Source organism: Peromyscus californicus, unplaced genomic scaffold, assembly GCF_007827085.1.
Source record: "Peromyscus californicus insignis strain IS unplaced genomic scaffold, ASM782708v3 Scaffold_2__1_contigs__length_46816999, whole genome shotgun sequence".
In the NCBI taxonomy this organism is placed as follows: Eukaryota; Metazoa; Chordata; class Mammalia; order Rodentia; family Cricetidae; genus Peromyscus; species Peromyscus californicus.
In genome coordinates, this window is record NW_026294540.1 from 34,255,965 (window position 1) to 34,326,695 (window position 70,731).

The 70,731-nt window shown below is 48.9% G+C and overlaps 2 protein-coding genes and 1 long non-coding RNA gene across 3 annotated transcripts in view; 2 read left to right on the top strand and 1 right to left on the bottom strand.

Moving 5' to 3' along the window:
- Positions 1–22,036: 22,036 nt before the first annotated feature.
- LOC128120638 (uncharacterized) lies at positions 22,037–27,423 on the bottom strand. Its single transcript, XR_008221916.1, has 2 exons — positions 27,330–27,423; positions 22,037–24,729 (listed from the first exon to the last, which is right to left on the bottom strand). It is a non-coding gene; the product is annotated as an uncharacterized LOC128120638 (long non-coding RNA).
- Positions 27,424–27,565: 142 nt separating this feature from the next.
- On the top strand, positions 27,566–41,812 carry Zfand2a (zinc finger AN1-type containing 2A). The gene is made up of 7 exons (XM_052754249.1): positions 27,566–27,790; positions 31,399–31,493; positions 32,711–32,805; positions 36,524–36,652; positions 38,638–38,789; positions 39,780–39,845; positions 40,050–41,812. The coding sequence occupies exons 2-7, from the start codon at positions 31,439–31,441 to the stop codon at positions 40,063–40,065; spliced, it is 513 nt and encodes a 170-aa protein (XP_052610209.1). The 5' UTR covers positions 27,566–27,790; positions 31,399–31,438; the 3' UTR covers positions 40,066–41,812.
- A 13,927-nt stretch (positions 41,813–55,739) lies between these two features.
- The window catches only part of CUNH7orf50 (chromosome unknown C7orf50 homolog), a 107,530-nt gene continuing 92,538 nt past the window's right edge, over positions 55,740–70,731 (top strand). Inside the window, exons 1-2 of the mRNA XM_052754266.1 lie at positions 55,740–55,869; positions 61,012–61,144. Of these exons, the coding sequence (XP_052610226.1) occupies positions 61,013–61,144 (132 nt within the window). The 5' untranslated portion in view covers positions 55,740–55,869; position 61,012. The remainder of the gene's footprint in view (positions 55,870–61,011; positions 61,145–70,731) is intronic.

Genomic DNA, 70,731 nt, shown 5'->3' on the forward strand with positions numbered 1-70,731 from the left:
AAAATCTAAGAGTAGAGGAAAAAATTAACTACTTGTAAAGACTCCTTTTCTTTTTAAAAATTATTTATTTTATGTGCATGGGTGCTTGTCTTCATGTATGTTTGTGAATGATGTCTGCACCTGATGCCTTGGGACTGGAGTTACAGACAGGTGTAAATCATCTTGTGAGTGCTGGGAACTGAACCCCGATCCTCCGGAAGAGCAGTCAGTGCTCTTAACCACTGAGCCATCTCTCCAGCCCTCCCTCTTTCTTTTCAATTACTGTTTAAGGTAGAGCAGCAGTTCTCAACCTGTAGGTCATGACCCCTCTAGGGTTGCCCAAGACTATCGGAAAACACAGATTTTTTTTTTTTCTGAGATAGGGTTTCTCTATGCAGTTTTGGTGCCTGTCCTGGATCTCACTCTGTAGCCCGGGTTGGCCTTGAACTCACAGAGATCCACCTGCCTCTGCCTCCCAAGTGCTGGGATTAAAGGCGTGCACCACCACTGCCCGGCAATGAACAGTTTCTTAATCAGGGCAGGGGATATGGGTCAGTGGTAGAGGGCTTGTCTAGCATGCATAAAGCCCTGGTTTTAATCCCTAGTAGTAGAGGAGGGAGTTGGGTGGAGAGAAGAGGAAGAAGAGGAAAAACACAGATATTTACATTATGAACCATAACAGTATTATAGTTGTGAAGTAGCAATGAAAGTAATTTTATGGTTGGGGGTCACCCCAACAGGAGGAACTGTATTAACTTGCAGCAGTTACTCCGTAACCCAGGCTGGCCTCAAACTCAAGCTCCTCCCGAGTCAGGCTCCAGAGAGCTAGGATCACAGCATCCACACACGTCACTCTATAACCGCTCTTGAAAGAAGCTTGTATGGCAGCTGTTTCTTCCAGATAATCAGCATGCAGCCTCGTCCGTGGACGCTCTCCGCAGTATCTCTCTTCCATTGATTCCGCAATAGCTGGTTTAATGGTTAATTTAATGACTATTGATTGGCTAGAAGAACGGGACCGTGGTTCTGATCACTGGCGACTTAGTGCTTTAGGGACAGTCAGAATAAAAATAATCACTTAACTCGCAATAGAGTGTCCTGGTTTGGAACAGAGAGTGGGAGTCTCGGAGGACACATGTGGAGTTCAAGTGCAACAGAAAAGAGACTTTTGCTTTGACACCTGGAGGCAAGTGTCCATGTGACATGTCCATCGGACATGTGTGATGTATCTCTGTGAGCAGCAGAAATGAATGAGTCCCCCAAATCACAGTTGTTTGTGAGTGTATGTATATGAGTGTGTGTGTGTGCGCGCGCGCGCGCGTGTGCGTGCATGCTCACACTCCTGTGCATCCACCTTTGGAGGCAGAGTTGCCATCGAGTATCTTCCTCTATTACTTTCCTTCTTATTTTTCTTTCTAGTCTAGTTTTTATTTTATTTTGCCAGGCGGTGCACGCCTTTAATCCCAGCACACAGGAGGCAGAGGCAGGTGGATCTCTGTGAGTTCAAGGTCAGCCTGGTCTACAGAGTAAGCTCCAGGATAGCCAGGGCTACACACAGGGAAACCCTGTCTGGAAAAAAAAATATTCTATTTTATATGTGCCTGAGTACACATATGTGAGCCACATGCACACACTAGTCAGAAGAGGTGTCAGATCCCCTGGAACTGGAATTAAAGACAGATGTCAGATGTCACATGGATGCTGGGCTGGGAACTGAACCCAGGTCCTCTGCAAGAACAAGCATTCTTAACCTCTGAGCCATCTCTCCAGGCCTATATACCTTATTTTTTGAGACATGGTACAGTGGTTTGAATGAGAATGGCCCCCATAGGCTCATATATTTGAATACTTGGGTCGCAGTTGGCGGAACTGTTTGGGAAGGATTAGGAGGTGTGGCCTTATTGGAGGAGGTGTGTCACTAGGGGTGGGCTTTGAGGTTTCAAAAGCCCATAACAATTCCAGTTAGCTTTCTCTGCTTCCTGTTTGTGGTTCAGGATATAATCTCTTAGCTACTGCCCCACCGCCATGGCCTGCCTTCCTGCTGCCATGCTCTCTCTCAGCCATGACAGTCAGGAACCTGTCCTCTGAAACTGTAAGCCCCACTAAACTCTTTCTCCTACAAGTTGCCTTAGTCATGGTGTTTTGAATGGTAAAAGTAACTAAGTAACTGAAATTGTGAAGTTGAATTGTAAGCAACTACAATTGAAAATTGCAATTTGATCTGTAATTGAAAAGGAAGACACAGTCTGTCACTGAAACTGGAGCTCCTCGTTAGCTCCACAGGCTGGCCAGCAAGCCCCGGGGACCCTCCTGTCTCTGCCATCCAGCTCTGGGATTATAGGTGTGTGCTGCCATGCTCAGCTGCTACCACATGGGTGCTGGCGAGTTGAACTCAGGGCCTCCAAACTTGTGCCTCAGGCACTTTATCCACTGAGCACCTCAGTCCACTGATTTATAAAAATAAAAATAAAAATAATAATAATAATAATATTATTATTATTATTATTATTATTATTATTGCAGAGTCTCACTGTGTAGCAAGCTGGAACTGCTAGGTAGACCTCTCTGGCCTCAAATTCACAGCACTCTGTTTGCCTCTCCCTCCTGACTGCTGGGATGTCAGGCACCACCACAACTGATAACTGTTTTTTTTTTGTTTGTTTGAGACAATGTTTCATTCAGTAGGTAGATCCTACTGGATCAGAACTCTCTATCCTTCAGCCTCAGCCTCCCAAATGAATTGGAGTTCACCACCATGACAAGCTCAAACATCAGTTTAATAATATAATAAACAGGTTTTTGTTGTTGTTGTTGTTGTTTTTTGAGACAGGGTTTCTCTGTGTAGTTTTGGTGCCTGTCCTGGATCTCACTCTGTAGACCAGGCTGGCCTTGAACTCACAGAGATCTGCCATGCCTCTGCCTCCCAGTGCTGGGATTAAAGGCGTGCACTGCCGCCACCACCTGGCAATAAACAGTTTCTTTTTTTTTTTTTTTTTTTTTAAAGATTTATTTATTTATTATGTATACAGAAGAAGGTACCAGCTCTCATTACAGATGGTTGTGAGCCACCATGTGGTCGCTGGGAATTGAACTCAGGACCTCTGGAAGAGCAGTCAGTGCTCTTAACCTCTGAGCCATCTCTCCAGCCCAACAGTTTCTTAATCAGGGCAGGGGATATGGGTCAGTGGTAGAGGGCATGTCTAGCATGTGGTAAGCCCTGGGTTTGATCCCTAGTACTGGAGGAGGGAGTTGGGTGGAGAGAAGAGGAAGAAGAGGAAAAAAGAAAAAGAAAAAGTTCAGGATTGTTATGGTTATGTCTCTTTCTAGAAGTATGTGTAATATAGAAAGCTCTTTCCAGGCTAATTTGCTCTCTCCACGAATTAATCAACTACAGTCTATCTTGCCTGAGCTCAAGGTGCTAGGAGAGCCAAGTGCCTTCTGTGCAGCTGGGACCGCGACTAGCCTTGTGACCACGCCCACCCCCTCTGCACAGACAGGTGCAGGGGCCACCAGGGACGCCTGACTCCTTGGAGAGCACTAGGGATTCAGTTTGGTTTCTCATATCCCCATCCCCCATTTCTAAAACACATATCCAAGAAACCGACTAGGCAGGAGGCTTCTCAGTGGCTTTTTCTCTAGCCAATTCATCGCTGGTTAAACCATAGCAACAGGGTGCCTTCACTGAAAACTCCAGAATGTCCCAGCAAAGGTTTCCTGAGTGCTGGGGAGGAAGCTACCCACCCAAGGCAGAGACAGAGGGGGCACAGGGTGCCACTCGGCAAAGCTGAGGCCTATGGTTAGGAAACAGTGCCACCCTATGGCACCCAGGTCTGAAGAGTTCATTCATACACAGGTTCTGTGAGGCTGGGATGTTGAGGAGAGAGAGAGAGAGAGAGAGAGAGAGAGAGAGAGAGAGAGAGAGAGAGAGAGTCAGAACCAGAGCCAGACTTGGCAATGCTGTGCCAGGACCGAGCCCTCCACTCTTTCCAATTAGTGTTTCTACAGTACGACTTCAGCACAGCCCGGCTTGGACACTGAACAGCAGCCTCAGAGATGACTGTCCTGACTCTGGTCCATCATGGCAAAGGAGGATCTGGAAGCTTCCAGGGCATGCAACTGGGATGTGGCAGAGTCCCATCTCAACACCAAGTGTCTGCCACCAGAGGCTACATCCAGACACCAGGATCAAACAGCCCCCTACCCCCAATGGGCTGTGAAAGGCATTCACAGAAGTCACACTCAAAAACTAAAACAGGACATCACTTTCTTCCTGCATGAAGCTTACTAGAGGAGCTGTGAAGGTCACAGTCTAGACAGAGATGGACCAGCATGGTGGTGCAGGTCTACCATCCACCAGCACCCAGAAGGCTGAGGCAGAAGGGCTGAAAGTTTGAGGCCAGCCTGGACTCTTATATAGTAAGGCCCTGTCTCCAAACTAAGATGAGACTCTTGGTTGTAGAGAATTATAAATTCACAATTTTAACAAACAGTAGAGAGAGCTCCCAGCTGGGTTAAACAGCCATGTCTGGAAGAACTATAGCATGTCCCAGCTCTGAGGCACTCTCGGCATCCATTCACACTGCAAGTCCAGCACTTGGGAGGCAGAGGCAGATGGATTTCTGAGTTTGAGGCCAGCCTGGTCTACCGAGTGAGTTCCAGAACAGCCAGCCTTCCTATCTACACACCCAGTTCCACGACACACGGGCAGCACCACAGGAGGACCCCTATGCCATAGCCAGGACCCTGCCGCCCCTCCTCCATGGTATGGCCCCCAAACCCCAGCCTGTCCTGTGTGCCTGCAATGTTCTCATTGCAAGGCCGTTACATAAGCAGGGCCTCACGGCGTGTGAGCCTCCTGGGGTTAGTTTCTTTCCACTCCACGCAACCCTCCCGAGACTCATCCTACTTGTGTATGAAAACTCTGTGCCTTCTGATTGCTAAACAGTATTCTGCCTCGTGGGACTTTCGAAGAAGACAGCCGTTTATTTTATTCACGGATTTCTTCTGATTTGTTGAGGCAGGGTCTCGCTTTGTAGCCTAAGCTGGATTGAAACGCACTGTGTAGTCCAGGCTGGCTTCTAAATCGCTCGGTAGCCCAGGCTGGATCGGAACTCACTATGCAGCCCCGGTGGGCGTAGAACTTACTATGTAGTCCAGGCTGGACTTAAACTGTCTACTTTCTTGCTTCTGAGTCCCTGGAGCTGGGATTTCAAGTCTGTACCACGATGCCCAGCCAAGGGAGGAGTTTTAAAGAGCGTGGACCACTTTTAGCTGAAGAGTGATCTGCTCTTCTGGAATATTTGACCCACTCACAAATAAATTCATGTGCATCTCTAGACTCTTACAAATTCAACATTATATTTGGCATTGTGTGGTTTTGCTGTTGTTGTTTTGTTGTGGGTTTTTTTTTTGTTCGTTTGTTTTTCTTGTTGATTTTTGAGACAGGGTTTCTGCATGTAGCTCTGACTGTCCTGTAACTCGCTCTGTAGATCAGGCTGGCCTCAAACTCAAAACCTGCCTCTGCCTCCTGAGTGCTAGGATTAAAGGTGTGCACCATCACTGTCTGGCTCTGTAGACCAGGTTGGCCTCAAACTCACAGAGATCCACCTGGCTGTACCTCCCAAGTGCTGGGATTAATGTTGTGTCTTTCTTAAGACATGAATGTAGTGGGCCATGGGGGCCCACACCTTTAATTCCAGCACTTGGGAGGCAGAGGCAGATGGATTTCTGAGTTTGAGGCCAGCCTGGTCTACCGAGTGAGTTCCAGAACAGCCAGGGTTACACAGAGAAACCCTGTCTTGGTAAGAAAAAAAAAAAGGAAAGAAGGGAGGGAGGGAAAGAGGGAGGAAGGAAGAAAGAAAGGCAGAAGCTAGGTGCCGTGGCTCATGCCTGAACCCCAGGAAAATGAAAGTTTCCTATAAAGGAAAACATTGAACTGGGGATGGTTTCCAGGCTCCGTGGTTTAGTCCATTATTGTCATGGTAGGAAGCAAGGCAGTATGCAGGCAGACATGGTGCTGAAGAAGTAGTTGAGAGTTCCACATCTGAATTAGCAGGCAACAGGAAGAGAGAGACTCTGGGCCTGGCTTGAGTATTTGAAACCTTAAAGCCCACCCCCAGTGACACACTTCCTCCAACAAGGCCACACCTACTCCCACAAGGCCACACCCACTCCAACAAGGCCACACCCCCAAATCCCCATCAAGCAGCACCACCCTCTAAAGACCAAACATCCAAATATATGAGTCTATGGGGGCCACATTTTTGTTTTGGGTTTGTTTGTTTCATTGGTTGGCTGGTTTGTTTGTTGTTTTTTTTTTTTTTCAAGACAGGGTTTTTGTGTAACAGTCCTGACTGTCCTGAAATTAACTCTGTACACCAGGCTGGCCTCAAACCTACAGAAATCCCCCTGCCTCTGCCTCCCTAGGGCTGGGATTAAAGGCATACACCAAAATACCCAGCTGGGCCATTCTCATTCAAACCACCAGTGAGACCCTGTTTCAAAAAGTACTAAAGGAAGGGGCAGGGAGACAGATCAGTGGGTAACTTGAGTTTGAGCCCCTGGACCCACATGAAGTTGTCTTCTGACCTCCAAATGTACACCAGGAGCCCCTTATCTTTTCCTTCAACACACACCATACCCACAATGCAGACACAACAATAATAAATATCTGGAAATGGTGGCGCACACCTTTAATCTCAGCACTCGGGAGGCAGAGGCAGGTGGATCTCTGTGAGTTTGAGGCCAGCCTGGTCTACAGAGTGAGTTCAGGACAGACAGGGCTACACAGAGAAACCTTGTTTCAAAAAAAAAAAAGTTAAAACCAAAGGAAAAGACGCCTGTGGTGGTGACACAGGATTGTCTGCCCAGCTACTCAGGAGGCTGAGGCAAGGTGACCACAGGTTCAAGACCAGCCTGGGCTTCAGGGTGAGCCGTGGGCTCCATTTCTAACTGCAGGAAAAGAGGAGGGAGGGGGTGACTTAGAAGCCAGGCACGGTGGCCCTACCCCGTAGTCTCAGTGCTTTGGCTGAGGGCAGAAGATTAGGAGTTTAAGATCAACCTGGGACATTTAGGGAAATCCAGTCTCAAGGTAAAACAAGGGCCATCACCACCACGACAATAATAAAGAAGTTAGTCTCAAGCAGGCAAAGCTTCTATGGAGCATTACCACATCTCATTACCCTGCAATTAAATAATCCCTCCAATACATTAAAAGCTATGGACGCCATCTTTATTGTTTCTCTTTAAAGTTATTTACACACAGGATGGAACTTACGTCTTATTTCTGTTTTATTTTCTTTCTCCCTGGGCTGAAAGGCACTGCCCATTCGTCTCTTCCATCGTCTGTTTTCTTTATTGTGCTGAGGCTGTAATATATGGGCTTATTTTATTAGCTTGTACCTTCTATTAAATTATGTTCATGCAAGATTTGCAAGAAAAATAGCTGCTTGGCTTACTTGGGAATTAGAGACTTAATTTGGGAGGTTGATTCTCAGTTAAGAATTCAGTCGCTAAAGTAAAGTGTCAGAGAACTTGTCTGCCAGGGGACAAAGAAAATGCCGGGGACACCAGGTTTCACCCTTTCCCTTACTGTTAAGAGCATCTGAAGAAACTGTTTTCCTTAGACACCTTCAAGCACAAGAGATCTGATGGGGGCTATGGCAGGAGCAGGTGCCTGAGGTACACTCAGGTTCTCAAGCATGCCAGAAGAGCACTGTATCATTAAACCACACCCCAGCCCCTCACTAGGGATTCTAGGCAGGGGCTCTACCACTGAGCCACACACTAGCCCCTCACTGGGGGATTCTAGGCAGGTGCTCTACCACTGAGCCACACACTAGCCCCTCACTGGGGGATTCTAGGCAGGGGCTCTACCACTGAGCCACACCCCAGCCCCCCACTGGGGGATTCTAGGCAGGGGCTCTACCACTGAGTCACACACCCCAGCCCCCCACTGGGGGATTCTAGGCAGGGGCTCTACCACTGAGTCACACCCCAGCCCCTCACTGGGAGATTCTAGGCAGGTGCTCTACCACTGAGTCACACCCCAGCCCCTCACTGGGGGAGTCTAGGCACACTTTCCATTGATGAGTTATACTACAAGCCTGAGCCCCACCCACCCCCGCCTTTTTTTGGTTTATCAAGACAGGTAGCCCTGACTGTCCAGGAACTCACTCTGTAGACTAGGCTGGCCTCAAACTCACAGAGATCCACCTACCTCTGTCTCCAGAGTGCTGATATTAAAGGTGTGCACCACTACACAGCCTTTTTTCACTTTTGAGACAGGGTTTCACTAAGTCATGCCCGCTGGCCTTGAATTCCCTCTGTAGCTCAGTCCAGGCTTGACCCTGCAGTGCTCCTGCCCTCAGCTTGGCAAATAGCTGGGGTGAAAGCCTGTGCCGCCAGGCCGAGCTCTTACTTCAAATCCTTCTCATCTGGAACCAAGGCTCCAGCTGCCTCTGCCCATCTGATGGGCCCTGCCCCTTCCACCCAGCTTACAGACAGGTCACTGACCAGGCATCCATTTTTCTGCAGATTTGCTGGGCTGGGGTTAGGGGTGGCAGAGGCCAGGTCAAGTCCACTAGATCTGCACAACAATGCCTCTTGGATGGGGCTATGAACACACACACACACACACACACACACACACACACACACACACACACCATGGGATTGCCCATAAACAACACTATGTGCAGGGGGTCTATTATCTCAGGTTCCTGGCAGGGAAACTGAGGTAGACAGGGTTCACTGTGAGTTAATGGCTCCTGAGGATGACAGCCATCACCTGCTGCTCCACAGCTAGAATGCAAGTTCACCAGAGCAGGACAGGTGTCATCCCTGACAGCCCAGGACCAGCCTCCCATGCACTGTGCTCCCAAGACACTGCTGATGAGTGGGTAGCTGGCTTCCAATCACAGGGCAGCTGCCCAAGGCGAGGGACTGACATACAGAGCTCAGAGCACAGAGTTCAAATGGCAGGAACTGAAGAGAGGAGAGGAGGGAAGGGGAGGAAGGGAAGTGGGTAGGAGGAGGAAGGAGAAAATACAGGGGTTGTCAAAAACTCCGCAGTTATTCCGACGACCAAGTGTCCCGCAGTCGAGATTCCTCCACGCCGTTGCAAAGCCGCCTCTGGGCTCCGGACTAGCCTGGTGGAAGGTGATTCTGGCCCCTGCAGAGGAAGGCGAGTCCTTGCTCTAGGCGTCCAGGAATAGCAGCTAGTGATTCGCTTTCCTGCCGGCTTGGCTCCTGGCTGACCATTTGAACCCGTGTCCTGCCAGGCTCTGGCCACTAGGTGGCAGGAGAGAGACGGGTTGGACGCACTGTGGTGTGAACCGCGCGCTTCCCTGCAGGTTTTGAACCCCCCAAGGAGAACTAACCTCTGAAAGAGATGGTCCGGGCTGGATCCCTGGAGATGAGCAGTTTAGACCTCAGGATTTATCCAGAAGATTCAATAGCCTACTAGCAGTATTTCGGGATTTTTTTTAAAATAAAAAATTATTTTGCTGGGTGGTTGTGGCGCAGGCCTTTAACTCCAGCACTTGGGAAGCAGAAGCAGGCAGATCTCTGAGTTTGAGGCCAGCCTGGTCTACAGAGTTCCAAGATAGCCTGGACAGTTACACAGAGAAACTCTATCTCGAAAAACCAAAAATTTTTTTTTATGTATATGGGTGTTTTGCCTGCTTGTGTGTGTATCATGTGCGTGCCTATGGAGGTCAGAAGAGGACGTCAGAAGCCCCGGAATTGGAGTTATAGCCAGTTAACCACCAAGTCATCTCTCCAGCCCGCATTTTATATTGAGACGAGGTATTTCTATGTAGTCTTCACTAGCCTCAAACATGAAATTCTCCTGCCTCCACCCCCTTAGTGCTGGATGACAGGCCAGTGCCATTACCCCCGCTGGTAGGAGTATTTCTGAGTCATTGGGTGTAGTCATCTCTGGTCTCCTGATTCTGGCACCGTGGCCTAGCGGAGAGTGTTCCCCCAGAAGACACTGGGGAGGCTGAGCTGGACAACTTTTGGCTTGTAGAAGCCTCGGGCTTGCTCTGAGCCAGGTCTGGCAACATGGGAGTCTGGCCAGTAGAAGACGGCTGATTTCCTGTCTTAAACAAACTCTCCAGGGCTAGTAGGAGACAGATCTCAACCTCACTAGAGACTGACCATTGTCTGTAATTTTAGTCAAAGGCATTCACTTCAAAAATATTGATTGAATAGTTGTGGTGGCCCACAGTACTGTATCCCCGGCACTCAGGACATCCTGAGTTCAAGGACGGCCTGGACTGCATGGTGAGACTGTCTCAAAATTTCAACTCCCCCTTCATAGAAATATCCACCCACAGATAAATGAATAAATAAAATGTGGTATCACAAAATAGGAATATTACTCAATGGGAAAAAAATGAGGTATTGATACTTGGTACATGGGTTGTATTGGTCAGGATTCTCTAGAAGAATATATATATATTATAGGCAGGCAAAGAGAACAAGCTTCCTTCTTCCATGTCCTTTATATAGGCTGCCAGCGGAAGGTGTGTGTTGGGGGTGGTGCATACAATGTGTACCTGTGCACATGGAGCCAGAGGGCATCCTCCCATGTCCTTTCTCAGGGCACTGTCCACCTTCTTGAGACAGGATCTCTCACTGAACCTGTAGCTTACTGATTCAGCTACATCGGCTGGCCAGTGAGCTCCAGGGACCCGCTGTGAGATTACAGGCAGCCAGCACCAAATCAGCCTTTTTGTTTTGTAGCAGGAGATTAGACTATTGGCTTTAGGTTGATGGGCTTACAAGGCGAGCACCTTCCCCGCCGAGCACCTCCCTCCTGCTTTGGGGTTTGTTGTTGCTGTTTTGATTTGGGGCTTCTTGTATGTTTGCTTTTGAGGTAGATTCTCACATAGCCCAGGCTGGCCTCAAACACTGCAGTGTAGCAGAATGACTTTGAACTCCTTATCACCCTGCCTCCATCTCCTGAGTGCTGGGATTACAGACATGTATAATCGTTCCTGGTTTGTGAAGTGCTGGGATGGAACCCAGGGCCTTGGGCATGCTAGGCTCTACTGATGGAACCATAGCTCCCGGTCCTCCCTTTGACTTAGGCTTGAGATAGGCTCTCACTATGAAGCCCAGACTGACCTCCAGCTCACAAGCCCTCTACTTCAGCCTCCTAAGCGCTTGGCTTCCAGGTGGACGCCACCACGCCCAGCAAAAACACGCAGTGCCTGGAATGCAATGAGCCATTTTTTTCTTCCATCCTACCTCACCTCTTACCTTTAGAATAAATCTCTCCAGGGCACCTTACCTAATTCTTCACAGACATAGACCACACAAAGCACACTCACCGTCCACCTTAAATACAGTATCTTTGGCAATCTCCAGCAGGGCTCACGTCATCTAGGCTTGACTGTCCCAGATCAAATTCTGCTTGCCAAGCAATTTTCCAGATAAATCCTCCCACATTGCCGGCGATCGTGTCTTCACAGAGGGCGCTAAGCTAACCGTGATCTTTACCGAATTATGCTGCCGGATCACTTTCCTGCTTTTAGAATCCTCGTCCCTCGCTGGCAGCTTTCTAAAAATATCAGCTAAGCCACCAACTAATTTTTAATCCCCGCTTCTGCTCCTATTGACAGATGGGAAGTTCATCTCTACCCTTTGTCCTTCCCCGATTAAGCAATTATAATCTTTTCCTGACAATTTGATTGTTGACGGTATGAGAGTCTGGCTGGACCCTGAGACCAGGAGGGATTCTTGCCGACAAGGCGCTCAGATTAGCTCAGCTACAGGCGACTGCAGGAGCTTTTCATTCTCTCCCTCATTTCCTCTTTCCTTTCTTCCTTTGTGTGTGTGTGTGTGTGTGTGTGTGTGTGTGTGTGTGTGTGTGTGTGCGTGTATGTTGTCGCACGTGCATGTGGAGGCCGAGGTTGATATGGGGAAACCACCCTTGATCATCTTCCACTTCTTCTTCATCGAGGCAGAGTCTCTCAGTCAAGCCCTGAGCTCACCCTGTGGCTAGCTTGTCTCACGGCTGAGTTTAGTTTGCTCTGGGGAGTGAGTCCCTGTTTTTGCATTTGAAGGCTGGAGTTTCAGAATTGCCCAGCCAGCTTTTCCCTGGGTCCTGGGCATTGGAACTCAGGTCCTCCTCACATTTGCACGGTAAGGGCTTTAACTGCTCAGCCATGTCCCCAACCCTGGGCTGGGAAGATGGCTTAGTTTGTGGAGCAAGCATGAGGACCTGAGTCCCATCCCCCAGAATCCATGTCAAAAAGCCTGATGCTGGCAAATGATGGATGCAATCCCAGGGCTGAGGAGGCAGAGGCAGGAGGATCCTTTAGGCTTATGGAATCCAATAACCCATGTAAAAAAGTTAAGCAGACATTTGTGTGGTCAGAAGATGGCATTGGATCCCCTGTAACCGGAGTTACAGGTGACTGAGCCACCATATGGGTTCGAGGAATTAAACACAGGTCCTCTGCAAGAGCAGCAAGTGTTCCTAACTGCTGAGCCGTCTCTCCAGCTCGTGGGTGCTGGGGATCTATACTTGGGCCTTCATGGTTCCACTGGAAGGACGCTGCTTTACCAAAAGCTCACCTAGGATGGCGGGCAACCCGTGAAAGCTGCATCCCTGGAGTCTCCACCCCAGTCACCCTTTCATCTCCTGCACACTCCAGTACCCCCAAGACCATGAAGGGGTCAGATAGGAGTGGTGGCTGGGCTTCCAGGTGGGGGTTGTGATCACATTCCATCCATAGTCAGGAAGCAGAGAGCAAATGCTGGCGCTCAGCACACTTCTTCCTTCTTAGTCATCCCCAGCCAATGGGATGGTGCCGTCCACATTGGGGTAGGTCTTCCCACCTGGGTTAACCCAGTCTAGAAACTCACAGACATGCCCAGAGGCATATTTTTGCCCCCAAGTGATTCTAGATCCTGTTAACAAGTGATATTAACCATCACACTAAGTGGCCAGACACAGAACATCACAGCCAGGGGCTGCCATCCTGTCTGTGATATTGGCCACCAGAGCTGATACAGCTGGCTTGTGAGTGGCACCTCCATGGAGCAGGAGCAGGCTGTGCTAGGCCAGGACATCAGTCTCCTTGTCCAAGACTGGTGATGTCACGGCTGCTGCCCCAGGTTCAGCCTGTGAACTAGAATGCCAATGCTGAGCCCATCCTCAGCTCAGGACCATCTACATAAGATGGAGATGTTGTGCCCAGAGTGTGAGCGGGCATCTCATGCTGGAGTGGACATGTGTCAGGAGTGGCTCTGCTGTTCCCCCTGGCACAGCATGGTTGGCAGGATCTAGAGTATGTAGAGTGATATGGTACTGCACATAGGATCCTGCCCGGTTCTCAGAGGAAAGCTGCTTCTTCACAGCAGTGATGGGGGGTGGCCGGTGGGAGCAGAGAGTATTTCCTTAAAGATACATTGGGGGACCAAATAGAAGGCTCAGTCAGTATGACATTCGCTACAAAGCATGGAGACCTGAGTGACGTTCCATTTTTATGTAAAAAAAAAAAAAAGTGAGGAGGTGCAAGCTTGTAACCCCAGCCCTTGGGAGGCAGAGATAGACAGATCCTTGAGGTTGGATAACTAGTTAGCCTAGATGAGTGTGTGAGCCTCTGGCCAATGAGTGACCTTGTCTCAGGAACTAAGGTGGAGGACTGATGAAAGCAACAGTGGTTGATTGACCTTTGAGTTATACGCGCGCGCACACACACACACACACACACACACACACACACGCACACATATGCACACACGCACATGCATGCACACATGCACACAAAAACACATACTAACAAGCATACACACACTAATACACATTTACACTAGTATACACACACACAACTTCGGGCAGGGTGTGATGGCACACCTCTATAGTCCTAGTATTCAGGTGGTTGAATCAGGAGGCTTAGAAGTTCAAAGCCAGCTAGGTGTACATAAATGAGACCCTGTCTTAAAACACACACACACACACACCAAGGGGCTGGAGAGATGGCTCAGCAGTTAAGAGCACTGGCTGCTCTTTTAGAGGACCTGGGTTCAAATCCAAGCACCTACATGGCACCTCACAACTGTCTGTAACTCCAGTTCCAAGGCTTCTGACACCCTCACACAGACATGCATGCAGGTAAAACATCAATGAACATAAAAAAATTAATTACAAAAAGAACCCACAAAACAAATGACAAAGCTCCAGAGCCGGCAAGATGGCTTGGTGGATTAAAGGCTCTTGCTGCTGAGCCAGAGGACCCGAGTTCCCGCATGGTGGAAGGAGTGAACTAACTATGCAAGTTATCCGCCGACCTTGGTTGGGGCCAGGGTGTGGCTCAGTGTGAGAGTCCTTGCCATGTGAGAACAGCTGCTCAATAGTTGAAGGTGCCAGGGTTCGAGTTTCCAGGTCTGAAGCTGACCAGTTAAGCAATCCCCCAGCCCACTCCTGCCTTTCTGCCCCTCAGCCTCTTGATCATAGCGGGACCAAGAGACACTATGAGCAAACGTGGGGCTGAGATGTGGCTCAATTGGTAGCTTGCCTGTCTAGCAGGCACGTTGCTTCGAGTCCTATCTCAAGCACTGTATAAACTGGGCATAAGCAGAGTGGTAGTAGTGCTTGCCTTTAATCTCAGCAGAGGCAAGAGGATCTCTGTGAGTTTGAGGCCAGCCTGCCCTACAGAGCTAGTTCCAGAACAGCCAGGGCTACACAGAGAAACCCTGTCTCAAAAAACAAAACCAAAAACAAAACAACAATCAAAAAGATTAAACTGGACATGGTGGTGCACATCTGTAACCCCAGCACTTCAGAGGTGGAGGCAGGGGGAACTCAAGCTCATTCTTGTCTACTTAGCAAACTCCAGGCTAGCATCACACACACACACACACACACACACACACACACACACACACACACACACACACACACACGAACACGAACACAATGAGCTGTTTTTTTTTTTTTCTTGGTCAACTTTACACAAATTAGTCTTCTTGGAAAAGGGACCCTCAACTGAGGAATCATCCCCTTCAGGGTGGCCTGTAGGCAAGTCTGCAGGGCATTTTCTTGACTAATGATTGATGTGGGAGGGCCCAGCCCGCCTCGGGCGGTGCCATCCCTGGGCAGATGCTCCTGGGTTTATAATAAAGCAGGCTGAGCGAGCCATGCGAGCATGTCAAGAAGCGGTGCTCCTCCAAGGTTCTGCTTCATTTCCTTACCTTGGCTTTCCTTGATGATGGACTGTGACCTGTAAGCCGAAACAAAACATCTCCTCCCCAAATTGCTTCTGGTCAGTGTTTTATCACAGCAACAGAGAGAAAACCAGGACAGAGGCGAACAGAGAGATGTTATAAAATGAGAAAAGGTCAAGTATAAGAGGATATACATATATATTTATATGGATATATATATATACAAATATTGGTGGGGGAGAGACATTGGTCACATGTGTAGTGTAGTGGGGAAGGAGAGACAGACAATGACACAGACTCACAGATACACTGTATGGAGGGGGGAAGTGGAAGGGAGGGAGGAGGGGGAATTTGTGTTCCTAGGACGACTCCAGGAGTGTGTTCTCTCCCTCCACCATGCGTTCTGGCTCAAACCCAGGTCATTAGGCTTGCATGGCAAGTGCCTTTACCCACGGAGCCATCTCCCTGGACCACTGGCCACAGCAACTCTAAATGCAAAAGGACGTACTGGCCGGGTTTTGTGGATCTCTTTACCTCAACAATAAGATACATGCTGGCTGTGGTGGTGCACATCTTTACTTCCAGCACTCAGGAGACAGAGATAGGCAAATCTCTGTGAGTTCAAGACCAGCCTGGTCTACATAGAGAGTTCCAGGCCAGCCAGAACTACACAGAGGGATCCTGTGGTGTTTGAATAAGAATAGCTCTCATAGCTGGCAGTGGTGGCGCATGCCTTTAATCCTAGCACTTGGGAGGCAGAGGCAGGCGGATCTCTGTGAGTTCGAGGCCAGCCTGGTCTACAGAGTGAGTTCCAGGACAGCCAGGGCTATATAGAGAAACTCTGTCTTGAAAAAAAAAGTTTTCCCTTTGATTTTATTTTATTTTTTATGTTTTTGGGCATTTTGCCTGCATGTATATATGTGCACCACATGCAAGCAATACTCTCAGGGGCCAGAAGAGGGCATCAGATTCCCTGAAACTGGAGGTATATACAGTTGTGAGCTGCCAGGTGAGTGCTGGGAGTTGAACCTGGGTCCTCTGAAACAGCAACTAGTGCTCGTAACCTCGGAGCCACCTCTCCAGAGCCCTGCAAAACCCAAACTTTGGGTTTTGAATGAGTGCACTTATTAAATGTATAGCAAGCACAACTAAAAAGACAGGAAGCAGTAGAGAGGAAAGATCCTCATGCCAGGTGCTCAGCACACCCAACAGAGGTGACTGGAGTAGACTGATAGAGAGTGTAAGATGACGTAACTTCATCAAACTGGGGGGCTTACAACATCCAGTCAGAATCCACAAGGGAAGTTGAGCTGGTCCGCCGGGGTTTCCCAAATGAGCTTTCTTTCCATGGATACGCTTCTGGCCTCTTGCTCCCAACACAGTTATTTTTATGACAAAATTCTACTGGAAATAATTTATATTCTAGCTGTTCTCAGGGTGCATATTTTATATATATATATTATATATATATATGTATGGGGTGTGGGGAGGCAAGCATGTGCCGTGTCATGGTATGGAGGTCAGAGGACAACTTTCAGGAGTCAGGTCCCTCCTTCCGCCATGTAGATGCTGGGGATTGAACTCAGACTGTCAGGCCTGGCAGCATGTCCCTTTACCTACTGAGCCATCCAGCTGGCTCATGTGGGCAGTTTTTTAATACCCTTCTCCATATTATGGAGCCAGAAAGCCACCGCGACCCAGGACAGTTTTGGAGGCGACAAGAGAGGCCTCCGCACTCCCAGAGTTTGCTCTGAACAAGCTTACAGCACCTGAGTTTGCTGATATGAGTGAGCCCTGCATTGGGCTATCAATCCATCGTGCCGGGAAGGTACAGTGCCGGTGCAGCTCTGTCCGTAGTGACGGAAGCTTGGAACACTGCTTTCTCACTTGGTGGTTGCCGAGGCAGACAGGGCTGGGAGCAGCCGCACTGGCCTCTCCCTCAGGGACCCACTCCCTCCACCAAGGCCCCACCCACCTCCTGAGGGTTCCACAACCTCCCAAAACAGCGCCACCATCTGGGCACCAAGTGTCCAAACACAGGAGCCTGTAGGGGAACTTTTTACATCCAAACCCTAACAGTACATTTAGAAGGAAAAAATAAACCTACCTATAGGACTCCACACTATCTATGCTCCATTTTGGACATCTATCCAGGGGTCTTGTATATATCTGTATGGGTAAGGGGGAAATGACCCCAGCACTTTATCTGTGCAGTCAAGGGACCACCAAGAGACAAGAATTAGAGTAAGGGGTGGAGATGTGGCTCACTGGTTAGAGCACTTACAGCTCTCCCAGAAGATCTGGGTTTGGACCCTGGCACCCACCCCAGGTGGCTCATAATTGTCTGTAACTCGTTTGAGGAGTTCTAATGCCCCCTCCTGGCCTCTGAAGGCACCTGCAGGCATGTGATGCACATACAGACAAGCAGACACACACACGCATATAAAATAAAAATATAAATATAAATGTAAAGAGAACAGACAGAGCGAGAGCGAGGTAAGTCAGCATGACTTCAAACCAGCTCAATCCAGTCCTTGTTAATGATGGCAGCCTCGCTTCCCGGTGTGGTTATTTATGACACCCTCGGGAGTTGAGTAACTGCCAATTATTATTGCAGAGAGCAGGTAAAGCATCTTAAAGGAGTTTTATGCCTCTCCCGTGAAGGGAAGCATCAGGCAAATGGGGAGGAATGGGCCTCTGTGAATGGGACGCTCAATCTCAATGTGTGCAGAGCACAGAAGGATGCACCCTGCAACGCCTGCCCTGCTTCCCGGGGTTAGGGAGGTGGGTGCCTGCCACCCACTCAACTCTGAAGTGAAGCAGGTGTAATGACTCACTTATCTCATATGTGCCTGTTTTTATTGAGCGCCCTGCTCCCTCCGCCTGAATCTGTTTGCATCTGGTAGATGTGACGCCACGTCTTCTTAGGCATCCTGGCATCTTCTATCCCTCTCCCCCGCCTGGACTTAACAGAAATGGATTTCAGTCCCAGGGGTTCTAATGAGTGTTCCATGCAGCTGAGGGGAGGCACTGGGCATGGGGAGCCAGTGACAACCGATGTGACTGACACCAAGGGAGCAGGGGCACTCGTGAGGCAAGAGTTAAGTGTCAGCAGCACACGGAAGGTTGCTGTGTAGGTGATAAGGAAACATATTGTGTCTATATTGATTCAGGCAGATGATGGTCCATTTCAGAAACCTGAACCAGAAATGTCAGTACCGGGGAAGCCATGGAGTTCAATTCTCTATCACTGACGATGGCAGCCATCACCTGCATCCACCCTGCCTGGAGTTGGCTACACAGCAAATAACAGCAGTTCTGACAGGCTTTGTCCCTTCACATTTGGCTAATGGCCATAAAATTCCAGCCTGGGCCTACCACCAGATCACTTGCCAGAATCCCCCAAATGAGGGGCTGGAGGTGTGGCTCAGTGGTAGAGGCCTACCTAGACTCCCCCAGTGAGGGGCTGGGGTGTGGCTCAGTGGTAGAGCACCTGCCTAGAATCCCCCAGTGGGGGGTTGGAGGTGTGGCTCAGTGGTAGAGCACCTGCCTAGAATCCCCCAGTGAGGGGCTGGGTGTGGCTTAGTCATAGTGCACTTGTCTAGACTCCACCAGTGAGGGGCTGGAGGTGTAGCTCGGTGGTGAAGCACCTGTCTTACACACACAAGGCCTTGGGCACCATCCCCAGCGCTAGAAGGAAAATAAAAATGAAGCCTAATCCAGCTGCCTGGCAGTTGACTGGCTAAGATCTTGGGCTTTGACCTGTCAACAGAGTTTTCCATGTCCGGCAGGGTGGGGAGGAGCTGGACAAGCCAGGGGGGCAGGGCCTTCTCTTGGCAGGTGATCTTGGGTGTTCCCTTTTTGTTTCTGACCCGCCAGGCAGGGCTTGGTAATTTATGGCCACAATTAGTATCCATTGTCACCGCTTAGTGGCTGGCAGAGGACATGGGGGAACTTTCCAAAGCTCAGTCAAGGGAGCCCCTGGAGCTGTGGGTTTGGTGACAGAAACCTGGCAGGGACTGCTGCCCAGGAGGTCTGCACCTGCCGCCCTCTGCACCCTTCCTCTTGGGACTAGCCTTACTCCCCCCTGCTTCTTCCTCTTCTGAACAGAGCTCTGGGTCTGAACCGGTGGAACCAGGACCCACCCGCTCCAGTCAGCCAGCGCTCAGCACGGGGGCGTGACAAAGGTTATAGACAATTCTGAGAAGAAATGAGCATCCTGGGGCAGCTGAGGAACAGAACTTTCTGGCATCTCCGACCTCAGGCAGAGGCCTGTGCTTTCCTTAGAGACCCCAGGGTCACTGGAGCTCAGGGCACGTGCACATAACTGCAGCACTCTGATGGCTGAGGCAGGAGGGTTACCACTCAGTGTGACTCCAAACAGGGCTACATAGTGAGTTCCAGGCTAGCCTGGGCTACAGAGTGAGATATTGTCCCAGATAAATTAGCACATAGATGAACAAAGGCTGGGGAGATGGCCCAATCGGGGAAGTGCTTGTTGTTTTCACATGAGGACCTGTTTGGTCACCAACAGCACAGTTTTTTAAAGCCATGGGTGCTGGCACGCAACTGCAATCCCAGTGCTGGGGTGGCAGAGACAGATGGATCCTTGGAGCTCACTGGCCAGCCAGCCTAGCAATCGATGAGCTCCAGGTTCACGGAGAGATCCTGTCTCAGAAGAAGGAGGTGGAGAACAACAGAGGAAGACACCAAAAGTCCACCGACGGCCTCCACACACATCTACCTGCAACACACATTCTCGTGTACAGAAGCCAGACATACGTGAATATTCTAGAGCCACTCACAGCAATGGTCCTGGAGGTGATGCTGACCGCCAAATTCAGCTGAGTTTGCTGGAGAGGTTAGGGCCTTTGGAGGACCCCACCCGTCTCTGTCTGTGGCATATTCATGATAAGGATCCCTCCTGATGCACACACCTCTTGTGGGCAACTTTCCTGAATGGTGGCAAAGAAGGCTTGTCCCCTTTACACATCTCCACTTCTGACCTGGCTCCACCCCTTTCCTGCCTACACTGGGCTCTGCTGTGACAGAAGCCATCTATCTCTCTGTCTGTCTATCATCCTTCCATCTACCTATCAATGTACATGTCTATCACCCATCTATTCATCTGTCCGTATGTCCATTTATCTATCTATCATCTACATGATCTATTATCTGTAAGTACCTATGTATCTGTCTGTCTGTCTTCCATAATCTACTTACATATCCATATACCCATGCATATATCCATCCATCTATCATGTATCTATCTCTTTTGGGAGGTTTTGCCTGTTTTTTGTTTGTTTGGTTTTTGGTGTTTTTTTGTTTTGTTTTGTTTTTGTTTTGTTTTGTTTTGTTTTTGAGATAGGGTCTCACTATGTAGCTCTGGTTGTCCTGGAACTTACTACATAGACCAGGCTGACCTCAAACTCACAAGAGATCCACTTGCCTCTGCCTCACGAGTTCTGGGATTAAGACCTGTGCCACTATGCCTGGCTCTATCCATTTCTAACACATGTGTACATCCATCTACCTACCTACCTACCTATCCATCCATCCATCCATCGATCCATCGCATCTTTACTTTCCAGGAAGCTTAAAAACTACGATGTATGCTTTTTTCTCCTTGTACCCAGGGAAGCATGTCTGTCATATGAAGTAGGTATTGCTCAGACCCCAACACACTGGCTGACCCACAACACCTCTCTTGCCCCACAGGGTGCAAGGTGCATCTCAGGATCACAAGGTCAGTCAGTATTCTTTGTGGGTGTAGCAGCTGGAGATAATATCTCCTCTTGGAGGCCCCGGAAATCAATTCCCTTTCAATTTCAAATCAGTACCAGTGGAGCGGAGAGGAGAGACAGTGTTGCATCCCCAGCCAACATGCAGAGATGAAAATAATGAACCACAGAGGCAGCCAACGGTGTGGGTTGATCCACCCAAACTCCGCTGCCTCAAAATGGAGCCGTCGGGGCTCAGGGCTTCAATATTTAATGCTGAGTCTGGAGGGGGAAAGCAGTATGGCTAGGTGGGAATGCACAGCCAGTCACTGGCAAATTGGGTGGGTTATTACTAATTCAGAAGCCCCAGGACCCAACAGAGCTGAAAACAAATGGATGACTTCATGGTGTTGCTGATCAGCAAGGGTGAGGTTCCCACTGTTTCCTCCCAGATTGAAGGCTACAATTCCTAAGGCAGGGGACAGCTGAGGCCCATTTCAGAACTTGAAATGAATAATAATAATTTTGGACTGGCCTGATTGGTTAAGGCCTGTGGTCCTAAATACTTGGAAAGCTGAAGCAGGAGGATCATGAGTTTAAGGCCATCCCAGGCTACATAATTTGTTAGAACAATCTGGTGAGTCTCTGTCTGAAAATTAAAATGTAAAAAGCAAAGCAAAACAAAACAAACAAAGCTGAGGATTATGAGGCATTGCCTAGAGGCAAGAGGATTGCTCAAGAGTTCAAGGTGAATCTGAGCTACACAGTGAGTTTCCAGGGGAGTCAGGACTACATAGTGAGACCCTGTCTCAAAGACCAAAACCAAAGCAGTAAAAAGAGAGCTGGGGTGTGGCTCAGTGGTAGAGCATCTGCCTAGAATCCCCCAGTGAGGGGTTGGGGTGTGGCTCAGTGGTAGAGCACCTGCCTAGAATCCCCCAGTGAGGAGCTGGGGGTGTGGCTCAGTGGTAGAGCCCCTGCCCAGAATCCCCCAGTGAGGGGCTGGGGTGTGGCTCAGTGGTAGAGCCCCTGCCCAGAATCCCCCAGTGAGGGGCTGGGGGTGTGGCTCAGTGGTAGAGCAGTACCTACTTGCCATTCACAAGGTGTTGGGTTCTATGCCCAGGACCTTAGTAAAAGAAAGAACACAAGAGGCTGGGTGGTGGTGGCACACGCCTTTAATCCTAGTACTTGGGAGGCACTCTGTGAGTTCGAGGCCAGCCTAGTCTACAAAGCGAGTTCCAGGACAGGTTTCAAAGCTACACAGAGAAACCCTGTCTCAAAAACAAAACAAAAAACAAAAACAAAAACAATCAAACGAAAAAGAGCACAGGAGAATCCAAAGTCACCCCGTTGAGTCTGTCAGTGCCCTTTGCTGCTGCACTTGGAAACTGCAACCAGGCATTTCCAATGGACCAGCCAGAGAGGGGTGGGGGGAACGGAATCCGGCTGTCAAGGCTGCTGCACAGACCAGCCTTTTATAACAAAGTCATTTTGTATAGTCAGAAGTGGCAGTGGCGGCTGGAGGATGCTCAGTTCCCCTGCCCTGGATGTCACCATCTGCAGAAACTAAGAAACGGTCACTGGAGCCCATGCTAAAGAGCTAAAGAGGCTGGGGGCTGTCTTTAGATTCTCCGGTTTCCCTTTCCATGCCTGTGCACCGGCTGGTCCCCTGCTGTCCCTTTTGTCCTCTCTTGCCACTCCACTGCCCAGAGAAACACCTCCACAACTGTCAGTCTGAGGGGCTGAGTTCGCTTGGGAGGCTTTGGCTCTGGCCACAGGCCAAAGAGCCTCACGGTGGGAGGAGGAGCGTGTGGACCCATTTCGTGTTGGTGACCGCACTGCATGCTGAGAGGCGGCGGCCTCTGTGGGTAGAGGAAATCAATGCACAGCCTGCACGCTCGGCATCAATAACAGAATTCTTCTGATGGAAGGCTGGAAACATCCTTGCAGGGGCTGTCTTTAGCATGCTCTCAATGGGTCTCGTTTTTCTTTTCTAATTTTGTGTCTTCAAGTCACACAATTTTTGTATGGGTAGTAATCAGCTGCAGGTGGGCATAAATCTATTACTGCGGGAGACTTGAGACATAAAATAGGTGGGTGTGGTGGTACGGGTCTGTCAGTCTAGCACTCAGCAAGCAGGCTGAGGCAGGAGGATCATCATTTTAAGGTCATCTTGGACTACATAGTTAGACCATGTATCAAAATAAGACATAAAACAAGGGCTAAGAGTGTAGCTCAGTGGTAGAGCATCTAGAATCCACCAGTGAGGGGCTGGGGTGTGGCTCAGTGGTTGAGCACCTGCCTAGAATCCCCCAGGGAGGGGCTGGGGTGTAGCTCAGTGGTAGAGCACCTGCCTAGAATCCCCCAGTGAGGGACTGGGTTGTGGCTCAGTGGTAGAGCACCTGCCTAGAATTCCCAGTGAGGGGCTAGGGTGTAGCTCAGTAGTAGAGCACCTGCCTAGAATTCCCAGTGAGGGGCTGGGGTGTGGCTCAGTGGTAGAGCACCTGCCTAGAATCCCCCAGTGAGGGGCTGGAAGCGTGGTTCAGAGGTAGAACTGAATCCCAAGAATTCCTGTAAGAGGTGAGACCAACATAGCATTGGCTAAGCATGTTTATGGCCCTGGTTCAATGCCCAGTATTGGAGTTTGAGTCAGGGGTGCAGAGGAGGAGCTTTAGGACAGAATGCAAAAGGCAAAAGCACCTGCATGGAGTTCATGACCATCTTTAATACTCCACCAACATATAGTCTGGCAGCTAGAATTTAAAGAAACAGGTCGGTGACTGGCTTGATGATGCACATTTGTAATCCCAGTCCTTGGGAAGGTCACTGTGAGTTCTAGTCCTGCCTGGGCTACATAGGAAGACTGTCTAAATAGACATGTATCTTCACCATGAGGCTGCCAGAGACCCAGGCAGTTTTTGACCCCTTCCCTGCATTCTTGTGATAAATCCCTGGTGCGGCCTCAGGTGTAAGCATCATATACACAGTTCAAGGGTACAGTCCCCATCCTCAGGGGCCTTGTGATCTAATTATTTCCAGGAATGACAGCATTCACATAGAGCAGATACAAGAGACACCACGTAAAGAGTGCACAGAACTGTTCACCTGTCCTCCACCGCCAACCTGGCAACCACTGCTATGACAGATCTTGTTTTTGAGACTCTCCTTATAGCCTGGAACTACCTACTTAGCAGAGGATGGCCTTGAACTCCTGATCCTCCTACCTGCACCACCTGAACATCATGTCCAGTGTATTCAGTGCTCGGAATGGAACCCAGGGCTTCATGCACACTATGCAAGCACTCTGCCAACTAAGCCACATCCCTAGCCCATGGCATGTTACTGTGCATGTGTGGATACTGTTCATGTATGTGAGTGCAGATACATGCACTCCATGGAATGCATGGTTGGGCAGAGGACAATCTCAGGTGTCAGTCTTTGCCTTCTACCTTGAGAGAGGGTCTTTTGCAGCCTTCAAGCTCTGGGGAATTCCTGTTTTCACCTCGCCTCTCACCATAGGAACACTAAGATCACACATGTGTGCTACTATGCCTGACCCCATGTGGGTTTTGGGGCCTTGAACCCAACTGAGTTATCTCCCCAGCCCTTGCTGTGTCAGTCTACAGTTCATCGGGTATCAACAGTCCTCCTCTACAGAGACATCCTAGGACCGTGGCTGGGAGTGGTTAGTGAACTTGGAGTAGAAGTCACGGACGGAAGCTGCAAGCACAGGGAGTCATTAGTTGACAGAGTGGGGCTTCCAGAGCCGAGGCGGCCAGGGATGCTCTTGAATGTGAACTCTCCATTGTTTCCAGATTCAGAGGAGAGGATGATAGCTGATAGAGCTTACCTGGAGAATGGGAGCAAAAACAGACCAAGTTCCATCCCCAGCACTATTAAAAGAAAAACAAAAGGAAAGACTAATTTTGTTGTTTTCTATCATTGTGTATGGCACAGTCCATCCTGGCCACATCTAGAAGGATTTTCCAGTCTTTTTTCCTGAATTCGGTAGAGTATGGGGCTCTGTGGACCACTTGGCTGGACTTCCTCCCTCAAGAGCATACCTACATCCCTTCCTTGACTCCCTCAGGTTCCCGTTTCATGTGTTTCTCCTCCCACACCCATCTTCGGGTCACCTCTGATGCGCGCGCACGCACACACGCACAAGGTCAACATCAAATGCCTTTTTTTTTTTTTTTTTGGTTTTTCTTTGAGACAGGGTTTCTCTGTGTAGCTTGGCTGGCCTTGAACTCAGAGATCCACCTACCTCTGCCTCCTGAGTGCTGGGATTAAAGGCGTGTGCCACCACCACCCAGCAACATCAGACACCTTTACCTCTTCCTTTCTACCTTTTTTTTGAGATAGGATTCCTCACTGAACATGGAATTTGCTGTCTTCAGTGACTAGGTAGCCAGGAGGCCCCAGGGTCTGTGCTTCCCCAGCACTGGAATGAGCATCCTGCATAACCACTCCCAGCTCTTTACATGGGTTCTGATCCAATGCGGCTCCTCATGTTTCTTTTGCCTACATGTCGCTAACATGATGAGAAATGGCTGGAGAGCTGCTGAGGAGGTTCAGACTGTCCAGGAGCTATAAAGGGGCACAAAACAAGGACCACAATGGGGAGTGGAGAAGAGAGAGTGGGGTGCCAATACTGGAGAAAGAAGGAAAGAAAGTTGCCAAGAGTCAGAGGAAGGAAATACAGGCCCATTGCCAGCAGAGCTCCCAGAAGCTGGCAAGATACACTTGGTCTGACAGGGTTGGCACTACCAGCTGCTAGGTGAGGGTCCCGATACCCAGGACCCAACACTAGCAGCTGAATGTGAAACCTAGAACCTCTAACCCAAGCACCTGCAGCCACTAGTCTGGCCATGGAGCCTGTAGCATAGGTCCCTATTCCCAGGGCTTGCAGCTGGAAGGCTCTAGTCTGTCAGCACAGCCTAGAAGCAAACCTTTGACACCCAAGGGCCCAGGTCTTCAACACTAGAAACACTTCTCCTTGCTGACTCATCATGGGTAGAGCAACACAAGCCAGCTTTATGAGTAAGGGGATAAGCCGTACTGGTGTTAACTAAAATTCCCAAACCTTGGGGAAAGCTACACTGTTGTTACACATTCTACAGGCTGATTATAACCTCACTAATTTCACAGAGTTGGAATTATCTTGGGCTAGTTATCTTTAGCTCCTCCATTAGCCACTTATGCCCACCACCAGGGCATGTGTGACCTAACTAACATCTTTGACACTCTTAGGTAAATACTAAGAGGCTAAGAATCAACAGATAGCATGTGAGGCCCATAACAGAGGCCTCCCCCTTGCTGTAATCCATCTACCTGAGGTTTCCACCAAGGCATTTTATTTATTTATTTATTTATTTATTTATTTATTTATTTGGCTGTATGTATTTTGGAATGAGCATCCATATATATATATTTGGTTTTTCCAGACAGGGTTTCTTTGTGTAGCTTTGCGCCTTTCCTGGAACTCACTTTGTAGACCAGGCTGGCCTCAAACTCACAGAGATCGCCTGCATCTGCCTCTCGAGTGCTGGGATTAAAGGTGTGTGCCACCACCGCCCAGCCCATTTTATTTATTATGTATACCGTGTTTGGCCAGCATGCCAGAAGAGGGCACCAGATCTCATTATAGAGGGTTGTGAGCCACCACGTGGTTGCTGGGAATTGAACTCAGGACCTCTGGAAGAGCAGCCAGTGCCCTTAACCTCTGTGCCATCTCTCCAGTCTCTACCTTATCATCTTTGACCTGTTACTATAAGAACTCCATAAATCTGAGGTGAACTGAATCTGTTCCTGTGCCATAGCCACTCATATTTGGTTTCAGAATAAACACTCTCATTTGGTTTCAGGTGATTGGCTGACATTTGTCTAGCGGTATCTGTAAAACAGAAATAGTTGTGTACTAGATTCAGGGACATCTGGCGATCTTATCTAACCTTATCTAATGGTTGGAGTGTTTGGGATGTCAGGCACTTCCCCTTAGATGTAGGCCCTCCTTGGGTAGGGTCAGCTTATGGCTTTTCCTGGGTCTGGGTGTTGCCAACCCATAAGCCTGTGACAGAAGCTGTGTCTGGGCCTCTAAGCTTGTCATGGCAGCTGTGTGGTCAAGCTGTTTTGGGCCCCTCACACCTAATCCGTATGCATAGGGCAAAGGTGCTCCAACTATACTAACAAAGATACAGACATCTTGAATACCATCTTGTAATCCATCTCTAGACTGGATCTCACTTCCAAGGCCTGGCCCAGGTGTTCTCTCTCCCCCAGTTCTGGGATCCCTACAGCTTTACAGATGGACCACCAAGTCTGTGCATACTGCAGCTCCGACCCACAGGAGCCTATAGGGACCGCGGGGACAGGAGCCTCGCCCCCCCGGCCCAGTCCTGTCTCAGACTCCCTGACACAGGCCTGCCACCTCACCCAGAACTGCCTCACCGTGACTCAGCCAAAGCCAGAGACGCTGCGTGAAAGTTCCAGCAAAGAGGCCGAAGACAAGGAGGGAACCGAGCCGTGGAACAGCCAGATTGGGCGCACGGTGAGTGACGACATCATGGCGCGCGGCCCCCTGGGGGTCACGGCGCGAAGCGATTGGCCGGCTTTCGGTGACGTTTCGGGCGCGCCCGCGAGCCTAGCCTAGGTGTTGCGGGATTGGTTGGCATTAATATGGCGTCATCGGAGCGCGCCGGGAACGCCCAGGATGCATGACTCTGTATCTGTTGACTGAGGATAAATGGCCCCGGCTGCCGCAAGTGCAATGCTACGCTTTCCGGACTTGCGAGAAGTCGGGTGGCACGCGGAGATTGGACCCGCAGTCCCTACTGTGGTGTCGCCGGGCTGATCACAAAGGACCCCGCTTGTCTGTTTCCGCCGCCATCCCCGGCTACTACCCCGGACAGGTACCGGTGTGTCATTGTGGGTCGAGCTGAACCGGGGTCACAGGTGCTGCTGAGGAGGGGAGGGTCACAGGAGCTGGTGAACCAGGGCCTGGCGTCTCCGCGCTGTGGCTTCCCCTGGCCAGGGCAGCAAGAAGTTACTGTCTCAGGGCAGTGACATCTTAGATTCCCAGGTCAACTGTCCTGAGCTGGTGTCGTGGGCCAGGTGTGGTAATGCAGGCCTGTAGTCTCTGCACTGGGGAAGTTGAGCCATTAGATCGCAAGTTCCAGGCTAACCTGAGCTAAGTAATGAAGACTCTTTCTCAAGAAACAATGTACCGGTCGGGCACGGTGGTTGACACCTTTAATTCTAGCGTTCCCGGAGGCAGAGGCAGGCAGATCTTTGAGTTGATGGTCAGTGTGGTTCACAAAGTGAATTACAGGACAGCCAGGGCCACATAATATAGACTGCCCTCCCTCTAGAAAGAAAAGAATCAATCGATGGTCATTTGGGAATAGTATCAAATTCTGGTAGCTTTGTTTGTTTGTTTTTTGAGACAGGGTTTCCCTGTGTAGTTTTGGTGCCTGTCCTGGATCTTGCTCTGTAGATTAGGCTGGCCTCGAACTCATAGAGATCCACCTGGCTCTGTCTCCCGAGTGCTGGGATTAAAGGCGTGCACCGCCACTGCCGCCCGGCTCTGGTAGCTTTGAATAAGAACATTTCATAATGAGGATTCTGTTGTGTATGATGCCAAAAGATTTTCCAGCCAACAGGAATGAGAACCGGCAGTTAGCAGTTAAACGCACCAGGAAGGGAAGAGCCGAGGCTGGCAGGTGGAGGCTGGCAGGTGGAGGCTGGCAGGTGGAGGCTGGCAGGTGGAGGCTGGCAGGTGGAGGCTGGCAGGTGGAGGCTGGCAGGTGGAGGCTGGCAGGTGGAGGCTGGCAGGTGGAGGCTGGCAGGTGGAGGCTGGCAGGTGGTAGGGGTGGTGTTTGAGAAAGTGACACTGCAGATTGGTCCTTGCAAGGCAAATAGATGTTTACTGAGGCCAGAGAGTTCTAATCTAGGTTCTAGATTATAAGTTCCCAGTGGAAAAGAGAAGTGATAGAAAGACATTAAGAAGATCTTTGGGGGACTTGAACACTGGAACGTGCAGGAGTTTTGAGCCATTTGATGGATGACAGACATAGAGAAGACTTGGACTTAAGTCTGGTCTGTCTCCAGGATGCCAGTCTTTCTAGTTGTCTGTTTCTTGTGGTTTAATTAATGGCTTGTGCCTCCTTCCCTGATCAGCTCTGGCCTGATATCATTAAGTAGTAAGCACAAAGTACAACTCAATGCATAAGGGAGTAAGAGGCAAGGGGCAGACTCCACTGGGGAATGTAGTCAGCTAATGTCATTGGGCACCTGGGAACAGACTCTTGATGTCAACAAGTGTACTGAGGAGATGAAATTGCAACTGAAATCCAAGGAGATCGTAAGTTTCAGTGGCAGCTATGAATTGAATATGGACAGCCCTTCTCATTCTCACATTTGTTTTGTTCTTGCCAGAGTTGGGGATTGGACTCAGAACTTCCCCTTCCCACATGCTAGCCAGACGTTCTTTTATTAAGCTAATAACCTCAGATGTCATTCCTCTGAAGCCATCCACCCTTTTTTTTCCCCCCTGGGTTTTTCGAGACAGGGTTTCTCTGTGTAGCTTTGCGCCTTTCCTGGAACTCACTTGGTAGCCCAGGCTGGCCTCAAACTCACAGAGATCCGCCTGGCTCTGCCTCCTGAGTGCTGGGATTAAAGGCGTGCACCACCACCGCCAGCACATCCACCCTTTTCTTTGAAATAGGATGATCTGCCGGGCGGTGGTGGCGCATGCCTTTAATCCCAGCACTTGGGAGGCAGGGGCAGGTGGATCTCTGTGAGTTAAAGGCCAGCCTGGGCTATCAAGTGAGTACCAGGAAAGGCACGAAGCTACACAGAGAAACCCTGTCTCGAAAAACCAAAAAAAAAAAAAAAAAGAAAAAAAAAAAAAAAGAAAAGGATGATCTGTCAGTGACTCCTCAGCACTAGGATTCCAATCACTAACTAACTAACTACTACTCCTAGCTTTTTCTTTTCTTTCTTTTTTTTTTTCTTTTTGAGACTGTCTCACTGTCTCTGGCCTGGAACTTACTATGTAGATCAGGCTAGCCTTGAACTCACAGAGATCTACCCACCTTTGCCTCCCAAGTACTAGTATTAAAGGCATATGCCACCATGCCCAGTTATGCCTGGCTTTGTGTACCCTAATAAACTTGCCTGAGGATCAGAGGACAGAGGCAGTCACTAGATTAGACATAGAGGTCAGGCAGTGGTGGCACACACCTTTAATCCTATCACCTGGGAGGCAGAGACCTGTTTTGGATCTCTGTGAGTTCAAGGCCACACTGGGCTACATGAGATTGATCCACTATAGGAGAGAAACAGAGCCAGGCAGTGGTGACACACGCCTTTAATCCCAGGAAGTAATATGGCAGGGCAGAGAAAGGCATATAAGGCCTGAGGAAACAGGAACTCACTCTTTTTAGACTGAGGAATACATAGAGGTAAGAACTAGTGGCTGGCTGTTCTGCTTCTCTGATCTTCAGGCAAGTTTATTAGGGTACACAATGTATCACTACGTGGCTTTTTTTTTTTTTTTTTTTTTTTTTTAGAGATTGAAATTCAATGTTAATGCTTGCAAAGGAAACAGTTTATCAATTGAGCTATCTCCCCAGCCCCTTTCTACTGTTTTGTTTTTTGTGTTTTAAATGGGGAGTGATAATTAGCTTTAATTGTCAACCTGACAGCCTAGAAGCGCCTGAGAAGAAAGTCTCAATGGAGGATTGGGTGTCCACATTGGGTTGGCCAGTGAGCATGTCTTGGGCTGGGGTGGGGGTGTTGTCAAGTTAATTATTTGGGAAGACCCAGTATACTATGGGTGGCACCATTCCCTAGGCAGGGGGGCCTGAACTCTATGGGAGTGGAGACATGGAGTTGTGCCCAAGCAAGTGTGCTAGCATTTACTCATTCCTCTCTGTTCTTGACTATGGATGTGATGTGATGTGACTGTTTCAGGTCCCTGCCACCTTGGCTTCCTTACAGTGATGGGACTATAAACCTGGAACTGAGTGAAAACAAACCCTTTCTTCCCGAAGTTGCTTTTTGTCAGGGTATTTATCACAGCAACAAGAAGGAAACGAATACACATGGTCTCCCAGAGCTGTCCAGGCTGGCCTAGAGTTTGTGTGATTCTCCAGTCCCAGCCTTTAGAGTGGTTGGGGTGACGGGCCTGCACCACCTAGCCTGGCCTGGGAATCTCAGGATGCATTGAAATGTGGCTTTCCTGGAAACCCCGTGGTTAGGATGGGCTTTGTAAACTAGGACTTAAAGGGACTAGATGGTAAGGCCCCTCCTACCGTGGGTTTGGCTCTTGGGCTGAGAGTTGGTGTTTATGAAGAAACTCCCATTGGCCTCTCTGCTGAAATCTTGAGCATTTGTGACTTGGCCCCAGGATGATTTGGACATCCCATGCTCCCCACAGAGGGAGTCTCTTCATGCTCATTGGCCACAGGTTACAGGTCTTGGTGACTAACTTGGGGCCTCATTCTAATTCCCACAGGTGATACTTCAATACCTGTGTTTTGGACGCTGTGTTCACAATGGAGTTTCCTGACTTGGGGAAGCACTGCTCAGAACCGACTTGCAAGCAACTAGGTGAGGAAACAGTATTTCATTGGCCATTTTGTGAGGGACACCTGGCTGTTAATTACATCATTAACTAACTAGTTGGCCTCTGTCCTGGTCCCTGGCTTCTCAGCATGAGGACTCCAGTACAGGACATGGGGTCTGTTCAGCCCTGCAGTTTTAACATCCACCTAAGGCCAGGCGAGGCCACTAGGGCTAAGCAGATGCAGTATACAGCTTGGATGATTGACACCACAGAAATGGAATCTGTGTTGAGAAGATAGCTTTGTCTTTGTGGGTCCTTGGGCATCTCTTGGCCTTACTACATCTCTAGCTTTGGGATTGGGGTTGTGGCTCAGTCGGTAGGGTGCTTTGCCGGGCATGTATGAAGCTCTGGATTCCATCCCAGCACCACATAAAACCAGTGTGGTGCCTCATGCCTGAAATTTCAGCACTGGTCGCAGGCAGGAGAAACGACATTCAAGGTCCTCCTAGGCTACATGTGAGTTCTGGGCCAGCCTGGGCTAAATAAGTCCCCTGTCTCAATTTTTTTTTTTTAATTTCCTCTCCCCAAAGTTGTTTTCCCTCCTTCTAGCTAGGATGTGTCTTTTTTTTTTTTTTTTTTTTTGGGTTTTTCGAGACAGGGTTTCTCTGTGTAGCTTTGGAGCCTGTCCTGGAACTCACTTGGTAGCCCAGGCTGGCCTCGAACTCACAAAGATCCGCCTGGCTCTGCCTCCTGAGTGCTGGGGTTAAAGGCGTGTGCCACCACCGCCCAGCTATTTTTTTTTTTAAAGAACTAAAATTCACATCATAACAGTAACATTTGGTGGGGGACACAGTGTGAGGATTGACCCGGGGCCTGGCCTCGCACATATTAGGCACACCACCACTGAACTATATCCTCAACCCATAAATGCCCCTTCCTCCCTTTCTTTGTTTTTGGATTTTTTTTTTTTTTTTTTTTTTTTTTTTTTTTTTGGTTTTTCAAGACAGGGTTTCTCTGTGTAGCTTTGCGCCTTTCCTGGAACTCACTTGGTAGTCCAGGCTGGCCTCAAACTCACAGAGATCTGCCTGGCTCTGCCTCCCAAGTGCTGGGATTAAAGGCATGCGCCACCACCGCCCGGCGTATGTGTCTCTTAAAGGCATAAGGAGTCTAATGTAGATACATTCCTGCTTTGAGTGGTATGTAATTCTTTGGTTCCAGTCTTTCAGATGATTTACTGTTTTGCTTGATTTTTGTTTTTTAGATTTTCTGCCAATAACATGTGATGCATGTAAAGAAGATTTCTGTAAAGACCATTTTTCCTATTGGAGTCATAAGTGTCCCTTTGCATTCAAGAAGGTAACTCATCATCCTGGAGTCTAGACCGCATGCACCACAGCTGTTCTGTCCCGTTGTTCTGTGCAGGCCAGAGGATGGTCTATGTCAGTCATGCTTTGAGAATGGAATGAGAATGGTCTATGTCAGTCATGCTTTGAGAATGGAATGAGTGGCTTTATTAAGTATTTAGCCAGCCAAGGTAAAAGAGTAGGTGGTGAGCCAGAGCTGGAAGAAGGGGAGATGATGGATGGGTGGGTAGGTGAATAGTAAAACATCATCCACTGGGGCACTCGGATCATCCAGCAGAAGCAGACCGGGGGGTTGAGGGAGTCAGCTGGAGTTCCCAATTGCTGTACTCTTCTGGCTTCCTGTTCCCACTGCAGGTACTTTGCTATCACAGGGTAAGCAATGGTCCCTCTGTTGGAAGTAGTTTCCCTTCTAGCTGTTCTCCACGACATGGTGCTTCTATTCTTGGTCTGCATCACTCACTGTTCTCTTCTCCCTGTCACAGAGTTGGTGGGACCCACCCACCCCCAGTCAAGATGTCTTGGAGGACACTTTGAGACAAACAGGATTGGGTTTCAAATGGGGTAGGGATGGGTTGCAGCATGGCTTCCAGAGCTAGCTTCTCAGTGAACTCATTGACAGTTTAGCAGTATAGTGTACCATCAGTACAGTGGATACCAGCCACAGAGCTGCTTATATTAATTAGTTTTATTTATTTTATTATTTACTTATTTGTTTAGTTTGGTGTTTTGAGACAGGGCCTCACTTTGTAGCTCTGATGGCTTGGAATTTGCTTTGTCAATCAGGATGGCCCTAAACTCAGACACTGTCTCTGTCTCCTTAGTGCTGGGATTAAAGGTGTGTGCTACCACACCCAGCTGCTTTCCACATTTTTTTTTGTATTTATTTGTTTTTACTTATTTTTATTTATTTTATTATTTATTTTTATTAAGAGATTTTCTATTCATTTTACATATCAACCTCAGATTCCCCTGTCCTCCCTCCTCCCATCCCCCAGCCTTTTCTCCCAACCCACCCCCCACGGTTTCAGGTTTTTTATTTTTTCTTTTCAGATTTGAGATACACACCCACACACACCCACACGTGCACATGCAATTCCATGTCTTTGGGGTAGGATTCTGTTTACTCATGTCTCAGATTTTTTACACACACCCTCTGAAGATGATTTTACATGGTATTTTCAGTGGGTCTGCATTTTAACTGTCACACAAGATCAGATAGGAGATTTTTCCATTTGTAACATGTTGGAAGTCAAAAAGCTTGGACTTGGGAGTGTATTTGGATCTGGGATTTTTGGATTGAGGATGCTCAACCTGTATTTAAAAATCCAGATCTGGCACATTTTTTGAAACAAGGTCTCTTACTGACTCTGGCCAGCAAGCCCCAAGATCTTCCAGTCTCTGCCTTCCCAGCATTGGAGTTACAAATGCATGCTGTCAGCTGGGCATAGTGTTAGCACATGCTGTCACTGATAGCTGATAGGCAGAGGCAGTCGGATCTCGAAGTTCAAGGCCAGTCAGGTCTACAGAGCAAATTCAAGGACAGTAAAGAATACACAGAGAATCCCTGTCTCAAAAACAAACAACACAACAAAATTAAATGCAAGCACCTGGCTCTTACATGGGTCCTGGGGTTTGAATTTGGGTCTCTGAGCTGTCTCCCCAGCCCTCTTAGGTTGGGCATCTAAAGGAATAAACAACTGGAGGGAGATGACCAAATTTTTTTAAACTTATTTTTAGCTTTTTATTTTGAAGTAATTTTAAATTTTTAGGAAGTTACAATGAGAATCAGTGCACCCTTCATCCATTTCCTCCAGTGGTCACATCTGACGTACCTATAATACAATACTAAAAGCAGGCAATTTTTGCAGTACAGAGTAGAGATACACTTCTATGTCATTTATCATATTTGGATTCTTAGAACCATCAAAGTCAGCACTACAGAGCACCAGAACAGAGGAGCTCACCAGGTCCCTTTCTTCCCTGAGGGTTTCTAAACAGTTAAAGTCCCTGGAGACTGGGCATAGTGACATATGCCTTTAATCCCAGCACTCTGGAGGCAGAAGAGACAGGAGGATCTCTGAGTTCAAGGCCAGCCTGAGATGACCAATTTTTAGTGTCTCTGCTTGCTACAAGATTGTGTGGAAGTACTCACATGGATACTGGAATATTAATGCTCTGAGCTGTTCCTGGTAGGTGCAGAGGGTCAGCAGAAGCAGTCTTTTGAGACAGTCAGGAAGTCAGAAGAGCCCATGATTGCCTCTGCAGCCTATGCTCCATGCAGGGGTGCTGTCTCCTGATAGTGTGTTTGTGTGGAAGCCAGGACTGAGCTTGCTCAGTAAATGGACTGTGGCTGTAGGCTGTGACCCCCGAGACACACGGGGAAGTCTGCCTGCTCTCAGCTGAATTGTGCTGCGTATGAGGGACAAGTAGAGGACAACCTCAGGTGCCATCCCTTGTTTCCTGAGATAGTCACTCACTGCCTGGAGTTCACCACGTAGGTTAGGCCAGCTGGCTCACAAGCCCCGGGGGTCCCCGTGTCTCCACCTCCGAAGTGTTGGGTTTACCAGCATATTCCATCAAACCTGGCTTTAAGGTGGGTGCTGAGGTTAGAACGCAGGTCCCAGTGCTTGCATGGGTATCTTTGCCAACTGGACTGTCTCCCAGCCCTAAAACTGCACCCTCATTGTGTGCCCCACATTCCAGCCTTCACAGTTGGTCCTTCACCTTATACACTTGGCTTGTGGATTCCCCTGCACCAGGGAGCAGCAGTTTCTTATTCCTTCAGGTCATTGTGGCAGGAGTTTCTAGGAGATTGTACACTGTCCACCAGACACTAGGAGGTCACTCCAGTACATGGGTTCACTCTATCCCAGAGGTGACTCACAAGTCATGTCAGTGAACTCTGCTGCTTCCCCTGGTGGCATATGGACAGTAGGTGACTTTATCACATGCCTTAACCAGAGCTGGGCACAGTCCAGCCAAGTCATGAGGGTGGGTGGGGTTGGTGACTCACGTTCCTGTTTACCAGGCACTGATGACTAGGTGGCAAGCTGTTTCTGTCATCTGGACCTTTCTTGTGCCCATGTTGGGAAATGTCTATCTGGAGATCACATAGGAATGCTTCGTTTCTTGGTGGGCACATCAGCCAACTGAGGCAGCCCTCCTGCAGACAGCAGGGCACAGAAGCCTGTGACCCCTGTTTCCATCTAATGTCAGCTGTCCCATCCCCTCTGGCATGGATCCCTCCCTCAGTGGTCCTGGCTTAGAGTTTTGCCTCCACGCCCTCCAGAGCACCCTCAGTCTCTGGCTGGCAGTCAGCAGTGGGGTACAGCCCCTCCACTGCCGAGGGCATCTCGCCCTGTTGGTAAAGCCACTGAGATCAGAGAGGCAGCTGCAGAGTGACTGCTGGGATCCTTCCTGCCAGTTCCCACCCATCACCTTGGCTCTGAGGGGTCAGGTGGGTCCTCTCCCATGGCCATGTTATGTCCCCTCACCCCCATCTCACCAGCTTCCTCCTTTGAGGGCCCTCCAAAGCTGGTGGTGTACTTTTTGTGTCTGAATCCCACTAGACAACCTTGGGTGGTTTACTGTTACGTTGTCACCATAGTTCCTTGTCCTCGCCAGTGTGCTCCCGCTTGTAAACACATTTTACTGTGTGTGAGTGACATTTGAGTGTGAGTGCTGGTGTCATCGTATGTTCATTATTTCAGGATGTGCAGGTGCCCGTGTGTCCCCTCTGCAATGTCCCCATCCCTGTGAAAAGAGGTGAGATCCCAGATGTGGTGGTTGGAGAACACATTGACAGAGATTGCACCTTTCACCCTGGGAGGAACCAAAAGGTAAGAGTTGGGTTAGGGCGCACGCACGCACGCACGCACGCACGCACGCACGCACGCACGCACGCACGCACGCACGCACGCACGCACGCACGCACGCACGCACGCTGCTGCTGCTGCTTTGGGAGAAAGGTCAGGTTTCTTTCTTTTTTCCTTTTTTTTTTTTTAACCAGTTTTACCGGCTGGCTAGTATTGTTCTATAGTCAAGGATGACCTTGAACTCCTGATCCCAACCCCCACCTCCCTCTCTTGAGTGCTAGTATCACAGTCATGCATTACCATGCTTGTTTTATATGGTTGGAAATCAAACCCGGGATGTTACGCTTGTTAGGCAAGCACTCTACAAATGGAGCCATGTCTTTTAGTCCCAGAGGTCTGTTCTCTAAGTGTGGAATGCTGACAGTCAGTGGGACGCTGAGGTCTCCCTGCCTTGTGTGTGAGTGGTGAGTTTGCTGCATGGGAGCAGCTCCCAAGCCTCACAAGGGTCCCAGTTTGGGTCCTTGTCTTCAGGAGTCCCCAGCATTTTCCAGAGTAAGTACACACACACTTTGACTGTGCAGCTTCTAGAAGAGCTTTTTACACACACATGCACACACACATGAGCTGGGGAGCAGCTCAGTGGATAAAGCTTTCTGCCTGGTCATGCAGGCCTCAGAAACCACTGTCCCCAGAACCCCTGAGCCAATTGCCCTCATGGCGCCCCTGTGACACTCTTGCTTTGCCTCCCTCCCTGTAGGAGACCAGCTATGACCTGTTGAAGGGTTCTTGGAGGAGAGAGGAATGAGGAAGTATTAGATAGAAATAAAGGCCTAAACAAAGAGAAAGACAGAGACACAGGATAGCTTCAGTGTCTTCAGCTGAGACTTTAATCGTAATGGTCCTTTTATCCATCAGCAAGGAGAGGGGCAAAAGACCAAGATCCCTTCCAAGATCAAGGTATAAAGTACCAACAACTGTAGACCCTTCAAAACACCTGGTAACCACTCCCTTGGCCAAATCATGCTATTATGCAGTCCTGCTGGGCAGAGCAAGCTCAGACTTTCTGATCTTGAGTAAGGCCTTACTCAGAAGCCTCTGTAGACTCCCACACCTCCCTGGCCTGTTTTCTTTCGGCCTAGTCTTCCAGGAACTCGCCTGTTGCCTCTCCCAGGTGCCCCAGCTTTGCCGACTACATAGCCAGTGTTTGCGTCTAACCTGGCAAAACCTGTCTAAACAGAACTTGGCATCCTCATTCTGAGTGCCCAGGACTTGTCAGCTTTTTATTTTACCTTTTAAAAAGCCAGATGTAGTGTGTGCCTTTATTTCCAGCAATTGGGAGGCAGAGGCAGACGGATCACTATGAGTAAAGGCCAGCATGATACATAGCAAGCTCCTGGCTAGCCAAGGCTACATAGTGAGACCCAGTCTTTAAAAGCAATACATAAAATTTTCATTTTGGTTTGTGTGTATGCATGTGCTTGCATGCATGTGTGGAGGCCAGAGAATGTCTCCTGGCCTTCTCTCTCAGCTCTGCCTCATTCCCTATGACGGTTTCTTGTTGAACCTGGAGCTAGGCTGACAACCTGCAAGCTTCCGTGACCACTCCCACTCCCCGCCCCCTGTCCCTGTCCCCCACAGGGCTGGGTTTGTGGGCATGTGTGTAGCTGTTGCGGCTTTTTACATGGGTGCTGGAGGTCTGACCTTGATGTTTAGGCCTTTACAGGTGCTCTCACCCACTGAGCCGTCTCCCAGCTTCAGGTGGTTTCTGTTGCTTTTGTTTTTATTGGGTGGTGTTGGGGAATGAATCTACTGCTAAGCCACAACCAGAGGCTCTGTGTGAGTGTGTGTATGTGTGTGTCTCCATGGCACACACATGGAGTCAGTTCTCCCTTAACTCAGCCTCTTTGAGTACTTAGAATCACGGGCCTGTGACACCTGGCCCAGCTGCCAGGGCCAGTTTGAGCTGAGCTGGTGACTTGCTGCTCACAGAAGTGACTTTGTTCTTGCAGGTTTTCACACACCGATGCTCGAAACCGGGATGCAGGAAGAAGGAGATGCTGCCGCTGGCTTGTGCACAGTGCCGTGGCAACTTCTGCATTCAGCACAGGCATCCTCTGGACCACAGCTGCCAGGCTGAGAGCAGCGCCACCAGCCGGGGGAGGTGAGCACAGGCTCCGGAGAGTTAGTCCTGCAGCTGCCACACACTGGGCACTCCGTCGGGGATTTATTCTCATGGGCCTAGAGCGGAGTTGGCAGCTGGCTGACTCCTTCTGAGAGGCACAACCTCTCCCAGCTTCTCCCAGTTTCTGGCTTGCCTGGTACTCCCTGATGAGCCTGGCTTCGTGGGCACGTTGCTCCCATCTCTGCCTTTGTCTTGGTGTGGTTTTTCCTAGTGCCTGTCTGCATCTTGCTTCTGCTCTGTTAGGGCATGATCAGTTGTATGGCCTGCTGTCCTGACTGATGCTCAGTTTGGTTTTCTCAGTGAAAACTTGTCTCTAAATGAGGTCCCTCCTGGGTGCTAGGGGTTAGGTTAGGACATTGGCATGTCTTGTGGAAAGGGGCACAGAACATCCTTATTGCTACTTTAATAAGAAGTAGAAACTTCTCACTGCACTCCTGAGTCAAAATGAAACATAACTTACTCTGTGTGTGTGTGTGTGTGTGTGTGTGCATGGATGTTGGTCCTTGATTCCTACCTTGTTTGACACAAAGCCTCTTGTTTGCTGTGGCGTGTGCCAGCTGACTTGAGAGCTTCCCTGGAGGCGCCTGCCTCCACCCCCGCCCCCATATCCCTGTAGGATCCCTGGGATTTCGGACACCCTGGCATCTGGCCTTTACCTGGGTGCTGGGAATTCAACAAGTCCTCAGATTTGTGCAGCAGGCGCTCTCCACCGGGCTGTCTGCCAGCCCCACGCGTTACCTTTGGGTTGTAATCTTTTCTGGGGAATAAGAGGATACACACGGTACAGCATGCATACATATAGATGGAGGTCGGAGAACGGCTAAGTTACTCTGTAGTTACACTTGACTTTCTCAAGCTGTTTGTATATAATCTGGGTTGGAGCCCAACTATCTAACTACATAGACATAGGTGGAATTTCTTGATGTGGGTAAGAGGGTCTAATAAATACACATCTGACTTTCTCTATAGGCCTTCAGCATCCAGAGCTCCTGAGCAGAGGCCATCGGGAATCAGCTGGCTGGCCCAGCAACTCAGGTACTCGTCTAAATGACATGTGAGACTTTAGCTGTGTCTCTCAAACATGTGACGTGGTGTGCTTCCCTAAGGAAGGCCAGGCCTGGCCACAATAGCTGTTTGTAGAATGTCCCGAGTATCCTCGAAGGCCCCTTTTCATGACAGATCCCTTCTAGGCAGTTCGGACATGTGTGGTCACCCATCGCTTCTTTCTCTTCTCTTCAGGCGGACGGTGAAGTGATGACGAGGCTCCTGTCTGGGCCTCACACCAGCTCCTTCCTCTTGGGTTTTAACCTTGGTGGTATGGCCTCCAGTGCTTTCCTGATTCTCCTGGTAGACTGAGTCTTCAAGGAAAAGTCTCCCACTGACTGTTCAAGTTAGGGCAGGAGATGGCTCAGTGGGTTCAGCGCTTGCCTCACAAGAGGAGGACCTGGTTTACTCCAGAGTCCATGGTTGGTTTGTTTTTTTTTTTTTTTGGGGGGGGGGGTGTTGAGACAGGGTTTTCCTGTGTAGCTTTGCGCCTTTCCTGGATCTTGCTCTGTAGACCAGGCTGGCCTCGAACTCACAGAGATCCACCTGGCTCTGCCTCCCGAGTGCTGGAATTGAAGGCATGCGCCGCCACCACCACCACCACCACCACCACTGCGCGGCCAAAGTCCATGGTTTTTTTTGTTTTTGTTTTTTTCCAGAGCTGAGGACCGAACCCAGGGCCTTGCGCATGCTAGGCAAGCGCTCTGCCACTGAGCTAAATCCCCAACCCCAAGAGTCCATGTTTTAAAAAACCAGACGTGGGGCTGGAGAGATGGCTCAGAGGTTAAGAGCACTGACTGTTCTTCCAGAGGTCCTGAGTTCAATTCCCAGCAACCACATGGTGGCTCACAACCATCTGTTATGAGACCTGGTGCCCTCTTCTGTGTACATAATAAATAAGTCTTAAAAAAAAAAAAAAAAAGCTAGGCGTGGTTGGTGCACACTTGTAATCTCTCATTCCTGGGGAGCTGGAGACAGGAAGATCCCTGGAGCTCTCTGACTAACAGCCTAGTCTAATTGGAGAGTTCCAGGCCAGAGAGACACCACCTCGAAAAACAAAGTGGACCCTTCCTGAGGATTGACCTATGGCTCCACACACTCATGTGTACCCATATGTATATACACACACAAGATGCACAAACTAACAAAGTAAATGAGGCTGTTCAGAAGCTTTGAGGTGGGTTAGGTTATAGCACTGCTGAGTTCAGGAGCTGAGGACCTGTGCAAACCTCATTAGCAGTGGCTTTGGGTGTTAAACCATTTCAGGACTTGGTGTTCTGGAAAATTCTGTCCTGTAACAGAAAAGAGCTACTGATGGGTCTGCATTCTTCCCTGTGTGGCTCTTGTAATGAGGTGCCAGTTGGACACAGTCCCTCATGGTCCCCAAGAACACTAGTTTTGACCTCGGGCTCGGACTGCTGTGGAGGAGGGTGTGCACTCGGCCCACAGTGCTATCTCCACAGTTGACGTAAGCAGCCAGCTTACCCATGCCATGACTCCTCATGCCTGGGTTCAGAGTCTCACTATACAGCTCCAACTGTCCTGGAACTCACTTTGTAAACCAGGCTGGCCTTGAACTCGGAGATCCACCTGCCTCTGCCTCCTGGTTTTAACTCCCAAGAAGAACATCACGAAATGGGAGCCATCTCAGAACTTCCGGGGTTGAAACAGAAGCTTCTCATGCCGAAGCACCACAGTGTCGGGCAGAGAGAGGGCTCCTTGGGCTCTGTGAGGAGCAGAAACTCAGAGGAGGACCAGTGAGGTGGGCCGCAGGGTGTAGCCACCATTGCTCCAGTGTCACCCGTGTGTCCTGACCATTTCTACCGCCAGCTGGCCATGACATTGTGGGGGAAGAGCGTGTCTGGAATACTCTGGTGACAGGTACCAGCATTAGATTGATCCATTGTTTATATGTTGAAATATTTTATATATAATGGTTAATAAACTAATTTATTTCACCCGTTGCTTTTCATTTTTTAGACAGTCTCTCTAAATAGTCCTAGTGATATGTAAACCAGGCTGGCCTCAGACTCACAGAGCTTCTGCCTCTATCTGGGATTAAAGGCATGTGTCGTCACCCCCAGCTTGTTTTTTTATGTATGTGTTTTGTCTGTGTGTGTATGTATACCAAGTATGTGTCTGGTGCTTGCAGAGGCCAGAGTGTTTTTTCTTGGGAAGTGTGGATAATTATTCTCAAAGTCTGCATTTTGTGTGTGCATACATGGAGTGCAGGTGTGTTTGCTTGTTTGCACATGCCAGGGCATAAGTGTTCACATACATGTGGAGGCTTGAGGATGATGACCTTTGGTGTCTTCCTTGGTTGCTCTCCACCTTATAGACTGAAGCAAGAGACTTGCTGGGTCCAGAGCTTGTAGTTCATCTGGTCCAGCTACCAGCTATCTCCAGGAATCCCTGGCTCCGCCTCGTGGGTGCTGGGACTACTGGAAAGCGGCAATGACCATCTGACCTTTTTTGTGAGATCTGGGGACTTGAACTTGTGTGGCAATCTCTTTGCCCACTGAGCATCTTCCCAGCCCCATGTTCTCTTGAAGGAGGGACTTAGCAGTTTGCTCCTCTACTTGACTTCAGACTAGAAAGATTTTCTGTCCTCAGCTGCTGGGGTGCTGTGGGCAGACGCTTTGGGGGAACACTAGGTATAGGGAGGAGCTTTGTATCCATAAGACTTGCAGTTAAGCCGTGTCTTGGTACCTGCCTAGCCACCTTGAGTATGTTGTAAAGGCTCATTTCTAAGCCTGCCCCAGGTAGCACCATGGTGTATGAACAATGCTGGGATGAACAGGTCCATTCACATCCCTGAGTCATTTAGTGAGCTCCAGCATGGCCTTGGGCACCCACAGAACCAGGGCACAGATAGGAAGTGGCTAAGTGTCTTCGTGGTGACTGTGTAGGATTTTGGTAACTTTTGGAGTTTTGTTACTTATTGGGTTTTTAGGGGATACCCCTTCCTCTATCTCTGCTCCTTTTTCAGAAAAGGGACACTTAACCACCGATCTTTAAGAAGCCCACACTGATGAGCTGGAGAGTTGGTCTGGCTGGAGAGGTTAAGAGGAGCCAGGTTCAATTCCCAGCACTCACATGGTGGCTCATGACTGTCTTTTTAACTCCAGTCCCAGAGGATCTGATACCCTCTTCTGACCTCTGTAGGTACATACATGGTGGACATACATTCATGCAAGCCAAAGCCAAACACACAAAAAATAAATAAACTTAAAAAATTAAGCCAGCTGGGCATTATGGCACACACGTGTAATCTCAGCATTTGGGAGGCAGAGGCGGCCGGACTCTGTGAGACCAGCCTGTTCTACAGAACGAGTTCTAGGACAGCTACATAGAGAAATCCTGTCTTGAAAAAAACCAAAAATCCAAAGACAACAGCAAAACAAAATCATTAAACCCACATCCACATTCTCATTTTGGTTTATTTACTTTGGTGACTTCCTTTTTTTCTCCTTGTTGTTTTGAGAGTGTCTCACTATCTATCCTAGACAGGTGGCCTCTGAACTCAGAGATCTGCCTGCCTCTTCCTCCTGAAGACAGACAAGGGTGTGAGCCACCACACCCAGCTCGTTTCTTTGAAACAATGTCCCAGGTATCCAAGGTTAGCCTCAGGGGTGGTCTTGAACTTCTGATCCCCTTGTCTCCACTTTTCAGGTACTAGGATTACAGACCTTCATCACTATTGCAGTTTATAAAGTGCTGGTGATGGAACCCAGGGCTTCAATGCTGCCAAGTGAGCTACAGCCCAACCCACTTTCTGTTTTTGATAAACTCCAAATCAGCTTGTCGCTGGCTCACCCTGAAATTCTTTTCTGCATCCAAGGATCCTGTTTTACCTGAATCAAGGTCCCTAAAAGATTTTTTAAATCTTAAAGATAATTCCCACCCGCCTGGATCCGTCTCCCGAGTGCTGGGATTAAAGGCATGCACTACCACTGCCCGGCTTTATTGTGCTAAAATTATTTAAATTTTAAAGAAATTTGACAGCTCCTCAGTGCTTGCTGAGCCCTGGCTGCTCTTCCTGAGAATCCAGGTTCGATTTACATCACCCACATGGTGGCTCACAACCATCTCAAATTCCAGTTCTGGAGAATCTGGTGCCCTCTTCTGGTCCCTGCAGGCCCTGCATGCCAAGGTGCAGACAGAATGCTCATATACATAAAATTAAAATAAATCTTTATTTTAAAATCAAAGGAAATAAAGTTTTAAAGAAATTCTTCAGAATGCTACAAGTGACATAATGGAGCCCTGGTCCCTGTTGCTGCTGACAGGACTGCACAGAAGCCGCACCAGTGGGCACAATCCAGTAGCCACTCGATTGTCTAGGGGTGTCACTATCCACCTGTCAATCATTGCCAGCCCTGGCTCTACAGAGTGTAAAATCAGCCTTTTACTTAGTTGTGTGTGTAATGAGAGAGTGAAGGTTTTGCCCATACATGTCTGCACCTGTGTGTGTCTGATGTCTTTGGAGGTCAGAAGAGGGTGTCATACCTCCTGGAATTGGAGCATGGCAGTGGTTGTGAGCCACCCTGTAGGTGCTGGGACTGAACTCAGGTCCTCTGGAAGAGCAGCCAGTGTTCTGAGTCACAGTTTCTCCAGCCCTGGAAGCTGTTTTATGGGTTTATGTTGTTGTCTAAGTAGAATCCCAGGATGTAGCCCAGGCTAGCCTTGAGTTGAAATCCTACTGCCTCAACCTCCCAAGTGCTAGAGTGCTGGGATTACAGACAGGAGCTCTCACAGCAGTCAAGCCTATTGGCCTCATTTTTGTGGAGACTGCTTGGGATCTATGCCTAGTGTATGCTGAGAGGGTGGTGCGTTAGCCGAGGGCTTCCTTCCTGTCTCTCATGGGGCAGACCCATCTTCAACTGCTTTGACCCATAGACCTGACTTTGGGGAGGGTCATGCTTCCTCCCTTTTCTGAGTTGATTTCTGTTGTCATATCCAGTCCATCTTTGGGTGGGACCCAAAGCCTGGCTGCCATGCAGACCGGAGACTAGGGACAGCAGGCTTGCCTTTCAGGAGTGTGAGCTGCACTTTCTGTCCTTGTTCACAAGCTGTCACCAAAAGGCCTTTGTTGGAATGGAGGCTGACAGTGCTGCAGGACTGTCCTGTGAGGCACTGAAGAGCTAGGTGGTGTCCCCAAAGCCTGGGTCTGAGCAGCCACCCTCACTCAATTCCTCACTAACAACGGTCTCTTAGTTCCTCAGCTCCAACATGCGTTTGGGGAGTTGGTCTGTGGGTGAATGAGACTCCCTTTCCCAAATTCAAGCTTGAAAAGGGGGATCTTTGCTGTTCTCTCTGGTTTACTAGTGTCTTTTTTTTTTCATGTGTATGTGTGTGTGGTGTGCATATGTGTATGTGTGGAAGTGTGTGTATGTGGGGGGTGGCCCCAAAATTGATATCAGGCATCTCCCTCCATCACTTTCCACTGTATTCATTGAGGCAGGCTCTCTCAGTTGATCCCAGAGTTCAGTGATTCAACTAGTCTGGCTGACCAGTTGTCCTGGGATTCCTCCGTCTCTGCCACCTGAGGACTAGGATTACAGGCGGCTGCCATGCCCGCTGACTTATTGACTTGGGTTCTGGGGGTCAGAACTCCTGTCCCCACACTTGCGCAGCAAACATTTTATCCAGAGCTGGCTCTCCAGTCCACGTTGTCAAGGGTCTTGAGGGGAGTATGGGAGGGAAGCTGACCTGACTGTCCTTCTTGTCCTGGATAAGGAGTGACTTGTTTTATTTTTCTGGAATAGTGTAAGACTTTATAAACAGGGACAGGAGGGATGGCTCTGTGGTTAAGAGCACATACTGCGCCGGGCGGTGGTGGCGCACGCCTTTAATCCCAGCACTCGGGAGGCAGAGCCAGGCGGATCTCTGTGAGTTCGAGGTCAGCCTGGGCTACCAAGTGAGTTCCAGGAAAGGCGCAAAGCTACACAGAGAAACCCTGTCTCGAAAAACCAAAAAAAAAAAAAAAAAAAAAAAAAAGCACATACTGCTCTTCCAGAGGACCTCAGTTGGACTCCCGACACCCACATCAGACAGCTCACAATGAGCTTCAGGGGCTCTGGCCTCTGTGGACACCTGCACTCATGTGCACATACTCACACACAGACACCCACCCACACACATAATTTAAAATCCTTCACAGGTGCTGAGAGTGTGCCTTTAATCTCAGCACTTGGGAGGCAGAGGCAGGCGGATCTCTGTGAGTTCAAGGCCAGCCTGGTCTACAAAGTGAGTTTTAGGACAGCCATGACTGTTACACAGAGAAACCCTGTCTCGAAACCCAAAAACAAAGAAGAAAACCGTAGCATCCTACTATTTGGAGGAAGCTTATGGGATGAGCGCTAAGCTCACAGACTCCCATTTTAATGATTTATTTTTATTTCATGTGCATTGGTGTTTTGCCTGCAAGTATGCCTGTATAAATGTGTCAGATCCCCTGGAGCTGGAGCTACAGAAAGTTGTGAGCTGCCATGTGGTTGCTGGGAACAGAACTCAGGTCCCCTGGAAGAGCAGCCGGTGCTCTAACCACTGAGCCATCTCTCCAGCCCCACAGGCTCTCATTTTAAGTCAGGCTGTAAATTAGAAAAGCCCGCTTTAGCTGGAGTTGTGCTCACTTGGTGGCATGTTGCGTAGCGTTGAAGAAGCCCTGGGTTCCATCCCCAGCCCTGCATGCACTGGGCATGTGTTGCACACCTGTAATCCCAGCACACGAGGAAGCAGGAGGGTCAGCAAGAAGTTTAAGATCATCCTCAGATAGGAGATGATGAGGCCAGCCTGGGCTACATGAGGTCCTTTCTGGACAAAACAAGTGTGCGTGCGTGCGTGCGTGCGCGTGCGTGTGGCGGGGGGCAGATGAAATGGCTCAGTGGGTAAGGACGTTTGCCGCTAAGCCTGACAACCTGAGTTCAATCCCCGGGCCCCATGTGATGGAGAGAGAGAACTGACTTCTGAAAGCTGTCTTCCGGCGTCCACATCCACACAATGTATACATGCATACACACAATAAACAAACAAATAAGTAGAGGGAACAAAGGAAGAAAGAAAAGCCAGTTTTGTTCCGTTTGTGTTTGGGCCAGAGAGCCTTAGCGAGTGGCCTGGAGGGTGTAGCCGTAGTCGGGCTGGATCAGCAGTCCTGCATGTTGTCATTGCAGCGGCTAAGGCCACAGCTGAACCACATTTCCTGATCTTTACTTAGTTAAGCTACAAGCCTGGAGGAGCTTCATTAGTGATTTTTATTTTTAGAGTTTTCAGAAGAGTAATGAAGTCAGTTTAAACATGTGTTTATACTGGGCTGACTCCATGAGTCACTGGGCAGAGGCACTTCCCACCAAGCCCAAGAACCTGAGTTTGAGCCCCAGGACCCCCATGGTGGGAGGAGAGAACCAAATCTTGTAAGTTACCCTCTGACCTCCTCACACATGCTGTGACACTTGCCAATCAAACACAAATTAGTAAATGTGAAACAAACTAAATAAACAAAACCGGACATTTTTTTCTTTAGGCAGGATCTCACTATGTAGCTCGAGCTGTCCTAGAATTCCCTCTGTGTAGACCAGGCTTGCCTCTACCTCCTGAGTGCTGGGGTTAAAGGCGTGCGCCACCATCGCCCAGCCAAAACTGCTTCTTATATAGCAGAAAGAACGATGGTGGTTGGGTCGGCTTTGTGGTTTTGAGATAGGATCTTACTACATGGTCCAGGCTGACCGAGAATTCTCCATCCTCCTGCTTCAGCCTCCCCAGTGCTGGGATGATGAGCCCGAGTCACCACACCGAGCCTTAGATAGATAAAATCTATGGAACAGTAAATCATAGAGAGAGGGGAGAAAGGAGGGGACAGAGGACAGAGAGAAGAGGGGTGGTATTGGGCCAACATGGAGCTCAGAGAATATGGCCTCAGAGGAAGGGGGAAAGTTTAGTCTCGGACATCAAGATGCTAGTATGTGGGGCTGAAGACATGGTTTAGTTGATGAAGTGTCAGCTGTGTAAGCATAAGGACTTGATTTGGATCCCCAAACCCATATGGCGGCACACATCTGTAAGCTCAGGGCTGGGGAGGCAGAGACAGAAAGATCCCTGGACCTGGTCTGCATAACAAGTTCCAGGCTAGCCAGAGCTACATGGTGAGGTGGTCTAAAAGAGAAACTAAGGCAGCGTGATAGAGGTAAATTGACATCGACCTCTGGCCCCCCAATACATGTGTGCCCATATGCATATGCATCGCCACACATGTATACACAGATGCAAATGCTCACACACACCACATACTCACACGAAGAAACACATGCTCAGCGGAGCAGGAACAAGTGGAATTTCCTTGAGATCATAAATGTCAGTTCCCTCTTCAAAACAATTAGAGACGGTAGTAGGACAGAAAACAGCCCAGCCATCAATAGCTTTTATGCTCATGAACGGCAGCCAGGAGAGACAACACCATTTATACAGCTAATAAAGACAGAAGAACACGTAGTATTAAACCTAGTGAAGCCCAGAGAAGACCTCTATGGCATGGAACTGGGACACGCACATCATCCACTCTGCAGACTAAGATCAAGTGTGTGGCAGCATACCCCTGTGGTCACAGCGCCCGGGAGGCTGAGACAGGAGGATTGCGGTTTGAGGCTAGTCTGGAGGGGAAAAGAAGCAGATGCAGATCGATGGAAAGCATATTTGGATGAGTCGACATCCTGACAATATCCATTTGCTTTCCCTAATTTAGTTTATTTACCCAGTGAGGCTGATCCTGGTTAGAAATATCTGCAGCAGATTATAAAACATCGGTAGCGAACTTCTGCCCTCTGGGGTTCTCCTATTGTGCTGTAAGCCTGTATTTAAGACCTCTTCCCTCCTTCAATAAACTGCATTCGGCATAAAAAAGAAAGAAAGAGAGAGAGAGAGAGAGAGAGAGAGAGAGAGAGAGAGAGAGAGAGAGAGAGAGAAAGGAAAGAAGAAAAAGAAAGAAAGAAAGAAATATCTGCAGCAAACTTGCTTCTGGATGGAGGGAAGTCGGTGTTTACATTCAGATAACAAGTAAACGTGGCCCAGAGGCTGCCTCTGTTGGTGAAGTGCTTGCTGAATGGGAACAAGGACCTGAGGGGTTTTTGTTGTTGTTGTTGTTTATTTGTTGTTTTTTTTTTTGACAAGTTTTCTCTGTGTAGCTTTGGAGCCTGTCCTGGAACTTGCTCTGTAACCCAGGCTGGCCTTGAACTCACAGAGATCCGTCTGCCTCTGCCTCCGTAAAGGCGTGCTCCACTACCGCCCTGCTGAGGACCTGAGTGTGTATTCCCAGAATCCATGATTGTTTGTTTGTTGTTGTTGTTTAATTCCAGGCATGATGGTTTTCCTTTGTAGTTCTAGCATTGGAGAGACAGACAGGAGGATCACTGGAGCTCAGTGGTGAACTAGCCTTGATGAATCTGTAAGCTCCAGGTTCAGTGAGAGCCCCTGTCTCAAAAATAACATGACAATGTGACAGAGGAGGACACCCAGTGAAGACCTCTGGCCTCCATACACATGTGCACACATACATGAACATACACACACACACACACACACACACACACACACACACACACACACACACACACACACACTTGTGAAAGATAGCCAGGTAGAGCAGAACAGAAAGTTCAGAAGGCTCTGGATGTGTATAGAAGTAGTAGGTGGGAAAAAAATGGTCTGTAAAATGATTGATGTTGGGCTACCTGGATGGGCTGGGGACAAAGCTTGGTAGAGTACTCACCTAGCATGCACGAAGCCCTGAGTTCAACTCCCGGCACCACAGGAATAGGGTATGGGGTTCACAGTGTAATCCCATTACATAGGACGTGGAGGCAGAAGGGGCAGGAGTCCAAGGCCATCCTCCACTACACAGCCAGTTTGGAGAGGCCTGCATGGCATGAGCCCAACATGAAAGTTGAAGGGGGAAGTGTTGGGAAGAGGGAGAGGGTCAAAAGGAATGGAAAGACAGGAAAAAGTAGAGGGGGTGAATATGATCAAAATACCTTACATGCATGTATGAAAATGGCACGAGACCCATTATTATAATTAATATATGCTAATAAAACCATACAAATATAAATGTAAAAAATTTAAAGATAAAGTTGGGACCCTGGAGACTACCGCCCTCCTGAAGTGTGTGTGGCTTCCTGATGGCTTATATGGCTGACTGTGTGCTGTCACCGACTGAGTGGCAGGCCCTCATCACACCTGATGAAATGGAGGTGTCTGCATACACAGATCAGCACAGCTGACAGATCAAGACAGAGACGGGCCGGGCAGTGTGGTGCACACCTTTAATCTCAGCACCGGGGAGGCAGAGGCAGGCATGGAATACAGAGTGAGTTCTAGGACAGCCAGGGATACACAGAGAAGCCTTGTCTTGAAAAACCAAAAGAAAAAAAAAGAGAGGGGACATTCTTTAACATTTTTTTTGTTTAGATTTATTTATGTCTGTGAATATTTTGCCTACATGTGTGCATGTATATCACATGTGTGCCTGCTGTCCAAGGAGGTCACAAGGTCCAGATCTGTAGCATGAATCTTAGGTCTTATTAATAAAACCAAACCTGGAACCAGGTACTGGGGTCAATGCTGAAAGATCAGAGAAGCAGAACAAGCCACAGCTACCTCACCTCGCCAGTTCCTCAGCTGATCCTGTTTCCTCAAACTGGAAGCCTCTGTGTCCTCATCCGAATGGGTCTCAGCTGAACTGTGCTGCTCAAAAGCCTAAAAGCGTAACCAGCTCTAGTTCCTGGTCCTCACGCCTTATATACCTTTCTGCTTTCTGCCATCACTTCCTGGGATTAAAGGCATGAGTCACCATGCCTGGCTGTTTCCAGTGTGGCTTTAAACTCACAGAGATCTGAATGGATCTCTGCCTCCCAAGTGATAGGATTAAAGGTGTGTGCTACCACTTCCTAACCTCTATGTTTAATATTATGGCTGTTCCTTTCTCTGACCCCCATATAAGTTTATTGGGGTGCACAATATATCAACCACATAGATCCCTGGAAGTGGAGTTATGAATGATTGTGAGCCACCATGTGGGTGCTGGGAATCAAACTTCAGTCCTCTGTGAGAACAGCAAGTACTCTTAACTGCTGATCCATCTCTCCAGCTCCCCTCAATGACATTTATTGTTGTTGTTTTGTTTTTGTTTTTGTTTTTTCCCTGAGACAGGGTTTCTCTGTAGTTTTGGTTCCTGTCCTGGAACTCACTCTGTAGACCAGGCTGGCTTCGAACTCACAGAGATCTGCCTGGCTCTGCCTCCTGAGTGCTGGGATTAAAGGCGTGTGCCACCGCCACCCAGTTTTTGTCTTTTTAATACAGGGTGTCTTTATGTTGTCCCAGCTTCCTGGAACTTGCTATGTATAGCAGGCTGGTCTCTGGAACTCACCAAGATTCTCCTGCCTCTGTCTCCCATGTGCAAGGGATTAAAGGCGTGTGCCACCAAAATGACATTCTTAACATGCATCTTAAGAGAATGAGGTACTCAGGCAGAAAGTGAGACCACAGAGCATGGGTGTGGACTTCTCAAGGAAGAGTCTCTCCTTTCTCTTTAGAAGTCATACACACCATCCTGGTGGGGTTTGAAGCTATTTCCCCCTAAGGCAGATATTCTCAACCTTCCTGATGCTAGGACCTTTTATTACAGTTTCTCATGTTGTAGTGATCCCCAACCACAAAATCATTTTCGTTGCTACTTCATAACTGTAATTTTGCAACTGTTATGAATCATAATGTAAGGATTTGTGTTTTCTGATGGTCTTAGGCAACCCTTGTGAAAGGGTTGTTTGACTGCCAAGGGGGTCGAGACCCACAGGTTGAAAACCGCTGCTCTAAGGGTTGCTATGGAACCTAAAGGAAGTCCACAGGGTGGGTCCTGAGTGGCATCTGGAGGATTACTATTGAGCATGGTAAAACTCAAGCTCTGAGGCATGCAGGATGTTGGGGCATCTTTACTGCAGAGGAAGTTAACTGTCTTGTCTGAGATTCCCAGAAGATATATAGGAGAATGAGATCCACTCATGGCCATACACACTGCAGCCCTACGCCTGGTTCCTGGCTATTAAGATAACGTGTCTTTATACAGAAGGAGTATTATCTCTGTGTTGGTCACCTTCACAGCAAATGCCAGCTGTGCTGGAGTTCTCAGCTGGGGAGAGGCATCATCAATGCTCGGGTGAGGGAGCTCCCTTCTTTTCTCGTGTCCTGATAATTTCCCCTTTCTATTCTGCCTCACAAAGAATCAACTTTCTCTTCTCACTTGGCCAGCAGTATTAGCAATAAATCCTCCAATGCAGTTTCAGAAACTGATGTGAATCCCAGGTGTATTTCACACAGCCCCTGCCAAGGCGGCTTGACCTCTGGTTCGGGTTGTCTCCTGCTTCCCCGGGCTTCCACTCAAAGGCCCAGTGTTGGAATCTGGTCTTCCAAATCCGTCAAAATCTCTTCTGGGTTTCCAGCTTTTGGGCTGTCTCTTCTAGAATCAAATAACCCCTCAGGGAAAATGGCTTGAAGAGCAGGCTGAGTGTGCAGGATTTGTTATTTTCTCTCTACTCACTGACCTCATCACACCTACCGCTACGTCACCACTGTGTTTCTGCAGAATGGAACCAATCTTGCCCCCTCTCTTCCCTCTCTTCCTTCCATTCTGGGCACTGAGCCTCCAGGATCCTTCTCCTCCTCCCCAGTGCTGTGATTACAACATCGACAACATGCTCAGCTTTATTTACTTATTTTAATGTGTGTTTTGGAGATGAAACCCAGTGAGTTTCACTTTAACAACTGAACTGTATCTCTAGTCCCCCCCCCCTCCCTTTTCCTTTTTGATTTTCTGAGACATCATGTATCCCTATGCTACCAGGCCCAGCTAAAGTGTAAAAACTACTACTGTTATTATATGTGGTGCCAAGGAGGGAATTGAGGGGTGTAGATGTAACCAACCTTCTTATTAAATAAGAAACACAGAACCAATGCAAAGAAGAAAGCCAAGAGGTCAGAGCTAAGAGCTAAAACCTTACCCTTCCTCCTGCAGTGGTCCTACCTCTCCGAACCAGAGCTACTTCCTGTGTTAAAGTCCTTATATAGAATTTCTGTTCTGCCTTCTCATTGGTTGTAAACCCAACCACAAGACCGCCTTGTCATGGCCTGTCTGTATAGACCTCCAGGTTTTCCATGATTGGTATTGAGATTAAAGGCACGTGTATCCAATAATGGCTGTATCCCTGAACACACAGAGACTTACCCAGCTCTGCCTACCAAGTGCTGGGATTACAAGTGTACGCCACCACTGCCCTGCTTTCCTATGGCTTGCTGATAGCTCTGACCCCGGGCAACTTTATTAACATACAAATAACATTTTAATACAAATAAAATATCACCATATTTCCCCTTTTCTAATAAAAGAAAAAAGGAAAAAGCTTATAACTAACATAAGAAAAACTATATACAAAAGTACAATAACTATATACAATATATACAAGTAATAAATACCTAAACAATGTCTAGTTCATTTGTATTTGACAAATTCAGAGAAAATAATTCCATTATCTATCCTATTGTATCTAATTCATTTTCTATCCTAATTAATCTTCAACTATAACTAACTAATCTTCAACTCCCTCAGAGACCCAAGAAGGAAATAATATTAGCTAACAAAAATAAAAACAGGAAGTACATGCAAGCAACTTCCAAAAAATTGTGAGTTGACAGAAACAACCAGCTGCCTGGACAGTCATCTGAGGTTTCTCCGCAGTGTTGGGGCATCATCTTCAGTCTATAGCATCCAAGTATTTTGTTCATTCTCTTCATCAGGTAGCTACTGTATGGCTACCGGATAAATTAAGGGTGATTGTGTGAAAACTGGCTTTCTTTCTGTAACCTTATGATCCAATTTTGAAACAACTTCACTGTTAATTTCTTCTGTCTGAATTTGAATTTCTCTATAATTCATTTTTACAGGTTTAACAAGTTTTTCTAAGACTGTTATCCTGGCACTTAAATTGACTATCTTTTTGAATAGTAAAATGAGGATAAGAAAAGTAATGAACTGAATAATTCGATCAATATTAATCTTTTCATATAGTTGTTCCATTGTCAGAGTGCCTAAAATTTCAAACAAAGCCCGATTTTCTTCCAATGTACACATAAAGTCCATTTTTTTAATGTAGAAAAAAAATCTCTTTTAAATAAATGTTAATTGACTTACCAAGTCTGGGTAGAACAGTAGACTCCGAGGGAATTTCTAAACAGCCACCTGGTGTTTGAGGTGTGAATCCAGAGAGAGAGAGAGAAAGAGAGAGAGAGAGAGAGAGAGAAGAGAGCAAGAAAGCGTAATCGCTTGAGCCGAGTCAAGCCTTGACTTTACAGGCAGGGGCCCTGTTCGGCAGGGCAGACCTGAGTTGTTTGTAGCAGTTGCAAGTAGCTCCAGCTGCGGGTCAGTCAGGCTTGGGCCCGAGCTAGGGAGCCGGGCCACCCAGGCCGGAAACTAGACTTGCCGCCAAGCCAAGCCAAGCGGTTTTTAACAGATTCTTGTCACGTTGGGCGCCAAATGTAGATGTAACCAACCTTCTTATTAAATAAGAAACACAGAGCCAATGCAAAGAAGAAAGCCAAGAGGTCAGAGCTAAGAGCTAAAACCTTACCCTTCCTCCTGCAGTGGTCCTACCTCTCCGAACCAGAGCTACTTTCTGTGTTAAAGTCTTTATATAGAGTTCCTGTTCTGCCTTCTCATTGGTTGTAAACCCAACCACATGACCGCCTCGTCATGGCCTGTCTGTATAGACCTCCAGGTTTTCCATGATTGGTATTGAGATTAAAGGCACGTGTATCCAATAATGGCTGTATCCCTGAACACACAGAGACTTACCCAGCTCTGCCTACCAAGTGCTGGGATTACAAGTGTACGCCACCACTGCCCTGCTTTCCTATGGCTTGCTGATAACTCTGACCCCGGGCAACTTTATTTATTAACATACAAATAACATTTTAATACAAATAAAGTATCACCATAGAGGGGATTGGCAAGGGCTTCAGCTTTGATTATATCACCACCACCCTCTTTTCTTTTGAGACAAGCGTCTCACTATGTAGCCTTGGTTGGCCGGGAACTCATTACGTAGACCAGGCTGGCATCATAGTAATAGAGATCCACTTGCCTCTGCCTCCTGAATGCTGGGATTAAAGGCCAGCTATCCCTGGCCCTTTAGATTACACCTTCACTGTGTGTGTGTGTGTGTGTGTGTGTGTGTGTGTGTGTGTGTGTGTGTGTGTGTGTTTGGAGGTCAGAAGACAACTGGTGGGAGTTGGCTTTCCTTCAGCCATATGGGTCCTGGGCATCAGACTAAGGATATCAAGCTTTACAACAAGCACTTTTACCATCTGAACCATCTCACTGGCCCTATTTTGGTTTTTGGAGAGAGGATATCATGTATCCCAGGTCCATAATTCATTACACAGCCCAGGATGACCCTGAGTTTCTGATCCTCCTGCTTCCCATCTCTTCCGTGCTGGGATTATAGGCATACTTCCCGACAACAGGGTCTCATATAATTTAGTCTGGCTTCGAACTCTCTACGTAGACGAAGATGGCCTTGAACTCCTAATCCTCCTGCTTCAACTTCCCTAGGGCTGGGACTACAGGCGTGCGCCTCCAAGCCTGGTTGTCCTCAGATTTACAAGCTTTACCAATGCTGGAATTCTCAGAGCTGCATTCCACCTGCCCCGCCCAGCATCAGAGGCCTGAATCCCGCCGCACGTGCCCACGCCACCAGGAGTTGCCTCGGCAACTGCCCGCTCCCTCAGCTCCGAAAGATGACGCCAGTATCCTGCGCCGGCCTTGCTCCCTCCCGTGCGGCGGCCATTGGCTGGCTGGAAGACGGACGCGGGTTCCGTCCAATGAACAGCGCCGCTCTTCTGAGGGCGGGGCGGCGCGGAACCTGCAGAGCTGGTGGTGGAGGCGCGTGGCCGAGGCGTGCGAGAGTGGGCGCTGCAGGTGCGTGGTCGGCGGGTGCCAGGGGGTGGTCGGAGCCTCTGGGGAGACGTCGCCCTGGACCCGGCCGTGCATATATGCCCGGCCCTCCACGTGGGTCCCTATAGATCCGTCCAGTCACCCACCTACCTCTTTACCCCTGTGGATGCACCCGTTCGCCTACCCCTCCACCTACTTATCCATCCATCCATCCCTCTACCCACTTACTCCATCTACCCACTCACCCATTCATCCACCTCCTTCATCCCCCCACTCACCATGTATCCATGCACCTAGCAGTTCTTCCATTCATCCATCCTTACAAGTTGGGTGTGGTGGTGTACAGCCGTAATCTCAGCCTCCAGGAGGCTGAGACAGGAGAATTGCTACCAGCTCCTGTCCAACCTTGTCTACTAAATGAGACTCTATTTCAAAAAAGCAAAAAGAGTCTTCGGGTTTCTTTTATGTGTTGGCGTCACTCAAGGCTTTGGGACATAACAGAGGACAGAGTAGGAATCCTAGATGTATGAGGCCGGGTTCTAGACTGGAGAAGATCACGTGTTAGTGGTCTTGGGTACCATGGAGACAACTTCAGGGAGTCTGTTCCCTTCCTTGACCTTGCTGAGGCATAGTCTTTCTGGTTTCTGCTGCCCAGTGTGTGCCCGTCTCTACCTCCCATCTCACCGTAGGCAAGGTGAGATGACAGATGCACACCACTGCATCCAGAGTTTTATGTAGGCCCTAGGAATCGAACTCAGGTCGTCAGGCTTATGCGGCAAGTGCTTTTACCCACTGTGTCTTCTCCCGGCTTCTTGTATTAGTTGCTGCATGAAGCAGCGTCTCTGGTTTCTATTTCCTAAATGAATGGTGAAGTTTGGCATCTTCTCATGTTTTTTAGTGTCTGTTCAAGACCTTTGCCCATTCTAAAATTTGTGTGTGTCTGTGTCTGTATATGTGTATGCATGCATATGTATGTGTGCATGCGTGTATGTGTATGACTGTATAAGCATGTGTGTGTGCATGCCTGCATATGCTTATATGTGCGTTTGTACGCGCGCACGCGCACGTGTGTGTGTGTGTGTGTGTGTGTGTGTGTGTGTGTGCCAGAAGTCAACTTTAGATGGTATTCCCCAGAAGCCTTCCTTGTATTTTCATGACAGGGTCTCTCACTGGCTTGGAACTCACAAGTTAGGCTAGGCTGGGGTGGAACTCAGGTTGTCAGCCTCAGTGGCAAGTGCTTCTACCCACTGAACCATATTGCTGCCCCACCCACCAAATTTCTTTGATTGTGGAGTTTCAAGAGTTCTTAGGCTCTGCACACAGATTTCTCACTGGGCCTGTGATTGGTAGACATGCCCTCCAGGCTTTCAGTTGTCTTTACTTTTTTGCTAGCACTGTTCACTTGTTAGAAACTTAAAATTTGTTTTATTATTTTAATTTTTTAAAATTTTGCTTGTTTATTTATTTATTTATTTATTTATTTATTTATTTATTTATTTATTTATTTATTTATTTATTTATTTATTTATTTATTTATTTATTGTGTGTCTCTGAATATATGTATGTATACCGTGTGTGTAGGATCCCATGGAGCTCAGAGGAGGCATCAGATCTTCTGGAACTAGGGTTGTGAGCCACCACGTGGGTGCTTGGAACTGAACCCAGGTCCTCTTAACTGTCGAATCATCTCCTAGCCCCTTTATATTCTGTTTTTACTCATCTATCTGTCTGTCTGTCTATGTATTTATTCATTTATTTATTGGTTTTTTTGAGATGGGGTTTCTCTGTAGCTTTGGAGCCTGTCTATAGACCAGGCTGGCTTCGAACTCACAGAGATCCACCTGCCTCTGCCTCTCTAGTGCTGGGATCAAAGACATGTGCCACCACCACTGCTGCCGCCGCCCAGCCCCTATATTCTATTTGTTTCTTTGTTTTTTCGAGACAGGGTTTCTGTTTAGTTTTGGTGCCTGTCCTGGATCTTACTCTGTAGCCCAGGCTGGCCTCGAACTCATAGAGATCTCCCTGGCTCTGCCTCCCGAGTGCTGGGATTAAAGGCGTGCGCCACCACCGCCCGGCCCCTGTATTTTATTTTTAATTGTGTGTGTGTGTGTGTGTGTGTGTCCAGAGGTGTTGGATCTGGATCTAGCTAGAGTTACAGGCAATTGTAAGCTGTCTGATATTGGTGCTGGGGACTGAACTTGGGTTTTCTGCAAGAGCTCTTAACCACTGAGCCCTCTCCAACCCAAGGACAGAACTTTGTAGTTATGATGTAGTCCAGTTTGTTCTTCCTTTGGCTATCTAGTTGTTGGTATTTTATCTGAGAAACTGCAGTCTTCTCCAGGGTCATCCCTGGAAATTCTAACAATCTTAGGTCTGGTCCGTTAAAGTGGTGTATGCCTTTAATTCCAACTCTCAGGAGGCATAGGCAGAAGCAGAAGCAGTTGGATCTCTGTGAGTTCAGGGTCAGCCTGGTCTACATTGTGAGACCCTGTTTTAAAAAAAGAAAGGAAGGAAAGTGTATTAGGCTTGGGTTCTTTTGCCTGTGGGGTTTGGTCCATCCTGAGTTAGCTCTGTGTGTGGAGTGAGGCTCATACACACCTTTCCCGTGGCTCTCCAGCTGTTCTCTCGCTCTGCTGAGTAGATTGCTCTTTGAATTGTCTAAGCACCCTTGTTGAAAATCACTTGACCCCCGAACCAAAATCAGATGTTTTCTAGAACAAACACTCAGTGCCTCAATTGCGAGTTGCTCTCTCTTAGAGCCTTGTGGTGGAGAACCATCCTTTTCTTCTTCTTTTTCACAAATAGACTTCGTGATTAACTTTTTAATGCTAACTTCCAGGGTGACCGCAGACCTCGCTTCTCTCCTAAGCGGTGTGTAAATATTTGCTGAACTTTTCTTATTTCTCTAACGAGGTAATTGGCTGGTGTCACCACCCCTATTTTCAATGTCCCTGTGTCAACAGTCTCTCCTTTTACGATTTCTTATTATACTGTTAATTGAAATCTGTAGCCTCTGGCTTCAAATATTCTTTTTTTTTTTTTTTTAAGTGAGGAGGCTTAATTAAAAAGAAAATATAGAGCTTGGAATTTCCTGATTCTGGAATAGTAATATTCTTTCCATGTGCCATAGTCAGTGAGAGCCCCAGTCGGGACAGGGATGCCCTGATGCCCGCCTACCTGGGCTGCAGGTTCACACACATGCTCGAGGCCCTGCCTCACAGTTATATGACTGCAGATTTGTTTTCTGAGGGGTGTTCATGCCTGCTAGATCTCTCCCATTTTCCCCTCTATGCCTGTCCTCTGCCTTTTTCTTCTCTTTCTTTCCTTTTCTATTTTGTGCTAGGGATTGAACCTGGGACCTTTTGTATTAGCCACTGAGTTGAGCTCCAGCCCTATAGTTATCTTTTTTGCTGTTGTTACTGTTCTTGTATGTTCCAGGCCAACCTTGAGTGTCTTATGCTCTTCCTATTTCTGCCTCCTGAGTGCTGGGATTACAGACGTGTCCAGAGAGGCAGGTTCTTTCTGTGTAGTTTAGGCCGTCCTGAAACTTGTGACCTTCCTCCTGTCTCAGCCTCCCAGCTGCGATAACAGACCTGCGCCACCATCCCCGCCTTGCAAGTTGGTTTTATATTCATGTTTTTTTTCCTGCTGTGTGAGGAGATAGACCTTATGATTAGATTTGTCTCAGTGTCTCAAATCTAGCTTCATTCAGTCCTTCAGAATGGCTCGGAGCTCTTCACCAGCTTGGAGGAGAACACCCCAGGCCCCTCAGGGTCTTTCAGCCTCTCCACCCATGGATGTGGCATAATATTGGTCACAGCTTGTGTAGGGGTGTGTCTTAGCCTAGATTTGGAGAAAATGAAACTGTCCCCTAATATGTACTGGTTAAGCAATAGGCAGGTGTCTGAACCTGATGATGGTCAGTGAAGACGGTGGTGTTCTTAATCCTTTTCCTTCTCTCTCTCTCTCCCTCCCTCCCTCCCTCTCTCTCTCCCTCCCTCTCTCTCTCCCTCCCTCTCTCTTCCTTCCTTCCTTTCTTCCTGTTTTTCTTTTTTTGAGATAGGGGTCTATCTACATAGTACTGGCTGTTCTGAACTCCCTATGTAAACCAGGCTAGCCTAGAACTCCCCGAGATCCCCCTGCCTCTGCCTTCCAATTGTGCCTAGCTATTACTCTTAATCTCAAGAGCCAGTGTTGAGTTAGAAATACCACCTCAGGCTCTGTGGTCCAGGCCTGCCATCAGGGTGGAGGCTGTAGGGTCATACGTTCAAGCCCTGCCTGGGCTGGAGAGTGAGCTCAAGAGGCCAGCCTGAGTCCTTTAGTAAAACCCTGTTTCAAAATCAAAGGAAAAAAAAGTTAGCTATCCAGGTGGTGTAATCTGTGGAGTCATATCGGGTTAAAGGGGAACTCCTGGAAGACAGTGGAGTGGCCATGATGAGCCACAGTGGCAAGCATGTGCTTTGACCTTCTTTTAACTTTTATGTGTTTCTTATTTTATATGCGTGTGTGTGTTCATGTGTGTATGCACATGTGTATATACAAGTTGTGTGTTCATGTGTGTATGTGCATGTGAGCATGTGTATTTGCAGGCGATAGGACCATCAGGCATCTTTATCGCTCTCAGTCTTTTTTTTTTTTTTTTTTTTTTTTTTTTTTGGTTTTTCGAGACAGGGTTTCTCTGTGTAGCTTTGTGCCTTTCCTGGAACTCACTTGGTAGCCCAGGCTGGCCTCGAACTCACAGAGATCCGCCTGGCTCTGCCTCCCGAGTGCTGGGATTAAGGGCATGCGCCACCACTGCCCAGCTCTCCATCTTATGTTTGGAGACACAGTCTCTCACTAAGCCTGGAGCTCCCCAGTTCTGTTAGGCTGGCTAGCCAGCAAGCCTGAGGGATCCTTCGCGGTGCTGGCTTTGCAGGTGAACACCGCTAGGCCTGACTTTTTTTTCTCCTTGTGTATTCTGGGGCTCAAGCTTAAGTCCTCAGGGCTGTCCAGGAAGTACTTTCTCAGCAGCCGTGGCCCTGGTTAGCGTGCTTTATTTAAGCCTCCTTTTATGTTATGATGGGGAAGTGTCCCAAGTGTCCCCTCCACTCCATCTAACGGCACAGCACTCTGCAGCACCAGGCCTCTTCCTTCCTGCCGTTGACCGGCCTGTGTCGTCTCTTCCAGGATGGTAAAACATAAGAGAAAAGGTCCCGAAGGGGCAGAGAAGAAGGGCAAAAAGCAAAAGATAACACCAGCAGAAGAGACGCTGCGGACATCTGAGGCCAGGCCAGGCCAGGAGGCGGCGGCCAGCCCCAAGGTAAATGACTCTGGGTGGAGCAGCCACACACGGGCGTGCTTGGTGCTCCCTGGAGCAGTTATGAGACGGGAACTTGGTTGCTGCGTGGGTGCCCGTGTTTACTGTGGACTCTGAGGGACCAGCCTGGCCAGGCGAAAGGTCTGGGAGAGCGGGGCCTCCTGGTTGTACTCCAGGAACGTCTCTCCTTGATGTGTGTGTAGGGTGTGGTCCAGGTACTTATGTCTAAAACCTCAAGTCTAGGCGCCAGGCCATGGCTCAGTGGTAGAGCACTTGCCTAGCATGTGGGAGACCCCGCCTTTTACCCCAGCACCAGAAAACAAACAGAATCCTTCATGTTTTATGAGGAAAAAAATTAATCATGTCTATTTACTCATGTGTAGACTCTTGCACCTCAGGGTGCCTGTCTGGAGGTTGAAAGACAACTTTTGAGGAGTCAGTTCTCTCCTTCCACAGTGTGGGTCCCAAGAGTCGAACTCAGCTTAGCCTTGGTGGTGATTACCTCTACCCGCTGAGCCATCTTACTGGCCCGAGCAGTTGATTTTAATACTCACCGAGAGAGGGTATGAGCCATGCCAAATGTTGTGTGGGTTCGTTTTTCACCCTGTAACATGTATCTGCCATGTGCATGCAGATACATTGAATTGTAATTTTTTTACATTTACTTATGTATTCATGTGTTGCCCCTTCATGGTGCTTGTGTTAAGATCAGAGGACAACTTTGGAATTCAGCTGTCTCCTTCCACCAACATGGGGTTGAACTCAGGTCGTCATTGGCAGCAAGCTCCTTTACCTACTAAGCTATATTGCTGGCCACAGATACATTTAAATTTTAGTATTTCAAATCTTTTTCTTACCTGCAAAGTTCTGGGTATTAAACTCTGTCATTGACAGTAATTTACCTTTAAAATAGGTGCTTACTGCCCTCCAGACTCGCTTTGTCAGTTAACACGAAATAAACGCTGGTCAGACGCACATGGCATGGCGTGGCTGGGCTTCGCGGGACTTTGTTCTCTCGTTATGTAGCTCAGGAAGGCCTCAAATTTGCGATCCCATTGCCTCTGCCTCCTGAGTGCTGGGATTCTAGGTGTCCTGACAAGAAGTTTTCTATTCCACCGTGCTGGGGGTGGAACTCGGGCTTTCCCATGCTAAGCAGCAGCTCAACCGCACAGCCCCACCTCGGACTCCCAACCCTTCCTCCTCCCATAGCCCACACACTTGCAGGGAACCTGATGTTTGTGAGGGACTGGCTGCCTCAGCATTGTGCTTTGTTTCTCTCTCTCTCTCTCTCTCTCTCTCTCTCTCTCTCTCTCTCTCTCTCTCTTTCTCTCTCTTTGTGAAGAAAGCAGGAAGCGATCTGGGCGTGTTTTCTAGTCTTTCTTATGCTACGTCTTGGTCTGATTCAGAGCTGTGAGTTCCCAGGAGAGCTGTAGGCTGGTGTTTGCTTTCCTGGTGGCTACAGGTGTCGGGAGGTGGAGCTCTGGGCTGTTCCATGGGTCTTTGGAGGAGGCCCAGGTGCACTGGCCTGCCTATGGCAGTGACGTTCTGGTGGCCTGGCCAACAGGTTGTCAGCCACATTACTGCTGAAAGGAAATGAGAGTCTAGGGTGTGGTCCTCAGCTGGCAGGCGCTGTGGCCACTGTGACTTAGGACTGTAGCTTGGGGACTAGGTCCTTAGATCTCCTCCTCATGTTTCTGGAAGACAGTCTTGCATACAGAATGAGGCCTTTCTCTGCCTAAGAATGCTGATCTTTGTGGATAAAAACATTTCTTCAGCTCTCATGGGAAATTGTCAGAAGGATGTGTCGGGCATATTTTTTTAAAGATAAAATAGGGAGAGCTGAAGCTAAGCATTCAAGAAGGATGGGCCGCAAGGCCTGCAGCTTGGCAGTCCCATCACCCAGGAACTCATGGAAAAGTACTGTGCTGGTCCAGTTCTGTCCCCCAGCGGCTCCAAATGAACCTCTGGACTCAGGAAAGGAAGAAGCCCCTGTCCCTACTTGGGCCACTCCATTCTCCTCCCAGAAGTGTCCATGTGGGGAGCTCCCAGGGCCTGCACAGCCACTTCCCACAGCTCAGTGCTCTGTGCCTGAGCCAGAACCGCCCAAGTGTCCCCAAGTGCTGGGAACTTCATTGCCCCTTGGGGAGCGGTTTCCATGGAGCTCAAGTTCCACTTGGGGCTCTGGGCCCTGTGGAGCTGCTGCCTGCTTGGGCCATGGCCCACTGGGTCCTGGTGCCGAGACTTGGAGTGTGTGGGCACCTTGCCCCAGCCCCTGCTTGCGACCTGCCCTGACCCTGAGGCCCTGTAGAAGTGGCAGGGTGTGTGTGTATGTGTGTGTGTGTGATGCCTCTGCCTAGGGATAGAGTTCAAACACCCTCCTGGGCATCTCAGGATGCGTTCCTACTGCTTCTTGAGTGCTGGTTTGAGGAGGACTCTGGTCCTGTTGCCTCCCTCTTCCTGGATTCCCACAGGCAGCAGACTTGTGGGCCTTGGTGGGAGCTGGAGTTCACAGCAATTCCCTACACTTAACGATGCCCTCGACCGCAGGCGTCTTGTCCTTGTCTGCTGTGGGAAGTGCTTCCTGGAGCCTAAACCCCAGTCTCTGCCTTAGTCCTTCCCGACAGACTTCTTACAGCGGAGAGCTGCAGATGAAGCTGTGGGTAGCACTTGTACTCGGGAGGGCTTGGCTGGATCCCAGGTTGGGCCACACCAACCTGCCTGGCAGCCATTTGAGCCGGGACAAGCCAGGAGGTGGCTGTGTCTTGGAAGATGCCACCTTCCCTCCCTGCCATCACACTGTGAACACCGGTGAAGGCTCGTGGCGGTAGCTCGGATGTGGAGACCAGACTGTCCCCCACCAGGACTGGTCAGGCTCGATGCATAGTGACCAGTCACTGGAGAAAAGAACAGAGCCTACTTTACCATTTATTTGTTTGCTTGTTTATCTATCTCTCTGTTTATTGATTTTTGAGAGTATGCTGCAGCGAGGGCAGGGGAGATGGTAAAGTATTTGCTGTGCAGGCATGCGCGTTTACCATCTGGGGAGTCTTGGCTGAGTTTGCTTACCCTGCCCATCAAAGACTTAAAGTCGGGAAAAGCCTTAGACACAGCAGTGAGCACAGGTAGTGAACTTCGTTACAGGTGATGGAGACGGAACTCAGGTGCACACACACCACACAGAATGTGTGTACAGCTGACCAGCCAGTGGCAGCCGGGTCTCCGGGGCACCTGTCTTCTTATCCATGGTGGGCCTGCCAGGTAGGGCTCAGGCTGTGTGGAAGCCACCAGAGCTGCTGGCTTTGTCGCTGGGCTGTGGCCCTTTAGAAAGTCATGTGCATCATGTGGGCACGCAGCCTGTGGTTGCTTAGGAAGCCATCCAGAAGGACTTGGGAACTTTATGGCCTGGAAACTGCCCAAACCCTTCATGGCCATGGTAAGACAGTGGCTGTCCGGTCTGGGTTCTGTGGCTGGACACTCAGCTGTGGGGTGAGTGGTGCTAGCCTTCATAACAGTGCCTGGGAGCCACACCACTTGTCTTAGGGGAGTGACTAGACAGTGGCCAGGAGCCGAATCGCATTGCTAGCCTTTGGACTAATGTGACTTAGAGTCTGAGTCATCCTCACTCCCCACACCAGACTGCGAGGGTTCCTCGGGCCGTTTGCTGTGGGAGGTCTTGTCTCCCTGCTCCGCTCCCTGGCCGCACCGTCCTCTGTAGGTGTTCTGTCCTCAGTGGCTCGGGCGCCTGCTCTGCAGGGTCGGTCTGCACGTTTGTTTACACATGCACCAGGTTGGATCTTTGACCCATTCCTAGCTGGGGTCTGGGGAACATGCTGTGGGCGTCACCGTGAGTCTCCCTGCACTTCATCTCCAGGAGATCCCAGCACTAGGCTTGTTGCGTCATGTTGTGGGAACCCATGAGAGAGTAACAGTGCCACAGTGTGCCCAGCAGGGGGAGTGGGTCTCTGAGTGGCAGCCCCTCCTGTGGGTATGCCCTTATCTTACTACCTGACTGTTTATTTTGTTGTTGATTCCGACAGTCTCTTGTGTTAGCCTCCCAGTTGCTGGGATTACAGGCTCGAGCCATCTTGGTTGGCTATGAATGTGGCTGTTGATGCTCAGTTGAGAAGCACAGGTCTATTTAAAGGACACGGTTTGGCTTGGGTTACAGAATACTTGCTTAGTGTACACAAAGCCCTGGGTTCCATCCCCATCATGGCATAAACCAACGGTGGTGCAAGCCTGTAATCCTAGCAGCACTCAGGAGGTAGAGGCAGGGGAATCAGAAAATCAAGGCTATCCTTGGCTATATAGCAAGCTAGAGGCCACCCTGGATTACATGAGACCCCATCTCAAGGGAGAGTCTGTCTCCATGAGTGAGCCCCCTGATAATCCAGTTAGAGTTATAGTCCAAGTGATTATCCATAAACACATGTGAGCAACACTAAGTGGACTGACCCAGCAGGATGTATTTATGTATACATATATGTGTATCTGTGTGGCAGTCATAAAGAAAAAGGTCATGAGGTTGGGGGGGGGGAACCTGGAGTCAGGAATGCATTGAGTGGATGTAAGTATAATTCTGAGAAAATAATAACAAATGGTAAAAATAAAAGCAAATAAAAACCAAGCTATAAGAACATAGGTTTGAGCCGGGCGGTGGTGGCGCACGCCTTTAATCCCAGCACTCGGGAGGCAGAGGCAGGAGGATCTCTGTGAGTTCGAGGCTAGCCTGGTCTACAGAGTGAGTTCCAAGAAAGCTACACAGAGAAACCCTGTCTTGAAAAAAAAACAAAAAACAAAACAAAACAAACAAACAAAAGAATATAGGTTTGCACGAGTACACATACACACACACACGTGTACACACACACACACACACACACACACACACACACACACACACACACACTCATACAAAAACCAACCCCAAAATAGAAAATTCCAAAGAAGGGAAAAAAAAAACAAAAACCAAGAAATCCAAAACTGTTAACAGCAACAACAAAAAAGTGTGCATTTTCTCCTTGTGATTTAGTTAGCATTTTGTGAGCATCTTCACATTTATTGTCCATTCATAAATTATCTGTGGCTAAGTGTCTGTTCAGCTTTTTGTTTATTTACTGTTTTTTGTTTTGTTTTGTTTTTGGTTGTTTTTTTTTTTTCTTTTTTGGTTTTTAGTTTTTCGAGACAGGGTTTCTCTGTGTAGTTTTGGTGCCTGTCCTGGATCTCACTCTGTAGCCCGGGCTGGCTCTGCCTCCAGAGTGCTGGGATTAAAGGCATGCACCATAACAACTGACCAGTTATTATTATCTTATTTTATTTTATTTGTATAGTACTGGGGATTGAACTCTAGTGCATGCTAGAAAAGTACTCTATAGTGAGCCACACCCCAGCCCCTCACTGGGGGATTCTAGGCAGGTGCTCTACCACTGAGCCACACCCCAGCCTCTCACTGGGGGATTCTAGGCAGGTGCTCTACCACTGAGCCATAGCCCCAGCCCCTCACAGGGGGATTCTAGGCAGGTGCTCTACCACTGAGCCACACCCCAGCCCCTCACTGGGGGATTCTAGGCAGGGGCTCTACCATGTACCTGCTCTAACCACCATAGCGGACTGGTGGCTGCATCTGGCCAGGGGCTGTGGTTCATGTTTCTGAGGTCCCAGGTGTGGAGCCCTCTAAAGCCAGGTATCTTCCTTGCCCATGCCTGTACCCTCCAGCCTGCACCCAACTCTGCTATGACAGAGCGCTAGTCCTGGCCCTATGGGATCCTTGGATCCTTCATTGTGGACAGCCCAGTGTTTGCACTTGGAGAAAGGATGGCCCAGCCTGTGTGTGTGGCCAAGTAGAAATATGGCTACATCTCTCCCAGCTTGACAGGACTGACTGCGACCTTGGAGTGGGAAGGAATGACGGCTGTGTGTCACTGCTGTGGTGAAGGTTGCCATGGACACTGCTCTGCAGAGGGCTCCCTGGAGGGTCTGAGTGGGGCTGCGAACAGTGTCACAGCCACTTGGATGGGACTGAACACCAAGAGGGTGGTTTGTTTAGAGTCTGTGTACTCCTGTGGTCAGACACACCTCCCTAGCCCACAGGAGACAGCTGCCATCCAGGGCCTGTGTATCATCAGTCTCCTGGCCTCCCTCGAGTGTCTCCCAGGGAGGCTGCCAACTGATCTCCTGGTGGCAGCTCCTGGGTTAAGTGAGTACAAACCAAGATAAAGGAATCTTGCTTGGAAACCCAGAGGAGCTTGGCACACTGTTGGAGTTCTGGTGGAGGCCAAGGACAGGGACGTGTGCTGGCGTGTCATAGACTGATGATGTCTGGGACATGCAAGGGAAGATCTGGCCTCAGGAAGCTGGTGTCTGTGCAACCCGTCTACCATTGCCTTCACACCGTGGAGCTGGCCCAACCCAGGATGACTTGGGTCGTTGCCCGTGGGCAGAAGTGACTGTTGAAAAACTGTGTAACTCCTGTGTTGGGACCCAGCATGCCATTCTGGCAGTGACATGGGGGCAGGGAGGGTGGTGCCATCAGGATCTTGCCCTCTTTTTCCCAAAAAAGAGATTCCCCCCTTCCCCCCAGATACTGGCAGACACTGGCAGATTCTTAGGAAGTTGCAAAACTGCATAGAAGGCAGTCCCAAGTACCCTTCACCCAGTTTCCTGCAGAGACAGCTGGTGCCCTTTGTCGCGGTCCACAGTGATGAAGCCTGAGCAACTGACTGGGCAACCTGCAGAGTTTGCTTGGGCTTCGGGAGTTTGGTGTGCCTCACGTGTTTCTGTGAGCGTGTTCCCGTGTGATCTTAGTGCACATGCTGACACCCATAACCACTAGTCAAGATACAGCTAATCCTCACAGCCCTCACCCGCCTGCAGAGCCAAGGGCTTCTGGGATCCTTGCTTTTGTGACTAAAACTGACATAAGTGTCTGTGATCACAGGCTTTTGTTTCTATGGGTTAGTGCCAGGGTGTAGTTGCTAGGTAGTACGGCGCAAATGTATTTAGTTTTTAGGGGAGCACTATTCTTCCCAGTGGCTATGTGATCCCCCGCAAACCCATGAACGAGTAAGGTGGATTTCTCTGTGCCTGCAACATCCCCCTTTTCTATTTTAACTATTTGGATCATGGAGTTCATTTTTTTTTTTTTTTTTTTAAAGATGGGGACTTGCTGGCCTAGTACTCTAGTACTCACAATTCTCCCCTCCCTGCCTCTGGAGTGTTGGGGTCCAAGGCGTGTACCCCCAGGCCTGGTTTATGCAGTGCAGGCAAGGGCACCTGGGACCTTGAGCATACTAGGCAGCCAGTTCACCAACCAGGCCACATCCCCAGCCCTGTGTTAACGTTTGATGAGACAGGTCTCATCTGCCTGTGTGTCACCTTTATCTCTTTCTCCTGGAGCTTTTTGAGGTGGTCACCCCACTAGTCCCACTCAGAGCGAGTAGGCAGGCACTTCTCTGGCCTCTGCCTAAGCTTAAGTACCTCTCTGTCTTTTTCCCCAGCCCGGGGGCAGGTCTGCGGAGGAGCTGGTGGCCAGCCAGCTGTCCTCACTGCCATGGAAACCTGACATTTCTCACTCCCGCTCCAGAGAAAACAGGACCCACTCCCCATCCCCAGGCCAGCTGTGTTCCCAAAGTGTCTGCTGCTCCAGTGTCTGCCCGGTCAGCCAGGGTGATGTTTGTGTGCTGGGCTTCCTCATGCCTGACAGAGAATAACTCAGGGAACATAATTGGAAAATGTTTGTTGTTTTTCCTGATTTGCACACGATCGATGTAAAAAAAATTAGCAAATACAGAAAAATGCACAGGAAAAACCATGAGCAGTTCTGTCTCCCCAGGGTGCTGAAGTTTTAGAGGTCCTCAGGGTGTCTCCCTATGCTGAAGTTCTGGAGTGTGCATTGCTTTGGCGCCTTCACCACGGTGCTGGAGATCTTGAACCACACACCAGCCTGGGCACTGTATGCATGCATATATTTGTATTCCTGCTTTCCAGTGACAGGGGATTCCATTTCCACTTCACTTTTCTCCCTCCTTCCATCCAGCCTTCTCTCTATTTTATTATTATTATTACTATTATTATTATTATTACTATTACTATTTTGTTTGTTTGGTTTTTGAGACGGGTTCTCACTATGTAGCTCTGGCTGGGTTGGATCGCCACGTGTAGATCAGGCTGGCCTGGAACTCAGAGATCCACCTGGCTTTGCCTCCTGAGTGCTGGGATCAGAGGCATGCGTACTCCACCACACCTGGCTTTATTTTCTCTTTTAGTCGTCTGTGAGTATGCGCTCATGTCTGTGCACACAAATGCATGTGCATTTGAAGTCCAGAGGTCGATATCGCTGTCTTCCTCAATCACACTTCATCTTGGGTTTTGAGACAGGATCCCTCACTGAACCCGGAGCTCACTAAACTAGCTGGCTGGCAAATCCTAGGGCTCCTCCAGTCCCCACCTCTCCACTGCTGGACTGTAGATCCATGCACAGCCGCACATGGCTTTTGTTTTTTTAACATAAGTGCTTGGGATCCAAACTCCGGTCCTCGTTCTTGTACCACAGGCGGTTTGCCAGCTGAGCTGTCTTCCCCGCCCCCTTCCTCTCAGGTTTTCAGATGGGGTTTTATTCTGTAGCTCTGGCTGGCCTAGAATTTGTGATCCTCCTGTCTCAGTCTCCTGAGTGAAGGGATGACGGGTATGTATACCTCTACTGCCAGTCTTGTCTTTGGGGTGTGAATTACAGGATCCAGGTATGCTCTGGCTACAGCCCAGCCCCCTGCACCCTTGTAGGGCACTCAGTAAACTATTATTTATTAAAAATATGAATAACCAGGTGGTGGTGGCGCACGTCTTTAATCCCAGCACTCAGGAGGCAGAGGCAGGCGGATCTCTGTGAGTTCGAGGCCAGCCTGGGCTACAGAGTGAGATCCAGGAAAGGCGAAAAGCTACACAGAGAAACCCTGTCTCAAAACAACAACAACAACAACAACAACAACAAAATGAATATATGAATTGCAGAATCCTAGCTTCTTTCTGGCCCAGAGATATTCAAGACTGGGAGTAGAAAGTCACTCACATAGAATTGGGATCCCAGGGCTCTATCAGGTTTTGGTACTGGGCCCAAATCTGTCCCACTTCCACTATGAGGGAAGGCAGGCCCAGTTGAGAAGTTTTGTGTGGGCCAGTGGAATTCACGGAAGCCCACAGCAGAGAGACATATTCCACAGCAGGGAGGGAACCGTCCTGAAGGCAGCAGGTGAGACAGATGACAGTCTACAGTAGCCTGGTCACAGGACATCCAGGTGACTTGAAATTGGACAGCCCACCACACCGGAGGGGAAGAGGGAAGGCTGACGTAGAATCAAATAGAAATCTGGAAGTGAAATACAATTATGGAGTCAGAAACGAGCAGAGTGAGAATCAAAGACAAGACACAGCTGGAGAGAGCATGGGACTGTGGAGTGCAGAGGAGAGGTGTGTAGAAGCAGCGGAGAGGAAAGGTGGAATAAGAGGGTAACCTACCCGGCCGGGCAGGGCAGGGCGGAAGGGGTGCAGTGATTTCAAGGCAAAAATGTGAGGTTTGAGAAATTTGTGAAAGACAG

Bases quoted from the DNA above. Each gene is read 5' to 3' on its own strand.
- Zfand2a (XM_052754249.1), top strand. From the start codon at position 31,439: ATGGAGTTTCCTGACTTGGGGAAGCACTGCTCAGAACCGACTTGCAAG. The intron at 31,494-32,710 runs GTGAGGAAACAG...TTTGTTTTTTAG, and splicing joins ACCGACTTGCAAGCAACTAG to ATTTTCTGCCAATAACATGT. The intron at 36,653-38,637 runs GTAAGAGTTGGG...TTGTTCTTGCAG, and splicing joins ACCCTGGGAGGAACCAAAAG to GTTTTCACACACCGATGCTC.